At 40.2% G+C, this 72,089-nt stretch overlaps 1 long non-coding RNA gene across 2 annotated transcripts; it reads left to right on the top strand.

The window, feature by feature from the left end:
* Positions 1–52,030: 52,030 nt before the first annotated feature.
* Positions 52,031–63,033, top strand: LOC124805734. Of its 2 annotated transcripts, XR_007017456.1 has the most exons (3): positions 52,031–52,084; positions 62,344–62,395; positions 62,493–63,033. It is a non-coding gene; the product is annotated as an uncharacterized LOC124805734 (long non-coding RNA). The 2 variants fall into 2 exon arrangements; XR_007017455.1 differs by lacking the exon at positions 62,344–62,395 and having other exon boundaries at positions 52,033–52,084.
* The last annotated feature ends 9,056 nt before the right edge of the window (positions 63,034–72,089 follow it).

Here is a 72,089-nt window from a genome sequence, read left to right as displayed (position 1 = left end):
GCCCTATCGAACACGCCTGGGATAGATTGGAAAGGGCTGTTTATGGACGACGTGACCCACCAACCACTCTGAGGGATCTGCGCCGAATCGCCGTTGAGGAGTGGGACAATCTGGACTAACAGTGCCTTGATGAACTTGTGGATAGTATGCCACCACGATTACAGACATGTGGCAATGCAAGAGGACGTGCTACTGGGTATTAGAGGTACCGGTGTGTTCAGCAATCTGGACTGCCATCTCTGAAGGTCTCGCAGTATGGTGGTACAACATGCAATGTGTGGTTTTCATGAGCAATAAAAAGGGCGAAAAGGATGCATATGTTGATCTCTATTCCAATTTTCTGTACAGGTTTCGGAACTCTCGGAACCGAGGTGACGTAAAACTTGATTTGATGTGTGTATAATACTGCTCCCATTAGCCTGCAACATTCTTGCAGCGCATATTTTGAACCGGCGTTCACGTGGATGACGGAGTTTGTGGAGACGACCATCAACCTGGTATAGCAAAAACGTGATTCCTCTGATGAGGCAACACTTTTCCACTGATCCACAATCTAATCTTGACGATTCCTTGCCCACTGCAATTGTAATTGACCATATTGTTGGGACAACATGTGAACACTTATAAGTCGTCTGCTGCAGATCCCCTTGTTTAACAATGTACAATGAATGATGTGCTCCAATACAATTATGCTTGCATCAGCTTTGTGCCCTTTTGGCAGAGATGTCACAGATCGCCACCTATCCTGCTATACAGAGCAGACAAGCCTCCAAATTCCACGTCCTGTGAAGAGTTATGGACATTTAATCACTTATCACCCAGAGGTAGTATCACTGTAAATAAATGTCGTGTGAATAGGACCTCCCGTTGCGTAGACCGTCCGCCGGGTGCAAGTCTTTCGATTTGACGCCACTTGGGCGACTTGCGCGTCGATGGGGATGAAATGATGATGTTTAGGACAACACAACACCCTGTCTCTGAGGGAGAAAATCTCCTACCCAGTGGGGAATCGAATTCGGGCCCTTAGGATTGACATTCTGTCGCGCTGACCACTTAGCTATTGGGGGCGGACACTTTCACTGTCATTCTACCACTTTCCATAGATGTTCACTACAGTAGCACGTGAACGTTTGATCAACTAGGTCGGTTTCGAGATACTTGTTCACAGGTTCTGGGTAACAATATTATCACCTCTGTCAAAGTCGCTTATGTCAGTAGATTTCCCCATTTGCGGATAGCGTCGTGGCTAAAAGGATTCACCATAAATTATTGATCCATTTATTTACTTTCCTTACCGTGTAACGTTCCTGCAGTGCCACCAGGCGACATCCAAACTCGCTGTGGTCATAATGTTTTGGCTTCTCACAAGGGAACCTCCCCATCGCACCCCCCTCAGAATTAGTTATAAGTTGGTACAGTGGATAGGCCTTGAAAAACTGAACACAGATCAATCGAGAAAACAGGAAGAAGTTGTGTGAAACTATGAAAAAATAAGCAAAATATACAAACTGAGTAGTCCATGTGTAAGATAGACATCTAGCAGTGCATATACACATGAGCGCAATGGTACCGTGGTTAGCGTGTGGAGCTGCGGAACGATAGGTTCTTGGTTCAAGTCTTCCCACCGGCAAAAATTTTGATTTTTTATTTTCAGACAATTATAAAAGTTCAGGCACTCACATAAAATCAACTTCGCTCTCCAAAATTCGAGGACATGTTCAGATTTGCTTGGACATATGCAGGATTTGACGGTCTACACACGGAAAAATTTGAAAACGTTAAAAACATGTTTTGACAGAGCACAGACAAAACTGTGCGACTGTGGTGAAACTGTTGCATTCATTTGTTGCAGTTTATGTGACAAACTCTTATGTTTTCACACTTTTTTGGGAGTGATTATCACATCCACAAGAAAACCTAAATTGGGCAAGGTAGAAGAATCTTTTTACCCATTCACCAAGTGTACAAGTTATGTGGGTCGACAACATATTCCTGTCATGTGACGCACATGCCGTCACCAGTGTCGTATAGAATATATCAGACGTGTTTTCCTGTGGAGGAATCGGTTGACCTATGACCTTGCAATCAAATGTTTTCGGTGTCCATTGGACAGGCACGTCCTTTCGGCTACTAATCGCACGGTTTTGCGGTCCGGTCGCAAAACCCAGACACTAAAGTTATTACACTGTACAGAGACGTCAATGAACGAACGGACAGATCATAACTTTGCAAAAATAAAAAAAGTAAACTTTTCACTCTAGGGAAGATTTGAACCAAGAACCTCTCATTCCGCAGTTGCTCACGCTAACCACGGGACCACGGCGCTCCTGAACTCGAGCTTTCCTAGATGTTGCCTATCTTGCACATGGACTACTCAGTTTGTATATTTTGCTTAGTTTTTTCATAGTTCCATACAACTTCTTCCTGTTTTCTCGATTGATCTGTGTTCAGTTTTTCAAGGCCTATCCACTGTGCCAACATATAACTAAATCTGAGGGGGGTGCGATGGGGAGGTTCCCTTGTCAGTGTGACTAATCCAGCACAGCCATACAAATGAATAAATTAAAAAAGAAATGAAAACATGCATGAGTTAGTACATGGGGTACATATTGTAAATAGACGAAACTACTTGTTAAGAGGAGTCTATGATCCATGGAGATAAAAGTGAAATAAATGTATTCCTATTTGGGAATCAATGTTAAAATGTGAAAGTAAGTTTCCATTGGTAAATGTGCTTGAACTGCTTCATTGAACTTAGTGTTGGTAAATATATGGATATTCACTAAAGCTTGCAATATAGGACACTCAGAAGAGTGACTTCTTAAGTCAAACTGAACAATACAAGACTTTCTGAACATAAGAGGGAGTGCAGTGAAATTCGCTTACCTGTGTTGAACTGGAAGTGTGATGATGTCATGAGGTAAATCAATGGGCGATCACTGCCTGGTGAAAATTCTTTGTGGACTGAAGCACACTAGCTTTCCTGAACACTATAGTGAACACACGAATGCAGCAGTTACAAGTCAGCAGCTGTCATGGCAGTCCACGTCAGCAATCAGTGCAATATTTATGACTTGTGTAATTTTTTATGCTCAACTACAAAACTTTAAATGTTTTAAACAATAGCGTGTCCTATAGAATTCCATAACTAGTGCTTGCGGAGGACAAGTAAATAGAATTATGTCAGTGAACTGTTGTGGGTTATGAACCCACAGGAACAGTTAAATATGTGAAAAAATGCAATGGATCTTTGCTAGAATGCAGGCTGACCAACCAAGAACCAGTAAGAACTGAAAGTCCCCAGCACACCGATAGCATGAAGTTCTGTAAGTAACGAATTTTTTTTAATGTAACTGTTGAAAGGGTACAGTACCGCCCGACATTGAAAATAGGTTTCATTATTTTTGGCAGAACAACACATTTTTTTGTAAAATAACTCAATTTCAATTAATACGGCAAAGCCGGATACCAGTGTGGGTAAGAATGACAATTTATTTATTTAATTGATCACATGTGCACTCCCACAAAATAAATCCCTACATCCAGTTTGGTGAGATCTGTGAAATGAATGAATGTATGGTCGTCTGCTAACCGCAGATAGTGAATGTGAATATATGATCATCTTTGAGACGATCCTTTGACCACCTTTGGTGGGACCAAAGAGATGAAATTTACTTGAGCTTTGAGCGCCTGAAATGTGGCTGACCAATACGGTAGCAAGGTGTTCCCCCACTTCGGCAGAGGTGCGAGAGGACCTGAAGAACGGCCATGGTTCAGCACTCTGCCGCTGGATCTTGTGCTGTTAAGACCTGTCTTAGGTGTGCTCCGTAAAGACAAAAGAGTGGAGACATGGTATGCATGTGGAATACTTAAGAGTAGTTTGAAATAATGATTTCTCTATTTCAGGAACTTTTGTGGGGAGAATTAAATGCCAGGCAGGTAACATTAATGGGATCGTAGTAATCTTCGGAAGTGACCAACGGTCACAATGAAACCACGTGTAGCAATAAGTTGAAATACTTCCGTGTGCTTAAGTTAAGCTGAATTACTAGCGTGTGTACCATAAGTTGAAATATTTAAGAAATGGCGTGTGCAGGACTTGAAATTAGAGACGAGTACTGCCACGTGGTGAGTACTGTGTGAGTCTCAATCTGTGTATGAGACAAGGATAAAGAGAAGTACTCGTCCATGGTATCAGTTGAGGACTTGCGTGTGTGATGAATATGCTCTTATTATTACTTTGCGTGATATGTTTCCGTGTGACGCTTGATTCATACTCTGAGAGAGAAGCAAGGTGAGTCAGCCGTCTATCCAGCAACGCCACTTGGCTTGCATTGCACAGGAAGACGTACATATATCTCCAGAGTTCATAGTAGGAAAGTAGAATTACGAAGTGGGGCAGTGTCGTGTGAAACTGGGATAAATATTAATTGAAGTGGGAAAGCTGAAAGTGATAATGTTGAGACTATTCCCTGTGTTGTATTTCATGTTGTAGTGTGGTGTATGTCATGTAATTTAAGTGCGTGCGGTTTGCATGGGAGAGTAGTAAGGTAGTTTCAGAGGTAGTGGGTTATGCGTGTTCCTTTTGTACCGCTCGGTCTGGAGGAAAGTTTCGTGATGATGGTTGTGAGAGTCGAAGTGTGAGATATAGAAAAAGATCCACCATCCCATCCAGAAAGTGCACTGTAGCGTTAAATAATTACGAGACCATAAGATAGAGAATCACCAATGTAAAGCCATGCCCACTGGGCGGAATTTCTCATGTGTTATTGTTGTAGGTTATAGAATTTGTGTGTTTAGGTTATAGAATTTATCGGAATAAATAAGATAGTGAAAAGAAAAAGATTGGTGGCCTTTTCCTTCGAATTGTAGATTGTCATGATATCCAGAATTTATAATGTGTGCGCCACCCATATTCAGTGCGATGGTCAGGTGTTGATAAAAGCCGTTAAATAAATAAAGAAAATGTGGTATTGCCAGTGCGTAGTGAACAGTCAGAGTTCTGTAAATTACTGATAGTCAGATTGCGTTTCCGTTGCGTATTATTCATATAGGAGGATAATTTGTAACTTAATTGTGAGTATGAGAGTTCATGTTACTCGATAAATAATAGTAATAGTAATGGTGTAACTGCACGATAATTTTAATTTCTATGTGATAATCAACATCGTTATCTGCATGTGGGGTAAGTATACATTCAGGCTAATACATCTACTCAGCTGACGCTATGAGGATATTGGTGGGGCAAGTGCACACAGAATTTTTCTCTGTTTCAGAATATGTTTATTTCATTCAAATACATTTATTACAGTCCAAGCTATGAAATGTCTAGAGAAGTAGAGTGCACTTTTTGATGATTTCAGTTCATGTTGAACTTCGAAAAAGACACCACATAACAATGTCCTCTCCCCTCCTCCCTAAACTGGTTCTGGCACAACCATATCAATGTCATTATCTGATACCTCACAGATATTTTTTACCTGTGGCGAGATGATAGTAAGCCTAGATGCTGCTTTTCTTGTAAATTTAACGACTGAACAGTCCTTTCCATTCTTCAAGATAACCCTCCCAACGTAATGTTTGAAGATCATCTTCATTGCAAAGTTTACTGGCACCCACTTCTCTATATCTACAGTGGAGGCACAGAGTTCAGTATCCCTCCTTTCTTCTTCATCATCATCATCTTCTTCTTCTTCTTCTTCCTCCTCCTCCTCCTCAATGATCTGATTCTGTAAATCAGTGATTCTGGAGTGGGGCTTCTGCTACTGGGAATACTGAGAGCACTTTCTCCCAAATCAGAATCTAGTTGTTGCTTCTTGCTTGGCATTGGTTTGCTCTTCTGTTTTGTCTTTGCTTTACACTTCTCCTCAATCACGATTTGACTTCGAAGAGATACCTCCACAGATGTTACAACTTCTGCACCAGCAGCAACACGTCTCGTCCTTTTTGCCTGCCTCTTCTAGAATCTCCTTCACTGTTTGAAGAAGCAGCTCTGCAAAACATGCACCACCGTCCACAGTTTGGTTAGGTGATTAGAGAACATGTCTTCCACATTCACTTGAGCCAGCACCTGTTTCTCTGTTGTAGAGAACAGCTTCAGCTCCTTTAGTTACCTTCCTCTTATGATTCTCCCATCGATTCAGTGCCATTATGTCATATTTGTCCCTAGGAACTATTAATTCCCGGTTTCCTGAAGCCATTGATGATAAGGCCAGGCTGAAGATTTAACCACGTTTTTCCCACGAGTTCCAAAAACACACTTTTAGAAATTTTCACGTCTTGGTGATTATTTTGCCACTAAACAAGTTTTGCATCCCAAGTGTTCAAGGAACGAAAAACGCGATGATTAGCGGCTCAAGATGTCTAGTATGAGATGGAAGTTTGAAAGCGGTGACATTGGCTTCCATAGAAACTTCTACTGATCTATTGTCAACATGGCTTTTGTGACCAACGTGGGGCAAAAACACTAGTCTGTTTTCACCAAATACTGGCAAAAGATAATTTTTAAAATGTAAAAGGAAGATGTCGCTGTCCATCCATAAACTGTTACTAGCAGCACTGACTATCCCAGGATATCCATTAGGAGTAAGCATTGGTCCCCACCGTACTTGCCCTTGAATATAATAAGTGGAGGAGCTTTTCTGCCAGCAGTATTGCAGGCTGCTAAGATGGCAGTGTTCTCCTTTTCTGGTCCACTTGTTGTCTACTAGAACGCGAAATCTTTTGTCCAACAGCTTTAGTTTTGGATGGATGTGTACAGATACTAGTTTCATTTAGACTCCATATATTCTGTAGTTCATCGAAGCTTGTTAACAACGAATCTATGTAGTCACTAATGACAAATGAATTGGTCATTTTTGTCCAGGAATATTCCACACTTTGTGGTTTCTCCTCAGACAAATTGTGGTGCTCCTTAAGTCCCAGGAACCAGCCCTCACCTGGAATCGTATTTCTGAAAGGAATTATGAAACAATCCTTTGTCACATAAGCTTCCACAATGTTAATAAACTCTTTTTGGCTTAAGCCAAATCCCCTCGTTTCCATTATTTTTAAGCATGAGGCAAGCCTTGTCTCATGGTCTTCAGGAATTGCTGTGCTGCACCCCCGAGTTTTGCTTTCAGCTCCACTCATATAGCTATACAGAGTAATTTTCAGAATTCCATATTGCTTATAAGCCCTATACACTGTAAGAGATCGTTGTCTGATGTTGTTTCATGCTTCATTCAGGGTCTCCTTGGGATAATAACTGTCCTTGTTGTATGTTCTCCTGTATTCCCTAACCATGATGTAAATAACCTGCAAATGAAGAAAACAAAATCAGCTGGGCAAGTGTAAACTACAGTACACACTTGCCCCCCAACAATCATGGGACTCTATTTCCCCACATGGTAAATGAGTTGGACGAGTATGAACCACTGCTAAAATTCCAAATTATTATTATAAATATTCAAAATAACAGAACAGTATGAGAGATCATTTAAAACCAGTGTGGTTACATGTAAAATGTACTTTGTTTAACCAAAAATTAGTTAAGCACCCAAGATCTGAAAACACTAATTAGTTATGACTTGCAGCCATCTTATCACAGATTATGTAATATTTTCTAAAGGACTTGGAGGTCGCTACTATATTTGCTGGAATTTATCAACCTTGTAGTAGTACAACTACAACAATTGATGGCAGAACTAGGTATTGTCATGGAGAATAAATGTAGCTTACACTTTGCCAGTTAAACACTTACCCCATCCACCTCAACGAAAGACTACTGTTATTCTGTCATGAAAAGATTTGTGTCACTTGGTTCTCTGACTTCATCTTGGTAGTAATATGTTGTAAGTGTCGCTCATGTAAAAGCATTTTCTGAAAAATTACTTAATTGTGTGGTGATGTATCATTTAGTAGACACAGTTGATTCACATATTTGTATACATCCTCAACTAATTAATCTGAAAATTATTAATTAAAATGAAGCCATTTTCAACAGGATTACAACAGCCATTGTTCAAAGATGAAACAATTTCAGTTTCATGTTGGCTCTTTCACTGAATGTTTTGGATTAGAGAAACAACCGGTCTTTGTAGAGATGAAGTCCAATAATTTAATTTCCTTTTTCTTACACTTCCATGGTGTGGGAACTGTACAGAAATTTTACAATTAAAAAGTTAATGAACACTGACAGAAGCCATTGTCAACACATTGACCTGAACATCCAGTGATGAGAGAATAGGAATGAAGTTATTTAAGATAGTATCAATACAAATATTATTTTCTTTTTTCAGCAACTATGCAGATAATGAAAATCCCATCACTGTTGAAATGTACTTTCATGATACAGCAAAATTCGTATATGAAACTTTTGAATTATTTGCATATTCAAATTTCACGTAACTGGAGGATCTATCCTATAAGGGCCATTTCAAGATGCCATACTAACATGTGGTTCCTGAAGAGGGGCAATTGCCTTTTCAGTAGTTACAGAGGCACCAGTGTGGTTGATTGATTTATCTGACCTCACAGGTCAGTAAGTGTGTGTGTGTGGTGATGGTGTTGTGGTTGGGGAGGGGCGGGGTGCAGCAGCAATATGGCTCTATAAGTTGGAGGGTGGAATTTTAGATCTCTTAACTGGATAGGAGGAGTTAGAGAATTTAGAAGTGGACAGACTGATAAGTTGGAGGGTGGAATTTTAGATCTCTTAACTGGATAGGAGGAGTTAGAGAATTTAGAAGTGGACAGACTGATGATTAGTACAGGGCATTCAAAATAAAGTAGGAGTAAGTCAAATAACACAACAGGAATTCAGATGTGGTACTATGAACAGAGCAATTTACCCGTTAATATAACCAAAACAGATACAAAGCTAACACCCAGTACAATCATTAAAATTTATGTGCTTAATAGCTACACAGACAAAGAGACTGAAAACATTTATGTCGAGAACATACTGTATTTACCTGAGTTTAAGACAACCCTGAATATAAGATGACCCCCTTTCCTTATGAGTCTCCTTAGAAAAATTGATTTTTTAATACATTCTGACTAATCTAAATTATAAACTTTCATCGACTTAAGATATATCCATAAAAAGTTACCAATTCACCTGTTCTAAACTTTGCCATTTATTGGTTGTCTGTATGTTGGAAACATAATGAGAAATAAAATAAACAAAAAGAAATTGTTTGCGTTAAATTTGATCTTCTATGCCCCTTTTGTTTAGCCTGTCATCTGTCGTAATTAAATTTAGATCTCTTAACTGGGTAGGAGGAGTTAGAGAATTTAGAAGTGGACAGACTGATAAGTTGGAGTGTGCATGCATGTGTAGAACCTGTTCAGATATTTAGGAATGACAATTTTTTGTAGTGTTGACAGATTGCCAACACTACGCACATTATTTAAGGGAGGCGGCCATTAAGCAAGCAGGCGGACTTGATGGTCTGTAACAGGATACGTGATGAATGTGATACAGAAAAGAACGTAGCTACTAGAATACTTAACTTTTATATAGTCCTTTGGTATACAGCATTCTTGATGATACAAGTGAGACTATCTTGAGATACATGCAATGGTACAATTGGCGCCTTGCTAGGTCGTAGCCATTAACTTAGCTGAAGGCTATTCTAACTGTCTCTCGGCAAATGAAAGCAAAGGCTTCGTCCGTATAGTCGCTAGCAATGTCGTCCGTACAACTGAGGCGAATGCTATTCCGTATCTCGAGACCTGCCTTGTGGTGGCGCTCGGTCTGCGATTACACAGTGGCGACACGCGGGTCCGACATGTACTAAATAGACCGCGGCCGATTTAAGCTACCACCTAGCAAGTGTGGTGTCTGGCGGTGACACCACATTCCTCCCCCGCAAATCGGCGAACGGTCGTGTTATAAGGCTTCCGCCCGCCGTGGGGAGGACCCCATGTTGACGTATGCGATGAGGTGGGGAGCCTAACAACAGGCGAGGCTGTGCCACCCGCACCCGGCTATTCGGTCCGAGGGGAGCTAGGAAACGCCTGAAAACCTAGTCCAGGGTGCACGTCAACATGCGGTGTACGTGCCCGTAAAGAGACAGGAGGGGCCGAAGGGTCGACCTCCATCGCGTCGGGGTATCCGACGCGCGAAGACGCCATGTGGTCCGGAGCGGACAAGAGTTCCATGGCGGAGGACAGTTGGTCACGGGAAGCGATCGGCGGCGCGTGACCCAGGGAGGCGCTTGGCGGCTGCAGCGAAGCGTCGAATGCGGGCGGCGCCAGCGGGAGAACAGGCGGCGGCGGCGGCGGCGGTGGCTGCGGCGGCGCGTCGCCATGGGGCAAAATGGAAGGCATCGTCGGTAACACCTGGGGATGAGGCGAGCCAGTAGATGGGTCCCCAGGGCGCTGACCGGACGGCGCCGTCGCTGAAAGCAGACGGGGAGCGGCAGAACCCGTGCGACGACAGAGGCGCAGCTGATTGAGATGCCGACGCACCTCACCAGAGGTCCCCAAAACCAAATACATCGCGCGGCTGAGGCAGCGAAGAATTCGCCCTGCGAGCCAACGCCGTGAACCGCGATAGTTGCGATAGAATACAACGTCGCCTGGAGCAAAAGCAGGAGTCTGCCGCTGCACAGGAACCTGATGCGGCGGATGCAGCAAAGACATCAAGGTTCGATGAGGACGACCATGGAGCAACTCAGCCGGCGAGCGACCATCTCGGGGCTGAGAGCGATACGAAGACAAAAAGAGCAACAATGCGTCCTCCCGAGAATGCGACTCTTTCAACTTCAACATCTGTGACTTGAAAGTCCGGACCAATCGTTCAGCGGCACCATTTGACTGAGGCGAAAACGGCGCGGATGTCAGATGTTGAATACCATTGGCCTGGCAGAATGACTGAAATTCTGAGGACATGAATTGTGGGCCATTGTCGGAAACAATAGTCTGTGGAAGACCTTCAATGCAAAAGATAGCAGACAACGCTTGGATGGTGGCAGTTGACGTCGTGGAAGACATCCGGACAACAAAAGGAAAATTACTGAAGGCATCTACCCTCAACAAAAGGGGATTCTGGGGATCGAATGGGGGAAGGCAAGTATTTGAAAGCAACGCCGATTTCAACTGGCGAAAGGCGCGTTCGCATTCCGTCGTCCAGAGAAACGGAACACCTGTACGGCGTAAGCGATGAAGCGGAGCTGAAAGGGAAGAGGCATTGCGCACATTCACTTACACCTTGTGATTCTAAATCGTTTAATGTTCTGGCGACCTCATCACGCAATGCGTGGCAAACATTGCGCGCTCGGAAAAATTTCGGTTACGCGTTTACGTTCAGTTCCAAATGTGCTGCATAATCCTTAGCGCAACCAAGGCCCGGTGCAAAAATGTCTGCAAATTCTTCACACAGACGAGAAACACTGTCTGAAGGCACAGTCTGATTCACTGATAGGACCTGATTTACTATAGACATGTTAAACAATTGAAATAAATGTAAACCAAACAAGTTCACTGCAGTAGAAGAACGAAGAACGTAAAATGACACAAGTTTTGTTTGTCCCTTGTATGTTGCAAGAATAGTGCACTGTCCTAACACAGGGATCTGCTGTCCGGAATATGTAGTGAGCTTAACAGTTGCGGCACGCAACGGAGGTTTGCCCAGGTGTTTGTACGTACCATGATTGAGCAATGAAACTGCAGCTCCGGTATCGAGCTGGAATGGTATGACCTTGCCATTAAAGTCCAAATCTACAAAAAGTTTATTGTCCTGCTGACGACAAGAGCGACTATCTCGCGCAATTTGAACTGATACAGGTACAGAAGCACTTGCTAATTGACGTGATTTCCGGCGACGTCGACGCACACTTTTTGTGGGACGAACACAGTCACTGTTAGAGACAGTGTCACTGGACGAAGAGGAATTAACTACATGAATGTCCATGGGCGAAGGTTCACGAGCCGGAGTGCCCTTGGTCCGATTCCGGCGCGAAGCGAAGGGCCGGGAATGATTAAGAGTGTCTGATCTGAGCTTTTTCTGGCAAACACTTTGAACATGTCCTTTCTTATTACAGAAAAAGCAAATAGCTTGGCGTGATGGGCAATTTTCACGCGAATGTCTAGTAGCACACCGCGGGCATGATTTCACTGCATTTGTATGCTGGCGCGGCACACCTGGTTTAGAGCGTGGCGGCAGCTGCGCGGATGTGTGCGAGGGCAGTTCACCGGGCCGCGCAGCGCGCCCGGCGGGCCAGTTAATGTTACACACTGCTGGCGAAGTTTCAAATGATTCCCGAGCAAAGTCAAGTGTGTCTTGTCTATCCAATATGTCTATCACTTGCTGAAGGGAGGGATTAACTAGTTTCAAAACTTGCTCCCGTATACGAACATCAGAAACGTTCTGTGCAATTGCATCATGTACCATTGTATCTGAATAAGGGAGTCCACATTCACACTCAAAAGCACACTCCCGTGTAAGGCCTTGCAATGTTGCAACCCACTCCCTATTAGTTTGACCGGCCGTACGTTTTGTGCGAAAGAACGTATACGTTTTTGCAACGACATTGACTGTTTCTTTGAAATAGGCGTCCAATGCCGACAAAATTTCCTCGTAGGACAGAGTTGCTACGTCGCGTCGGGGAAATAATTGCACCAGCACACGGTACGTTTGCACGCCGACTCACAACAATAAATGAGGCTGCCGCTCGTTACCTTGAATTCTGTAGGCGGCGAGATTAAATCCAAATTGGCCTGACCACTCAGTCCAGGATTCTTGCGCCGCGTCAAACTTGCGAAACGGTGGTGCAACTGCATGTTGTGGCTGCGGTAGCGGTGAAGCGGCGGCTGCCGCATCGTGTTGCAGTGCACGTTGACCCTGGACGAGCTGTCCCAGGGCATCCAATAACGCCTGCGTCTGCTGATTCTGCAAGCGATAAAATTCGGACAGTACATCGGGAGATTGTGGCGAAGCCATGACACAAGTAAATCAATCAAAGAGAAAGAAGGCGGTTTGTAACGTCGCCAGAAAGTAGAGCAATACAAACGCGAAATCCGCTTTTAATCGTCGTCGCCATTTGTAGTGTTGACAGATTGCCAACACTACGCACATTATTTAAGGGAGGCGGCCATTAAGCAAGCAGGCGAACTTGATGGTCTGTAACAGGATACGTGATGAATGCGATAAAGAAAAGAATGTAGCTACTAGAACACTTAACTTTTATATAGTCCTTTAGTATACAGCATTCTTGATGATACAAGTGAGACTATCTTGAGATACATGCAATGGTACAATTGACGCCTTGCTAGGTCATAGCCATTAACTTAGCTGAAGGCTATTCTAACTGTCTCTTGGCAAATGAAAGCAAAGGCTTCGTCCGTATAGTCGCTAGCAATGTCGTCCGTACAACTGGGGCGAGTGCTATTCCGTATCTCGAGACCTGCCTTGTGGTGGCGCTCGGTCTGAGATCACACAGTGGCGACACGCAGGTCCGACATGTACTAAATGGACCGCGGCCGATTTAAGCTACCACCTAGCAAGTGTGGTGTCTGGCGGTGACACCACATTTTTTATAGAAAAAAGACACACTGATTTATTAGAAGTCTACAGAATGACGTTTATCAACGACAATAATATTTCGACTGCAGCAAAGAACTGATTAAAAATAATCATCATCGTCAACATAGTGACAGTGCAGCTTATACCTTAGCTGTTACAAATATTTGGCTGTTTCTTCAGATTTTTTTTATTTTTTTTATTTTATTTTATTTATTTATTTATTATTTATTTATTTTTTGCACATGTCGCGTTTCGCTCCTATACTGACGTGAGATTGTAACAATTTATTTTGCTACAAAAACATAATATCTGCCCACCACTCTCCCACTGCATGTGTAGAACCTGTTCGGATATTTAGGAATGACTATTTTTTATAGAAAAAAGACACACTGATTTATTAGAAGTCTACAGAATGATGTTTATCAACGATAATAATATTTCGACTGTAGCAAAGAATTGAAAAACAGTTCCTGTCTAGGAAGACAGAGATATTTGAATGTCAGAGAAGTTATTAAATGAAGCTGTTCCCAGGGCAAAACTTGAACATCTCCCTTATTTAATAACTTATATACACTGATATTTTTGCACAACTGTCTCAGACAGCAACTAATGTTTTTGTTAATAAAGCCGCAAGGTGATTTTCTGTATCTACTCTTGAAATGGTAATTTCAACAGCTATAACTAAATCTCAAACAAATATGTATCCGAGACAAATATTCTCCGTCGATAAAATTCAGGTTTCCGAGCGAGTCAAACAGCAGCTTTATTGTACACTCCTAGGCACGGTTTTGAATCCCTTAAGTGGCAAATTTCAATTAAAAGTCTCTTCATCCATACTAGTTCTCGTGCTGCTTCACAAGTCACTACAACTTCAGTTTCTGTAGTAGAGATAGCAATTAAAGTTTGTCATTAACTCATCCAACTGACAGGTGCAGCGAAGTACAGGCAGAGAACACCTGAGATATATCGTCCAGTCCCTAAGTCACCTCCATGATCGACATCACTATAACATTCCAAAACGCGTTTGTCTTCACTCCTTTTGTAAAATAAGTCCATAGTCAGATGCGCCTCTCAAATAGTGAAAAATTCTTTTTACCGTTATCATATCACGCTCTGTTGAATTTTCAATGACATCTAGATACTTTCCAACAGTGTATGCTATGTTTAGTCTCCTCCACACATCAGGTACATCAAGGATCCAATTACTTGTCGGTAAGGATATTCAGTGTTGATAAGGTTCTCTTCCAATGATTGGTTGATTTGGGGGAGGGGACCAGCCAGTAAGGTAATCGGTCCCATCGGATTAGGGAAGGGTGGGGAAGGAAGTCGGTCATGCTCTTTCAAAGGAACGACCCCAGCATTTGCCTGAAGTGATTTAGGGAAATCTGGCAAACCTAAATCAGGATAGCCAGACGTGGGTTTGAACTGTCAACATCCTGAATGTGAGTCCAGTGTTCAAAAAATGGTTCTAATGGCTCTGAGCACAATGGGACTTAACTTCTGAGGTCATCAGTCCCCTAGAACTTAGAACTACTTAAACCTAACTAACCCAAGGACATCACACACATCCATGCCCGAGGCAGGATTCGAACCTGCGACCGTAGCGGTCGCGCGGTTCCAGACTGTAGCGCCTAGAACCGCTCGGCCATTCTGGCCGGCGAGTCTAGTGTGCTACCCACTGCGCCACATCACTCGGTTTCTCTTCCATGTCGCCATCTTTGATAACTGGAGTTGTTACAACTCTACAATCACACATGCCAAAGCGCTCCAAAACCTTCTTGGTGTAGTGAGTGACTGACTTGAATGGACCCAGGACCCATTTTCTTTTCTATCAGTTTCCAAGCCTAAGAAACGTGATGCTGGCTTTATTTTTTTTTATTTCTCTTTCAAAATCTTCAATAAATTCTTTAAGTTAAGTGTCATTGTTTGCCGCAAGCCATCCGTCATCAATGTAGCGCACAAAGAAAATCTTGTAACAACCCTTCTGTCTCATGAAGAGACAAGGATCAGCTTCACTTCTCTTAAATACTAATTCCATCACATAATTAGTGAATCTCTCATACCAGCAGTGGGGTGCCTGATTCAGGCTATATAAGCTTTTCATTAATCGACAAACTTTTTTAGAACCATCATTATAACCTTCAGGTTGAGTCATAAATATCGTTTCCCTCAGATCACCATAATGAACGGCAGTAGTCACATCTATTTGTGCAATGTTCGTCTTCTCTTTGGCTGCAATGCTTGAGTGCTGTTCGAATAGTCGTCATCTTTCCCAAAGGCCTGAAAGTTTGTTCATGATCCATCCCCTTCTGTTGAGAAACGCTTTTGATAACAATCTTGCTTTGACTCTGTCACGCGATCCATCAGCAGTTTATATCCACTTACACGGAATTGCCCTCTTCCAGGAGGTAAATCTTCTGAAGTCCAAGTTACATTTTCTTGACGTGCTGCCATTTCTTGACTCATTGCTGTTTTCCAGTCATCTCACTGACTCGAATTTATGGCGTCACAGTAAGATTCTGATTCCTCACAGATCATTAACTGCATTACATAGTCCTGAAGTATTTGTGAACGTTTTAGCGTTAAACGTTCATGCAGTTGTGGCCTAATTCTTCCATCAACAGACTGTTCTAATCTCTCTTCAGTTTCATCCTGTAAATCATCATAATTATCAAACTCTTTTTGTTCTAATTTCTTTTCCGATGTCTTTTGAGACTTCCGATGAGGGAGCTCAAGATCCACAGGAACTACTGGACTTTCCTTTTGCATAATTTTCTCTTCAGAAACAGTATCCCATGATCTCGTTAACTGATGATTTTCTTCACACTAGACCATCATCATGGTCATAGACAACCAGAATCCCTTATATGGATTTTCGATCCATTTTCACCCTTAATTGGTTTGGAACGTGAACATAACATTTAGTCCCTATTACACGTAGGTGCTTCATGCAAGGCGTCTTTCGACACCATATGTCATACGGAGACGTCCCTAAAATACTGGAAGGTCCCATTCAGTCCAGGATGTATGCAGCAGAATTTATCATTTCATCTCAAAACAACTGAGGAATTTTTCCATGAGCATGCATAATAGTCCTGGCTGTTTCAACAAGAGTACGACTCTCTCTTACACTTCATCCGTTTCGTTGTGGAGTGTATGGCATAACAAAACGTTGGATTATGCCCTCCTTCTGCAAAATCTTCTTTGTCTGTTTATTGTTGAACTGTCCTCCATTAACGCTTAAGAGGTTTTTAACTGTAGGCTCAGCAGTCCTTTGATTCAGTTATAAACTGTCTTAGTTTATTAGCAACTTCTGATTTTTCCTTGACAAAGTAAACAGCTCGAAATTTTCCTGAAATCGTCTTTAAATAACACAAAGTAGCGATACCCAGAATTGGACTTATCAAAAGGACCACAGACATCCGTATGAATCAGCTCTCCCAGTTCAGAAGCTCTCTTACGGGTGCCAAGTGGAAGCCGATGTGGTTTATCATAAATGCGACCTTCCAAATTTTTCATGGTACAATTGTAGTAAATTTTCTCGACTGATTTCATTTACTTCAGCAGGAATCCTTCTCATTATTAGTTTAAACAGTCCCCCATAACGATTATGATAGCCAACTAGTTTTGTGAGTTCACCAATTTTAAAGTAACACTTTTCTGTTGTGGATAAAAATGTACTGTTTGGATTTTTGTGTTTTGCTGCTAAGACTGAAAACAGATTCTTTTTAATTGTTGGTACGCATCATATATTACTCAAAGTGATTTTGTGCCACTTTCCATTCACTGTTGCTTCAATTTCTATTGTGCCCTTGCTAAAAGCCTCAGCAGTATCACCATTTGCTGACGTAACTGTATGTGTCGCAGAAAATGGTTCAAATGTCTTGAAAAAATTGTCAGTATTGGTGATATGACTTGTTGCACCTATATCTAACAACCAGTTACCAGTATCACACTCAGATGACATAACAGACATTTCAGCGAAGAGAACCATGTACGTATTTGAAGTTTCAGAAGCTTCTGACACATCGGTTTTCTGAAGCATTTGTGGTCGACGATCTGCAATCGACTTTCGGCATATCTTGATCACATGATTTGGCTTCTTACAGCAATAACAGACAACTTTCTTTTTCCATTGTGGTTGTTTAGAAAACTGTTTCAATGAGTTACTTATAGGAGCTTCTTGAGATGTAGAATATTCTCCTTTACCCGACAAAGCTTTCTCATATGCGCAAAGTTGAGTTGTCGAGTTATGAACAGTCCTGTCGCTTTTTTACCTAAAAAGCCAAAGTACGCAGTATACATTCCCATGGTTGGCAGTAAGACGAAATTTGCTGCTCGCTCACCAGTCCCCTCCGTCCCCCGCTCATTATAGTTCTCGGCTAAGCTCGTGGCGCTGTACCCCCCTCCTAGCCCCCGTAGTGGTTTGTTTGAGCAACAATGCAACATGGCGGCTATATCTTCCAGGGTGCAGATCAGTTGTAACAACAGCAACTAATACAAAAATAAAAGATGACTATCACAATTTAGTCCAATTTTCGAACTTTCGCCCGTTCAGCGATCTAGTGCCATCTGTTGGTACCATCACCACAACGAGTCTTTCCGCTGTAATTTATTCTTGTGATATGTAATACACCTAAACTGGGATACTTGAATTACTACTTTTTGTTTGACTCTTTCTCATGATTTGTACGAAGATAAACTTAATAAGATTATACAGCATGAGTTTTAGAAATAACATTATCTCAGTTCATTTCAATTTTTTAATGTTCAGTTCTTAACAGTGTTCTTTTATTAATCACTTCTCTTGTTGCGGACGCCTCCATGGTAAGATGTTTTATGGAGACACTACGGCATTTGTGTAAAGAAAAAAGTACAAACGTGTCTCAGAAAGTATTCAATACAGTGTTTATTACAAGTTTGCAGTTGGGTTTTATTTAGTAGAAGGAAAAGCCTGCGTCTATTAACATTCCTACAACGAAAATTTTATATTACGAAGACGATGCCTTATCGATGTGACATGGTCAGAAGAAATATATTTATCTAGTAAGAGGAAGGCTGCAGAAGAAAATTCTGGAGTAAACATTACAAGACAATCAGAATTAGAAGCGTTACAGATTTACGTAACAACAGCTGCTGTTCGGTCTACCGGCCTCCACATATACCTTCAAAGACTTAGCATTATTTACAGAAATTAAAAGATATATATATCACATTGCCCCCAGCTTCAACTTGATACCACTAGCAGCACAGTGCTGACTGAACGTTAAGTAAGTAATATATTGCATACATTGTAAATGTGCTAATCGTACTTTATTTCTATGTTACATGTTTACAATTATTGTAGAAGAATGAGACGTGCAACAAAATCCAGGATGTAAAAAAGCTACAGAGGAAAATTATCCAAATTATTTACTAGAGGTAAACTGCAAAAAACATGCAGACACCCATTTTGCAGCAAAGGTACGAACTATCCAGTTATTATGATGGCGTAGTTACACATAGTAGCATCTCTTTCAGTACTAAACCCCAGATCCTATCCTGTCCTAAATATGGTGGAACTGTGGTTGGTTTTGCTATCAGTAATAGTATTGTTCTAAAAAATTGCTTCGATATTACATACACCATCATACAGGTGTAAATTACACGAAGTTTTTAAAAGTCTCGTAATATACTGCAACGAGGATTACTGTTTTAATTTTCCACAGAATTTTTTTTAATTTGTCAATATGGAACCAGTCAATAAAGTTGTTGATGAGATTAGTGAAGGAAATGTAGATGCAGAAAATGTCACTGTGCATAGTGTAACGGAACATATTAAAGGCTTTACTTTAATGAAGTAAGTGATACCCTCCAAATTCAACCAGTTTAACGAGTATTTATGATTATAGAAGAGTTATTGTGTACGTTAACAATGATTGCACAACATGTCTCCATAAACAGTCAACCCATTAAATTATACTGAATAACTGACCCACACAAAAGTTAATATCACTTGATCACTGATACAGCAAATGTCATCATGTAAAAACACTAAGTTTATCTTAAATAATTAATATGAAGTACGAAAAATAGTAGCCAACTTAGGTATTTTGGATCCCCTTAAATAAAAATCACCCAGTGAAATCTATTTGTTCACTAGGAGCATTTTCACTCAGTATTCACGTAATCAATCCCATTTTAGACGAAAACCAATGTAATTCTTAATAATTCATGTTACTTACTTATTTATGCAAATTAGAGAAGTCAATTGACAAACTTCTAAAAAATGGACTTTTTGTAACAGAGAATTATTCTGTCAAGTCTACAAATCTGTCTGTCATTTTAATAACATGTTAAATTATGTCACTCGATGCAAATTAATAACTTTTCTGCACAAATTATGATAACAGATGTACATGTGACTTGTAAACTATATCTCTTTTTAGTAGTTCTTTGACAATGTTATAAATACAAGCAGCAAGAACGGTCGGGAGGCAGTCGGAATGTCACTTTGGTAGAGTGTGTTTGTGTGTTATTGTTTGAGGTGGATAAACAATGCAAAGAACATGCAACGGAAGTACTACTTTGTGTTGTGTCATGGTCTTTGGTGGACAGTGGAATTAAGATGGCCACCAGAGTAATAAATATTTGAAGGTTACATATTTGTTGGTTTCGCTCGTTCTTTATCATCAAAAGCACATAAAAAACACGGGACCTCATGTTTTTAACCCTAGACAACCAGATTTAGAGCCAGCATCAGCATCGAGACACAGCAGCGATCCAGCAAGCAGCAGCGATTACTACAACGCATTTTAATGGCGCCAACCAAACATCAAGTGCTAGCAAGCTCCATAAATGGGAGTGAAATAGTGCGATTACAGCAATTAGCAATATCAACGACTAGGCGACCATTACAAAAGTGGGGGCTCGTCTGGGATCTTTAAGTGCATCGATGATAATAGTGCAGCGATAAATTTCGTAAGTGCTTAGCACTTCAAAAACAAAAAAGTTTATTTGTGCAGTGTGGCAACAGTGAAGATATGTCAAAGTGAAAAACAAAAAAAAACGTGTGTATGTGCGATTACGAAAAACTATCATTACACCGCTCGGAAGATTAACGTCTGGATTGTCAATGGAATTCATGAATCAAGATAAAACCGTATAGATGTGAAGAAAGCCAACAAGAACACCAATCACGACATCATAGCATAGCTACATAAAGCAAGGTATTTTGTTGTTGTAAAAATTATAGTTAACATGTCTCTACCTGAGAGTGATGAGATCGTAGGAAATGCAAAAATTGAACCAGGGGATGGTGAACAATTAAACTTAACAGAGTGGCTAGCAGAGTTTGCTACTCAAATAAGCTCGCAAATTAAACAATCGAGTGAACAAGTAAGTTTGAAACTTAAAGAAAACACAGATAGACTGGATAAGTTAAGTTTGAATTTTGATCTATTAACTACTCATCTCAATGAGAAGTGTGAGGAAATTAAAACTACCCTCAGTAAGGACACTAGCGAACAGCTGATACACTTCAGAAAAGAATTTCAAATTAAAGCTGAAAGTTTAAATGAAAATATACAAGCTAACACAGACAGCATTGCTGTCATCTACAACAGAGTAGATACTGAAGTTGAAAGATTAGATCAGAGAATAGACAAAACATCAGAAAACCTTAAACAAGAATACAACCTGTATACCACTAATGTAGATACAAAAGTAGAAAAGATGAACACTAAATATACACAATTGGAGGACGCATTGATGTCCAAACAAAAGATTTACAATCATAATACAATGTATGGGCACATCCAAGTGAAATACTTTCCTGGTGAAAATCTACACCCTATTGACTTTATTCACCAATGTAAGGATATGTTTGTTGTAGGAATGTCAGATAATATAAAAATTAAGTTAGTAAAACGGTTTCTAGAAGGGGAGGCCCTATCCTGGGCAAATGAGAATAATGATTCTTGGAATACTTTTGAAGAGTTTGAAGCTAAATTTATTTGTAAATTTTGGTCACAATCCATACAAGCCAGATTAAAGTCAGAATTTCTAAATGGACCAGTGTATAGAGGGAAAATAGGGGGAATGCAAAAATTTTGCAGAGACCAATTGAAAAAACTTGCTCATTTGAATAACTCATTTGATGTTATGACACAAATTGATGTTTTAAAAAGAAGGTTACCAGAGAGACTGCAGTGGGAATTGGTCCATGGACCAGACGATTCAATGGAAGAGTTCCTGAAATTTGTAGATAGATTAGATAGGGCCTTGGAAAGAGAAAATAACCAAAGATTTGGCTCTGACAACAACCAGTATGGGGGGTGGAACAGGAATGTAAATAGAGATTATTATGGGAGGAGAGACTTTGAAAATTCTGGAAATAATGCTCCAAATAGGGGAGATAGGAGATATGAAAATGATTTCAGAAACAATGCACAGGAGGGAGGATGGAGGAGAGATAACAGGAATGATAAAAATAGGTATTGGGGAAGAGAACAAGAAAGAAGGGGGTTTGTTGAAACTAGTGAACAAAACGACAACTACAAACGGACAGACCGAGGGAACCAGCCGGGAAACGGTGGACAGTCCCACTAGATGTCCGTAGTTTTGGGGCTAGACAATATTATGATAGGACAACATATAACCGAAACTGGAAAAGGAGAGGATACAATGTAAAGAGTAAATACCATGAAAATACTGATGTTGTTAGAATGAATAAATTAGAATTTTATAAAAGGTTTTGGGATACTATGAGTAAAAGTGATACAGTTAATAAAAACAGGGTTCAAGCACAGGTAGTTAGTGAAAGTGCAGAAGTTGAAGATATTGCAGAGTTCCATAGTTGCGCTGAAAAAGATACTGGTGTTAATAAAAAGTCAGACACACCACAAATAGAATCAATTTTGGGGGGTTTGTTTGATAAGAAGGGGGATGCCGAAGTGTTTAATGGAGCCAAAGACTCGATTGCTGAGATTCAGATACATAGGGGAAGATGGGGTTGTTGTGGAGGAGGAGGAAGAAGTAATAGAGGGACATTTAAATAATGATCCTAAATCAAGTGATGTTATTGATGAGAGTGTGGAGGAAGAAATAAAAGTATTTGTAAAATTGAAAAGTGATTATGTAGTAAAGGTAAGTGATGTGACAAACATGGGTAATAATGAGGTTAATTTAAGTGAAATGCAGACTAGGGAATGTGTATCTGAGGACAAGCTACTGCCTATTGGGAACTATGAAACACTAATCTATGAGAATGGTAATAATAATAATAATAATAATAATAATAATAAAGAAAATATAAAGGGATGGAATGTAAATGTGTGTTTTCAAGAAAAAGGGGAAAAGCTTTTAGAAGTTTTGTGGAACAATTATGGAAACTGTATAAACAAAGATGCCTTTTGGAAAGAATTAGCAAAGGTAAGTGCAACCTTGTATCCTACATGGTGGACAAGAATCCGTAGTGGATTTCATAAAAAATGGGGTGAAAACAGTAGTTTGTTAAGTGGCAACACAGTGTTAAGAGGGACAGATAAAAACAAAGGTTTATATTTAAATGTCAATGCTTTGCAAACAGAGAGGGATGTGTCTAAGTGTAGGAAAGAGGAAATAGACTTAGGAACTAAAGAAATTGAAAATGGTCTATTGTTTGTAAATACTGAAATAGACAATGATGTTGAGCTAGGTTGTCCATATGTTAAAGTAAACATTTACATTTGTCCATTTGAAATAAAAGAAAGCCCACATCCTAATGCGTATAGACTTATCTTTCCCAGATCAAGAAGGTTATTTGGATTAAGAAACATCACTGAATTGAAACCATATAAACATGATTAAGCATATTTCCCTGTTTGAATACAGTTACTTACCCATTTTCTGTAAAGCATTTTATCAGCAAAGAATTTTACTGGGTGTGTCAAATAGCAACTACCACTCATCCTACAGACCCTGGAAAAGTTCCAGATCTCTGAGACAATGTTTTTATATTGTCACTATTGAATATTAAATTTGGAGACATCTTCTTTACTTGCAAGGGGCAAGTTTAACCATGCACCCAAAGAGGTGACAAACATTTATTACTTTCTGTTTGTATTGTTGAATATGGGACATACTTGCACCAAATATAAAAGACAGTGTAAAAATTGTTGTGCAAGACCCATCATTTTGTTACTATTGTTTTCTTAGGCATAAGATTTGTGTACAATTTTCTACAGCTAATCAGATGTTCACCAAGTTTGAGGTTTGTGTTATGTTGTGACCAATTTAAGTGTCCAATTTTAGTATTAATTTCTTCTTGTACTATCTTGACTGTGTCTCAATGGGAGACAAGTTTTTTTAATATTTTCTTTTTTTTAAAATGCATATTATATTCATACATGTGACTTCTCTAGTGTTTGTGTTTATATATCATGTCCATACTTATAATTATGTTATTTGTTTTCATTTCGTTTATGTGGCTCAAAATGAGCAGACAGTTGCAATATTTTTCGTATGGACATCTGACCTGTCCATCTATGTAATATATTTATGTTCCTTCTATTATCTTGATTATTCTGTGACTCAATGAGAGCTGACTTTGAAATAATTTACATATATTTTTTTATATATCTTAAGATCGCATGTGATATATTTGTGTCTGTTTTTGATCATTTTCCATGTGGCTCACTGGGAGCAAAGATTAAGTTTTTTTTTACTTTCATATATTACTAAATATTTTTATTATGCTGTCATACTGAGAGCCATAGCACAAAGTGCATTTGAAACAACATAACTAAAATATTTGTAGGAAAAAGTCATTTTGAAATGGTGTAACAGTCATGGTATACATACACATTATGCATAGTAAAACAAAAAAAAACAAAAAAAATTATTAAAGTAGTACTTTTCCAAATTTTAAGCATTTGACACATTTGTCCTAGTCGGCTAATATCATTAACATTCTGTAAATGATATTACCCGAGGGGGGTATTGTAACGGAACATATTAAAGGCTTTACTTTAATGAAGTAAGTGATACCCTCCAAATTCAACCAGTTTAACGAGTATTTAAGATTATAGAAGAGTTATTGTGTATGTTAACAATAATTGCACAACATGTCTCCATAAACAGTCAACCCATTAAATTATACTGAATAACTGACCCACACAAAAGTTAATATCACTTGATCACTGATACAGCAAATGTCATCATGTAAAAACACTAAGTTTATCTTAAATAATTAATATGAAGTACGAAAAATAGTAGCCAACTTAGGTATTTTGGATCCCCTTAAATAAAAATCACCCAGTGAAATCTATTTGTTCACTAGGAGCATTTTCACTCAGTATTCACGTAATCAATCCCATTTTAGACGAAAACCAATGTAATTCTTAATAATTCATGTTACTTACTTATTTATGCAAATTAGAGAAGTCAATTGACAAACTTCTAAAAAATGGACTTTTTGTAACAGAGAATTATTCTGTCAAGTCTACAAATCTGTCTGTCATTTTAATAACATGTTAAATTATGTCACTCGATGCAAATTAATAACTTTTCTGCACAAATTATGATAACAGATGTACATGTGACTTGTAAACTATATCTCTTTTTAGTAGTTCTTTGACAATGTTATAAATACAAGCAGCAAGAACGGTCGGGAGGCAGTCGGAATGTCACTTTGGTAGAGTGTGTTTGTGTGTTATTGTTTGAGGTGGATAAACAATGCAAAGAACATGCAACGGAAGTACTACTTTGTGTTGTGTCATGGTCTTTGGTGGACAGTGGAATTAAGATGGCCACCAGAGTAATAAATATTTGAAGGTTACATATTTGTTGGTTTCGCTCGTTCTTTATCATCAAAAGCACATAAAAAACACGGGACCTCATGTTTTTAACCCTAGACAACCAGATTTAGAGCCAGCATCAGCATCGAGACACAGCAGCGATCCAGCAAGCAGCAGCGATTACTACAACGCATTTTAATGGCGCCAACCAAACATCAAGTGCTAACAAGCTCCGTAAATGGGTGTGAAATAGTGCGATTACAGCAATTAGCAATATCAACGACTAGGCGACCATTACAATAGCCAGATGAGAAATGCTTGTGAAGCACAAGATGTCACATATCAATGGGATAGTCATGAATTTTATTCCAACTCAACTGATATCTGGGAGAAAAACGTACTGATGGGCGATGAAAACGCTATTCATAGTAGATGAAAGCAGATCACAAGCAACGCCAGGGAGCAATTTTTCCCAAGATAATTGCGGAAGACGCGCTGGCGTGGATTCCAAAAAAGCCGTTTGTTCAGCGTCTTGTGAACAGAATCCGATCACGAGAGAACAAAAAATGAAAGTTACACATGGCGCTAGCGCATCATCAATGTCCGAAATGGCAGTAATATTAAAAGCTATTTGTGACCTAAACACCAACATGGGCAATTTCCGCACAGACTTATGTATGGACCTAACAGAGAAATTTGATGATCTGAGCACAAAGTTATGCGTAGATCTACCCAGAGATTTGACGTAAAATTTACGCACATTGACTTAAATAATCTAGATCAGAAGTTCTAGTCCATAATTAAAGATCAAAAGCAAATCGTGGACATGCTTTACAGTATAGCCGAAGTTCAGAATAATTTACAAACCACACAGACCGAAATTACAGAAATTTTGAGCAAGGCAACATCAAGGAATTGCCGTCAACTTGCAAGAACTTACCAGATGAAGTACAGAAACTAATACCAGGAATGTTAGAAAAGGGTACGAAGAAACTAACTGAAAGAGCCGGCATTTGATTTTTGGATATCGACACTATACTTGCTCGAAAGTTGGCGTAAGAGCAAAAAACATGTTTGGAAGAAGTAGTGACATGGATGCAAAATAATAACTACAATTGACTCATATTGAAGCAGCAGAAGTGTGAATATGTACAGAGCTCGTGAATTGTAGTGGTAGTTTGAAGGACCGAACCGCAACCAACAATCAAAGCTGAATAGGTATGTCAGGAATCGAGAATGTTAGGTTGGAATCACAGAGGCTCTGATATCGATGGATTCCGCTGATGGCCGATCTTTTAAAATAAGCACATAACTACATCTACGTCAGCAATGCAACAAAATGGTTATGGCCTCACATTCAATTGTTGCCTCATGTAGCCAAGATGGTGGCGATGACTTTATCCAAGATAGCGGCGTGTAGACTTGGCAACAGCGCATGACGTCATCCAAGATGGTGGCAATAACGTCAGCTGATGACGGAAGTACCGTTATTCAAGAGGGCGGCTTTTGGCGGGAGAGTGTCACGCCACCCACACACACAAAAATGGCGGGAAGTTCAAATTCCAAAAGAATAATGCCTCCCTGCACAGTTATCTCTACTAACCTAAGAAAATCGCGGGAAGATGTGCCACTTGGGCTACCCACACTAACCTAAGACACCTGACCACCACTTCTTCCTATGAACTGGCGCCAAGTTTGAATTTTGGTGGTAAACAAAGGTCAATTCGCATATCTCTACTAAGATAAGAAAATGGCGCGAAAGAAAGGACACTTGGACTAACCTCAGTCATCTGACCGCTACCTCCTTCTAAGGATTCGTGTGTAAAGGACTTGGAAATGTCTTCATTTAAACGATTTCATGCAGTACAGCCATCTGGTGTGTTCACCATGAGGTCTAGACTCAAACTGACTTACTAAACAGCACTACCACCAGAGGGCACTCTCATCTGTGAAGTAATCCAAGATGGCGGGAGACAGTGTGTTCACCACGAAGTCCAGACTCAAACTGACTTAGTACACAGCCCCACTGCCAGAGGGCGCTGTCGTCCAAGATGGCAGCCATGACGTCAGGTGATGATGCTAGTACCGCTATCGAGGATGGCGGCAAACAGTGTGTTTACCATGAGGCCTAGTACATATTGACACCACCAGTGAGCACTACCATGGACTTGGAATGAATGTTGGCGAGTGCCATGCCCACCTGGACTTGGAAGGAAATAGTTAAAGTCTCCACCACGATTCTCAACCTACTGCCACGTTCCCTTACCAACCCACGTTGGAGGCTGACGTCCACTAACGTGCACCAACTTGCACTAACATGTGCTAACTTGCACTTATGTGCACTGCGCATGACATCATCCGAGATGGTGGCCGTGTTGTCAGTTGATGATGCAAGTACCACACCCCCTGGCTGGAAGTTTGAATTTTGGCAGAAGATAGGTAAGTTGAGCTCCATCCACTAACCTAATCCCCCTCCCCCAGAAAAACGGCGGGAAGTTCAAATTCCAACATGATAATATTTCACACCACGGTTATCCCTACTAAACTAAAAAAATCGCGGGAAAATATGTCATTTGGGCTACCCCCACTAACCTAAGTCAATCGACCGCAACCTCATCCTACAACTGGCGCAGAGTTTGAACTTTGGCGGTAAAGAAAGGTCACTCGAGGTTTCTCTATCAACCTAAGAAAACTGCAGGAAACAATGCTCCAATGCTCACCTCCTCTAACCTAAGTCACCCGACCGCCACATCTTCCTATGGATTGGTGGGAAGCACCCTCCGTCACCCCCTGTCCACTAGGCCACACAGGAGATTAACGGCAGCCCACAAGAAGTGACGCGACCGGACGTGCATGCAGTCACAGCCACGAGCTGCCGCCAGATGCAGGTGATAGTTGCCTCTACTTTCGAGTATACTGTCACTATTATAGACACATGACAGAACTCCAAGGCGCGCTCATGCAGCCCCCATATGCGAGACATGTCCGGGCAGTATGTGTCTTTACCGTTGATGACAGAGTAGCTACAAACCTTCGCAAACGCATCTAACAACGTTCTCAATGCTATACACATGTCACGTGACTACGTAAAAATAAGAACCGAGTCGACCTCGTGGAAATTGTATAGTGTCCTAGAAATAATTAACACTCACTCTCTTCATGTCTCAGCTTGTATGCAAGAAAATTCCTGCCCTAACTAAACCTGTTTACAAAAATAGCGCAGAATAACGTAGAATGCAGGCTTCCTCGTGGACCTTACGTGGTACCCACTCCATCACGTGTTACCCTTCCTGCTTTCAACACACACAAACATTCCCTCCGCTATGTGGAGGCTCCTGTATCCCAGCACAAAGGATGTGAAAGAAACAAGCATTATGTTTGGCTCTTATCGAATTTACCCTCCGGATTACTGATGCCGCTGGTATCGAAGTACCATCCACCTATTCTTTCTTTCTGCAGACAGGAGTTTCAGTTGTAAAATTATTTTGCACAGATCTCTAAATTGCACTTACAGTTAAACCCGCAAAGTTGTCTACAGTTCACCAAATACATACGAGACTCACAAAATATCTGAAGCCAGGAACTTATTTACAAGTCTAGCGACAATTAAATATTATTAATATTGCCACAAGAGTCTAACACCGATCGATGTACACGTAATTTCTGCTCTTGATTATTGTGCTTCTGGAATGAATCTCAATATCTATAGCATACATAATTTTCGACGAAAACCATCTACCCTCCCAGCTGTCAATGTACTGAATCTATACGTCCCTCACAATAGGACACACAGTCATCCTCTCTACTCATGCCACAACATAAAGCATAGTACCTTTAAATGCAATATATACACATATTACACAACATAATCCACAGTAACTTTACAATACAATATATACACATTTTACACAAACAGTGCAGTTATCTTTTATATCTGTTCAGCACCCAAAAAAATTATCGTATGCCTACACTCACACTGGCTATATGTCAAGATGCTCCTCAGTCCTAGGGAAGCACCATCAGCATTTTCTTTCTTTCTACAGACGTGAAATTCAGCGGCAATAAACTATTTTACACTGATCACCTTATTGCACTGACAACTAAACTTCGCAAAGTGCCATACATATCATCAAATACGGTAAGACTGTTACTCAATTACACTGCTTTCCCACTGAGGACAGGAGCTTGAATATTTGAGCATGAAAGTGATATCCAACGCAGCAATATGTCATACCGTACCGTGTCGATGTAGAAAACACACAATTCATATGCTCTGCCATACAAAATCATCTCTTTTAATCAGAGCACCTTCAGTGGACCGAAGTCACTCTTAGAACTGTTCTTCAAATTCGGGATTGTATCCCCTCGGTACAAACGCGCTCCTGTTTCTGCTCCGAACCTGCTTCCTTGCTTTCTCGCTTTTCTACGCACATATCCAGCGTCAGGGTTTACAAGAACACACGTATTTTCACATGGTTCGCCATAATATTAGAACAGTTACAATATCAAGCACTAGACAGCATCCTACTAATCGCTAGCTCAACATAATTCCCAACATGTAGTCGGGAAATTATTTCTGTACAAACCCCAAACTTTAGCGAGGTGAAGTGCACTGTAAACCACTGAGTAATTACAAACAAATAGAGGAAACTGATATTTCCACTCTCGAATACCGATGTCGATGATATAAGAGATTCTAAATCATCCCCGTAATTTACAAGCCAACTAAAGTCTTTCCCATGTCTAGAGAACATTCAAATGTGTCTTCCACAAGCTGGATGCACACACCACAATCGATCTTCTCTCAACTAAATAAAGGCGCGAAATGTGCAGAAGCAGTCAACTGAACAATTTACATGGGAGGGAATAATGGTCCAGCACAAACGCACCTCCATACACAATCTTCTCAAATTTCCACTTGATCGCGAAAGCCACCCAAAACATACAAAGTATTAGTTCACTATTCGGTCATCTAGACGACAGAAAAGTTAACTCACATACATTCCTACACTCCGACAGTCCTCTGCATTCAGACGGCTGCTGCCGTTAACGAAAAATGTGAATCATTCACATCAGAGACCATGCATACATGGAATCATTCCGGAAAACAGGTCACATATATGTTTAATAAGCCACAGCTGCAAAATACTAACACGAATTCTTTACAGACGAATGGAAAAACTAGTAGAAGCCAACCTCGGGGAAGATCAGTTTGGATTCCGTAGAAACACTGGAACACGTGAGGCAATACTGACCTTACGACTTATCTTAGAAGAAAGATTAAGAAAAGGCAAACCTACGTTTCTAGCATTTGTAGACTTAGAGAAAGCTTTTGACAATGTTGACTGGAATACTCTCTTTCAAATTCTGAAGGTGGCAGGGGTAAAATACAGGGAGCGAAAGGCTATTTACAATTTGTACAGAAACCAGATGGCAGTTATAAGAGTCGAGGGACATGAAAGGGAAGCAGTGGTTGGGAAGGGAGTAAGACAGGGTTGTAGCCTCTCCCCGATGTTGTTCAATCTGTATATTGAGCAAGCAGTAAAGGAAACAAAAGAAAAATTCGGGGTAGGTATTAAAATTCATGGAGAAGAAATAAAAACTTTGAGGTTCGCCGATGACATTGTAATTCTGTCAGAGACAGCAAAGGACTTGGAAGAGCAGTTGAATGGAATGGACAGTGTCTTGAAAGGAGGATATAAGATGAACATCAACAAAAGCAAAACAAGGATAATGGAATGTAGTCTAATTAAGTCGGGTGATGCTGAGGGAATTAGATTAGGAAATGAGGCACTTAAAGTAGTAAAGGAGTTTTGCTATTTGGGGAGCAAAATAACTGATGATGGTCGAAGTAGAGAGGATATAAAATGTAGGCTGGCAATGGCAAGGAAAGCGTTTCTGAAGAAGAGAAATTTGTTAACATCCAGTATTGATTTAAGTGTCAGGAAGTCATTTCTGAAAGTATTTGTATGGAGTGTAGCCATGTATGGAAGTGAAACATGGACGATAAATAGTTTGGACAAGAAGAGAATAGAAGCTTTCGAAATGTGGTGCTACAGAAGAATGCTGAAGATTAGATGGGTAGACCACATAACTAATGAGGAAGTATTGAATAGGATTGGGGAGAAGAGAAGTTTGTGGCACAACTTGACCAGAAGAAGGGATCGGTTGGTTGGACATGTTCTGAGGCATCAAGGGATCACCAATTTAGTATTGGAGGGCAGCGTGGAGGGTAAAAATCGTAGAGGGAGACCAAGAGATGAATACACTAAGCAGATTCAGAAGGATGTAGGTTGCAATAGGTACTGGGAGATGAAAAAGCTTGCACAGGATAGAGTAGCATGGAGAGCTGCATCAAACCAGTCTCAGGACTGAAGACCACAACAACAACAAACATATGTTTTATCATTATACTTACAATTAAATGTTACGATCGTAGTCTCAATTGAATGGCAGTCGACAACAAGCGAAGTATCGGAAATACACACTGCTGAAGGCTGTTCAAATGGTTCAAATGGTTCTGAGCACTATGGGACTTAACTTCTGAGGTCATCAGTCCCCTAGAACTTAGAACTACTTAAACCTAACTAACCTAAGGATATCACACACACACATGCCCGAGGCAGGATTTGAGCCTGCGACCATAGTGGTCGTACGGTTCCAGACTGTAGCGCATAGAACCGCTCGGCCACTCCGGCCAGCTGAAGGCTGTGGCTCTGGAAATGGAAATATCTGTATTTTACTTACGACTGGACATAGTCATCTCCTCTACACTTATCAGAACACAAACACATACATTATAAGCCTGATGCTCAGATGCGAACATATCACGCACCTCCCACTACTACTAAACTTAATAATACTTGACTAATAAACAATTCCACATGATGCAAAATAATACTGACCAAAAATAAACGATGGGTGGGCATGTTTCTTAGATATTTCTTGCAAGTGATACCACTGTGTCTTAGAAAAAGGGACGTAATCGGTCAGCTGTTAAAAAAATTCCCCGATCGCAATAGCTACTGTATGTTACCGTCACAAGCGATCTTGGTTCTACAGCTGCAAGCAAGTATCCATGTTAAAAGCTATACCACCATTACAAATCGAGGTACATCATTCCACGAGGTATGCATATACACAGACATACAGAAAACAGAGCAAACGCTCTCTTAATATGGGGGTGACTGGATACAGTCGTGTACAGTGCTATATTACGCCTCCTGATCAGTGCATTTGGCTAGGTGTTGGCAGCTGTGCTACATTTACAGGAAATTTTAGAACACAGAATGAGAGGTTATGTTACGATCGCATTGACAGATCTGACGTAAAATCGATAGAATTGCGAAAAATGACTAGGGGATACATATAAATTGACCAAATATACACTGAAATGCGGGGAAATTGAGGAAGTACTTGCGTATCTTCTGGTTCACGCTGAACAGTTTGTACATGGGAACAAGCGTGTGGTAACAAGAGGAATCGAAGTAAACGTCGACAGGGAATCAGGGAGGCAGTCAATTTTTTTCCGTCGAGGCAGCATTATACTGTATGTCTATTGAGGTACCAGTGATACACGCCAGTTGACTACTGTATTTGATGCTTTTCAGGAGGATAGAGAACCATTCACCTCTAAACTTACTTGCATCTGCGTTAAAGGATAACTGAGAGTGGACGGGGTGATCGATTGAGATGGAGCTGTAACGAGGTACGATTTAATGGTTGACTGATGCATTCTAGAGAAGGAGAAGCTGCTGCAGGCCAATATTTCCTGTGTTCCGTGTGGATGCATCAGTAGCATGACATAGCCTGCGTTCTAGTCGTACAGAGCAACGTGTTCTGTATGTGGTTTAAAGCACTGTCTACTTGCGATCGTTAATGGTAAACCTGTCGGTCATCAGAGAACTTCCGCCTCATGTGTGATTAAACTTGACACATTGCTCTAAACGAACTTTGATTTATGCGATGTAAATTCTAGGCTTCACCGTCATAACTAAGTTAGTGATAGGTGCTTGTGAGGTGCTGTAATACCCGTGTACACAATTGCTCGACAGATGTGCTGTTTACAGAGTTAGTGGCGGAATGACTTGTCATTTTCACATGTCGGATGCTGCTGCTATGTGTTTATCTGTTTCCTTGTAGCAGGTACGCTCCACTACCAACGATCATTTTATATATGCCTGATGCATGCATCATATAATTTCTGAACGGTGATCAGATATGAACAGTCGACACTATACGTCTCTGGAAAGCTATATTGTGCTCATGTCACGCAGAGGAAGTGTTTTACGGAAGTAGTTTTTTCGTTTTACGCTTCGATAACATAGTTTATCGTATAAGAAAGATGTATGTCATACGTTTTAAATATATTTCTCACAATGAAATATCAACAACGCTACATTCCATACGACCAATAGGTCGGAAACGCAGGCGATCTAATATTATAGCCCATTTTAAGTGCAGAACGTTGTAGCCTTATGAGTGCGTGTGTTTACGTTCTCTCATGCCAATACCTTCCAGGTACCGATCCTAGACTCTAGAACAAGAATTTAGAGTTGATAGTTTGGTTGATTTACGTAAAAATGCATCGAACTCCATCCATCTGGAGCTCCATCGAGCATAAAAATCATTCATTTCTTGTTCTTCTTAACTGTCTTCTATTACATCACGGTACATTGAAATCTGATATTATACATCGATAACGAGTGCTAAGCTCCTCGACATGGTCACATCTCGAGATGGATGAGGACTCGGAAAGCTCCATTCATTCACGAAACGTGAAGTGTAGCGGTCTTCTTCTGGTCGGTTGCAGATTAATTCACTAACAGTGCTGCAGTGCGGGTTGGTCAATGACAGTGTGAGGAGGGTCTTTCACTCTCTAATTTTACCCTAAGAGAGCGAGAATGCTCTCTGACTTCTATATGAAGAGAAATAGATCGTAAATTAAACACTATGCTGGAGGTGATAGAAATATGTGGAGTGCTGTCTGGTATACTTTGATTATTTATGTGATCGAGAATTAACACTGAATGGACGTACTGCACAGTCATCTATCCATGTTCGCAATGATACTCGCAGAGTGGAGAAGGGGTGGTTTAGCTACGATACTGAAACTGGGGAAACATGCTGTCACATCATTGGCCTGTGTTGAAGGTACTGTAAAATTGCTAAAATGGTTCGCCCTATCAACTGTGATGCTTATTATTAGAGTACATCGATGGTGTCTTTCCATCCCATCAGTGCACTGACACGCTGTTGGTTACCACATAACGATTGACTGATATCGCTTTTTTATAGTTGAGGAAAGAGTTTTGCTGGATGGACAGCACCTTCTGGGGTAGATAGCATCGAAACACTGACACGTACATGAGTGCAATATGAGGAATCAGTCGAAAGGGAACGCAGAGCCATCAGCTATTCCATCAGTGTGAGAGACGAGTCTAAATGTAGAGCTCGTGAATCACCTTCAGACCTTAGTTTGGAAACCTACGCCAATGCAGTAAAACTCTTATGATTTCCTTATGTTGTAACTATCTTTTATTTAATATCAGCCGATGTGTGATGTGTTATGCTATCTGCCATAAGAACATGATTTACACCTTGCAGCGTCTAGTTTCCTGCGAAATGCTGTGGATCAGTCAGTTTAGAACCAGGCGCAGGCTTTGAAGTCGAGGAAGAAAAATTAACTGTTTGGCATTGTACAAAAGCGTGTTAGAAAACAGTGTTTCAAACATCTAAACAGGACCAGAGGGAGTGTCTCATGCAATTTAGTATAGTCTGTGGGATATGATCATTCGCCTAGAGTGTTGGTGATCAAACTTTAAAGTGACCTCTGCAGTGCCTCTATATTTAATAGGATCGTGTCACACATGTGGCAGTAGCAGCAGCAGTTTGAGGTGTAAATTCGGTGAGGGACTGGGAATACCGTTGGGAATGCTTGGAGGGCTGCACGATACACTATTCTGCGGAGTATTGCGAAATCTCTTTCTCCATGCTGGACCGCACCACAGCTATGCGTCATGGCGCCAGCATCTGTGCCTAGGTGACTTCTATATTGAATTAAGTTAGTGAGGCTTTCATAGTATTTAATTTTTCTCTATTGGGGGTAGAGAATAACGATGATAGTATGTTGGGCTGATTGATTTGAATGGACACGGATCTGCTTTGGACTGTAGTAACTGTATCCAGTTTCAATATGTACCAAATTGCGCGAATTTCTGCCGGATGGTCAAAACACGTCCTATTGCACTAACTCAGGTCATTCTGTTTCTACACGGGTTGCAGAAGTGTTGGATGTGTCTTTCTCTGACTTATGCTCAGTTCCAACTTAAATTGGAATGATCACATGCACAAAGCTGTAGAAATGGGATCAGTTGCAAGATGCGTAGGGCCTGACAAAAACCAGATTGTAATTTTACTGTAGCCTACAGGTTCGAGGAAGGTGACTCGTTGCAAGATATGAGACTGCCAGAAATATGATTGAGTAGTGGTTGTAATCATTAAAGGAATTGACAGTAGGATGAAACACAGGCATGTGCTTGAATGGAAAGACCTGATTCGAAATCATGGACATCATTTCTAACAGATAACGTAACACTAGAGATCTGAGAAGCTAGTGTACATTTTCTTACAACCTCAATCAGCACATCATCTACTACTACTGTTTGTGGTCCTTCTCAATCAGTCATCACCTATAACTCAGTGGCTATATCGCAGAACCTCTGGTATGGTATTGAGACAGAATGCGCTACAAATACTATAGAATTATCTAGCTGGGGCGGTGTGAGGGAGTCGCAAATACCGCATACATACCACGTTCCTTAGCTGCATCACTTTCAAAATGTGTTAATTTTATCATGAGGTTGCATCGTGGGGTACCTGTTGCTCTGAGAATACACATTCCTACGATCACTATCACGATGTTTGTCCGGAAAGAAACCACCTCATCGTTGATTTTCGGTCAGTATTATTTTCCATCGCGTGGAATTATTTATTGGTCAAGTATTATTATACTTAGTAGTAGTGGCGGGTGCATGATATGTTCGCATTTAAGCATCAGTCTTATAATGTATGTGTTTGTATTTCGATATGTGTAAAGGAGATGACTATGTCCAGTCGTAAGGAAGGTACAAATATTTCCATTTCCAGAGCCATAGCCTTCAGCAGGGTGTATTTCCGATACTTAGCTCATTGTCGACTGCCGTTCAATTGAGACCGCGATCATAATATTTAACTGCAAGTATAATGATAACACATATAACGTGACTGGTTTTCTGGAATGATTCCGTGTGTGCATGGTCTCTGGTGTGAATAATTCATGTGTGCATGGTCTCTGGTGTGAATAATTCACGTTTCCCGTTAACGGCAGCAGCCTTCGGAATGCAGAGGCCTGTTGGAGTGTAGGAATGTATCTGAGTTAATTTTTCCGTCGTCTAGACGACCGAATAGTGAACTAATACTTTGTATGTTTTGGGCGGCTTTCACGATCAAGTGGAAATTTGAGAAGATTGTGTATGGAGGTTTGTTTGTGCTGGACCGTTATTCCCTGCCATTTAAATTGTTCAGTTGACTGCTTCTGCACATTTCGCGCCTTTATTTAGTTGAGAGAAGATCGATTGTGGTGTGTGCATCCAGCATGTGGAAGACACATTTGAATGTTCTCTAGACATGGGAAAGACTTTAGTTGGCTTGTAAATTATAGGGATGATTTGGAATCTCTTACATCACCGACATCGGTATTTGAGAGTGGAAATATCAGTTTCCTCTATCTGTTTCTAGTTACTCAGTGGTTTACAGCACGCTTCACCTCGCTAAAGTTTGGGGTTTGTACAGAAATAATTTCCAGACTATATCTTGGGAATTAGCGATTAGTAGGATGCTGTCTAGTGCTTGAAATCGAAACGGTTCTAATATAATGGCGAACCGTGTGAAAACACGTGTGTCCTTGTAAACCCCGAGTCTGGATATGTGAGTTGCAAAGCGAGAAAGCAAGGAAGCAGGTTCGGAGCAGAAACAGGAGCGCGTTGTTACCAAGGGGATACCATCCCGAATTTGTAGAACAGTTCTGAGAGTGACTTCGGTCCGCTGAAGGTGCTCTGATGTAAAAGGGATGATTTTGTATGGCAGAGCATATGAATTGTGTGTTTACTACATCAACACGGTACAGCGTGACATATTGCTGTGTCGGATATCGCTTTCACGCTCTAATATTCAAGCTTCTGTCCTCAGTGGGAAAGCAGTGTAGTTGAGTAACAGTCTTACCGTATTTGATGATATGTATGGCACTTTGCGAGGTTTAGTTGTCAGTGAAATATGGTGATCAGTGTAAAATAGTTTATTGCCGCTGAATGTCACGTCTGTAGAAAGAAAGAAAAGGCTGATGGTGCTTCCCTAGGACTGAGGAGCATCTTGACATATAGCCAGTGTGAGTGTAGGCATACAATAATTTTTTTGGGTGCTGCACAGATATAAAAGATAACTGCACTGTTTGTGTAAAATGTGTATATATTGTATTGTAAAGTTACTGTGGATTATGTTGTGTAATATGTGTATATATTGCATTTAAAGGTACTATGCTTTATGTTGTGGCATGGGTAGAGAGGATGACTGTGTGTCCTATTGTGAGGGACGTATAGATTCAGTACATTGACAACTGGGAGGGTATGAGAGAGATGGTTTTCGTCGAAAATTATGTATGCTATAGATATTGAGATTCATTCCAGAAGCACAACCGTCAAGAGCAGAAATTACGTGTACATCGATCGGTGTTAGACTGTTGTGGCAATATTAATAATATTTAATTGGCTTCCAATATTCTTGTGAGTCTCGTATGTATTTGGTGAACTGTAGACAACTTTGCGGGTTTAACTGTAAGTGCAATTTAGAGATCTGTGCAAAATAATTTTACAACTGAAACTCCTGTCTTCAGAAAGAAATAAAAGGTCGATGGTACTTCGATACCAGCGGCATCAGTAATTCGGAGGGTAAATTCGATAAGAGCCAAACATAATGCTCGATTCATTCACATCCTTCGTGCTGGGATATAGGAGCCTCCACATAGCGGAGGGAATGTTTGTGTTGAAAGCAGGAAGGGTAACATGTGATGGAGTGGGTACCACGTTAAGTACACGAGGAAGCCTGCATTCTACGTTATTCTGCGGTATTTTTGTAAACAGGTTCAGTTAGGGCAGGAATTTTCGTGCATACAAGCTGAGACATGAAGAGAGAGAGTGTTAACTATTTCTAGGACGCTATACAATTCCACGATCTCGACTCGGTTCTTATTTTTTACGTGGTCACGTGACATGGGTATAAGATAGAGAACGTTGCTAGATACGTTTGCGAAGGTTTGTAGCTACTCTGTCATCAACGGTAAAGACACATACTGCCCGGATATGTCTCGCATATGGGGGCTGCATGAACTCGCCTTGGAGTTCTGTGATGTCACTATAACAGTGACTGTATACTCGAAAATAGAGGCAACTTTCACCTGCATCCGGCGGCAGCTCGTGGCTGTGACTGCGCGCACGTCCAGTCGCGTCACTTCTTGTGGGCTCCCCTTAACATCCTGTGCGGTCTAGTGGACAGGGGGTGACGGAGGGTGCTTGCGCACGTCTGTTGGATTATTTTGCAAGCAGATCTGTAAGCTGTGCTATGCGTTATTTCGACAGTTTACGATTTCGTGTCTGCACATCACTGCGCTGCATAATTTAGGAGGAGTTTGCAGGTCTGTGCAGAAATTATTTCGATGTAGTAGTTTGCATGTGTGCAGGCTTTGGAATACATTACTTTGACTGTCTACAATTAGCAAGCGTGTATGTTGCGTTATTTATGAGTAGTTTTCATGTCTGCAGACTGTGTATTGTGACCCAAAGCACATCAGGGCGAGTGTTTTGTGTCAGTGTGATAAATATAATCCATCTGTAAATAAATTGTTCTGTAATAAATAAAGCACACTCCTTCCTCTCTCCGGTAGCAGAGTGCAGGCTGAGTCATTTCCCCACCAAACCCTAGGAAGAGGTGGCGGTCGGGTGACTTAGGTTAGAGGAGGTGAGCATTGGACCATGTTTCCTGCAGTTTTCTTAGGTTGGTAGAGAAACCCTGAGTGACATTTCTTTACTGCCAAAGTTCAAACTCTGCACCAGTTCATAGGATGAGGTGGCGGTCGGGTGTCTTAGGTTTGTGCGGGTAGCCCAAGTGACATATTTTCCCATGATTTCTTAGGTTAGTAGAGATAACCATGGTGTGATGCATTATCATGTTGTAATTTCAACTTCCTGCTGTTTTTCTGGGGGAGGAGGTTTAGGTTAGTGGATGGAGCCTAATTGACCTATCTTCCTCCAAAATTCACACTTCCAACTAGGGGATGTGGCACTTGCATCATCAACTGACGTCAAGGCCGCCATCTTGGATGACGTCATGCGCTGTGCACGTTAGCCCACCAACATGGGGACGTGCCGGTCGGTTGAGGATCGTGGTGGAGACTATCTATTTCCTTCCAAAGACAGGTGGGCGTGGCACTTGCGACAATTCATTCCAAGTCCATGGTAGCGCTCTCTGGTGGTGTCAATATGTACTAGGCCTCGTGTTGAACACACTTTTTGCCGCCATCTTGGATAATGGTACTTGCATCATCACCTGACGTCTTGGTCGACAGCGCCCTCTGGTGGTGGTGCTGTGTACTACGTCAGTTTGAGTTCGGACTTCATGGTGAACACTCTGTTTCCCTCCATCTTGGATTACATCACAGATGAAAGCTCCCTTTGGTTTTGGTGCTGTGTACTGAGTCAGTTGGTGTCCGGTCCGCCTAGAGAACACACCGGATGGCCGTATTGCATGAAATTGTTTAAATAAACACTTGTGTCCAAGTCCTTTTCACACGAATACTTAGGAGGGGGTGGCAGTCAGATGACTGAGGTTAGTCCAAGTGTCCTTTCTTTTGCGCCATTTTCTTAGCTTAGTAGTGATACGCGAATTGAACTGTGTTTACCACCAAAATTCAAACTTGATGCCAGTCCGTAGCAAAAAGTGGCAGTCGGGTGATTTAGGTTAGTGTGGGTAGCCCAAGTGACATATCTTCCTGCAATTTTCTTAGGTTAGTAAAGATAACTGTGCTGAGAGGCAGTATCCTTTTCGAATTTGAACTACCCGCCATTGTTCTGTGGGAGAGGGGTGTGGCACTTTCCCGCCAAAAGCCGCCATCTCGGATAACGGTACTTGCGTCATCAGCTGACGTTATTGCCGCCATCTCGGATGACGTCATGCGCTGTTGCCAAGTCTACACGATGCTATCTTGGATACATCTTGCAAGAATGGGATGTGGGGCCATAACTACTTTGTTCCATTACTTGCATCTACATCTACATCTACATGGATACTCTGCAAATCACATTTAAGTGCCTGGCAGAGGGTCCTTCAAACCACCTTCACAATACTCTATTATTTCAATCTCGTTTAGGGAGTGAAAGAACGAACATTTGTATCATCCCATATGAGCTCTGATTTCATTTATTTTTTCGTCGTGATCGTTTTTCCTATGTAGGTCAGTGACAACAAAACATTTTCCCATTTGGAGGAGAAAGTTGGTGATTGGACTTTCGTAAGAAGATTCTGTCGCAACAAAAAACGCCTTTCCTTTAAACTTTAATTGGGGAGGTGTGCATTCATAACATTACTGGGGACTTGGTGTGTTCTCAGCACCCGACATAAATATAATACTGTCTTTTCGATTTTTTCTTAAATTGTTTCTTATACAATAATACCCCCCCCCCCCCCCATGAACCATGGACCTTGCTGTTGGTGGGGAGGCTTGCGTGCCTCAACGATACAGATAGCCGTACCGTAGGTGCAACCACAATGGAGGGGTATCTGTTGAGAGGCCAGACAAACGTGTGGTTCCTGAAGAGGGGCAGCAGCCTTTCCAGTAGTTGCAGGGGCATTGTAACACTAACCAAAACGGCCTTGCTGTTTTGGTACTGCGAACGGCTGAAAGCAAGGGGAAACTACAGCCGTAATTTTTCCCAAGGGCATGCAGCTTTACTGTATGATTAAATGATGATGGCGTCCTCTTGGGTAAAATATTCCGGCGGTAAAATAGTCCCCCATTCAAATCTCTGGGCGGGGACTACTCAAGAGGACAAGAGAACGAAAACTGGCGTTCTATGGATCAGAGTGTGGAATGTCAGATCCCTTAATCAGGCAGGTAGGTTAGAAAATTTAAAAAGGGAAATGGATAGGTTAAAGTTAGATATAGTGGGAATTAGTGAAGTTCGGTGGCAGGAGGAACAAGACTTTTGGTCAGGTGAATACAGGGTTATAAATAAAAAATCAAATAGGGGTAATGCAGGAGTAGGTTTAATAATGAATAAAAAAATAGGAGTGCAGGTAAGTTACTACAAACAGCATAGTGAATGCATTATTGTGGCCAAGATAGACATGAAGCCCACGCCTACTACAGTAGTACAAGTTTATTTATTTTATTTTATTTTATTTATTTATTTATTGTTCCATAGGACCAAATTAAGGAGAAGTCTCCATGGTTATGGAACGAGTCAATACATGAAATTATAACACGATATTAGAAACAGATAAAATGAAATATAAAAAAACATATTCAGGTGACAAGTCGTAAGTTTAAATAAAGAAAATCAACAATGTAACACTGGAATTTGTTTAATTTTTTAGCTCTTCCAGGAGCTCCTCGACAGAATAGAAGGAGTGAGCTATGAGGAAACTCTTCAGTTTAGACTTAAAAGAGTTTGGGCTACTGCTACGATTTTTGAGTTCTTGTGGTAGCTTACTGAAGATGGATGCAGCAGAATACTGCACTCCTTTCTGCACAAGAGTCAAGGAAGTGCATTCCACATGCAAATTGGATTTCTGCCTAGTATTAACTGAGTGAAAGCTGCTAACTCTTGAGAATAGGCTAATATTGCTAACAACAAATGACATTAAAGAAAATATATACTGTGAGGGCAATGTCAGAATTCCCAGACTACTGAATAGGGGTCGACAAGAGGTTCTCGAACTTACACCACATATAGCTCGAACAGCCCGTTTTTGAGCCAAAAATCCCCTTTTTGTATCAGAAGAATTACCCCAAAAGATAATACCATACGACATAAGCGTATGAAAATATGCGAAGTAGACTACTTTTCGTGTTGAAGTGTCACTTATTTCAGATACTATTCTAATGGTAAGTAAAGCAGCATTTAGTTTCTGAACAAGATCCTGGACATGGGCTTTCCACAACAGCTTACTATCTATCCAAACGCCTAGGAACTTGAACTGTTCCATCTCACTTATAATATGCCCATTCTGTCTGATCAAAATATCGGTTCTTGTTGAATTGTGAGTTAGAAACTGTAAAAACTGAGTCTTACTGTGATTTAGCATCAAATTATTTTCCACAAGCCATGAACTTATTTAATGAACTACATTATTTGATACTGCTTCAATATTACGCACAAGATTCTTCACTATCAAGCTGGTGTCATCAACAAACAGAAATATTTTTGAATCACCTGTAATACTGGAAGGCATATCATTTATATAAATAAGAAACACCAGTGGCCCCAGCATCGACCCTTGGGGAACGCCCCACTTAACAGTGCCCCTCTGGGACTGAACATCACTACCACTCTCAATATAGCGGAGAATTACCTTCTGCTTTCTGTTCTTAAAGTAAGAGGTGAACCAATTGTAAGCTACTCCCCTTACTCCATAATGGTCCAACATCTGCAGTAATATTTTGTGGTCAACACAGTCAAAAGCCTTCGTTAAATCAAAGAAAACACCTAGCGTTCACAACCTTTTATTTAATCCGTCCAAAACCTCACAGAGAAAGGAGAATATAGCATTTTCAGTTGTTAAACCATTTCTAAAACCAAACTGTACATTTGACAGCAAATTATGTGAATTTAAATGCTCCTGTAACCTTGTATTTACAACCTTCTCGATAACTTTAGCAAACACCGATGGCATAGAAATAGGTCTAAAATTGTCAACATTATCAAAGTGGCTTCACTACCGAGTACTTTAATCGGTCAGGAAACTGACCACTCCTAAAGGAAAAGTTACAGATATGGCAAAGTACTGGGCTAACATACATAGAACAATACTTCAGTATTCTGCTAGATACCCCATCAGATCCATGAGAGTTCTTGGTCTTTAGTGATTTAATTATTAACTCAATCTCCCTCTTGTTAGTATCATGGCGGAGCATTTTAGGTAACAGTCTCGGAACTTTTTTCTAAGAGCGCTATATGATTCCCTGTTGGGACTAGGTTTCTATTTAGTTCACCTGCTATATTCAGAAAGTGATTATTAAATACTGCACATATATGCGACTTATCAGTAACACAGACATTCCCACTATGCACTGATTCTATATCCTCGACCTGTCTCTGCAGACCAGCCACTTCCTTTACGACTGACCATATGGTTTTAATTTTAGCCTGAGACTTAGCTATTCTATCTGCATACCACATACTTTTTGCCTTCTTAATAACATTTTTAAGCACCTTACAATACTGTTTGTAATGGGCTGCTGCATTTAGATTTTGACTGTTTCTAACGTTTTGATATAATTGCCACTTTGTTCTACAAGATACTCTTATCCCTCTAGTCAGCCACCCAGGCTGCCTGTTTGTGCTAGTACCCTGTTTTGAACGTTCTAACGGAAAGCAACTTTCAAAGAGCACGAGAAAAGTCTTGAGAAAAGCATTATATTTATCGTCTACTGTATCAGCGCTATAAACATCTTGCCACTCTTGTTCCTTGATAAGGTTTACAAAGATCTCTACAGCAACTGGATCAGCTTTCCTAAACAGCCAATGGCTATATTTAACACGTGTTGCAGCACAAAAATCTTTTAGAGTTAAAATTTGTGCATCATGATCTGAAAGGCCATTCACCTTTTTGCTAACAGTAATGAGGAATGAACAAAAATGTTGTCTATGGTTGTTCTACTGTTCCCTTGTACTCTCGTTGGAAAGAATACAGTTTGCATAAGATTATATGAATTAAGGAGGTCTACCAGCATCCTCTTCCTTGCACGATCACTTATACAGTTAATATTTAAGTCACCACATATAACTAACTTTTTGTATTTCCTATAAAGTGAACCAAGAACCTCCTCTAGCTTTAGCAAAAATGTTGTGAAATCGGAGTCTGGGGATCTATAAATAACAACAGTTAAAAGTTTAGCTCCGTTAAATTTAACCACACCTGCACAACATTCAAACACCTTTTCAGTGTAGTACTTTGAAACATCAATTGACTCAAATGGGATGCCGTTTTTCACATGCATGGCTACTCCTCCCCCACACCGCAAAGAGCTCCTCGAAAAGCTGCCACCTAGCTCTGCAGATGATGAAGAAATTGATGAAATGTATGATGAGATAAAAGAAATTATTCAGGTAGTGAAGGGAGACGAAAATTAAATAGTCATGGGTGACTGGAATTCGACAGTAGGAAAAGGAAGAGAAGGAAACGTAGTAGGTGAATATGGATTGGGGCTATGAAATGAAAGAGGAAGCCACCTAGTAGAATTTTGCACAGAGCATAACTTAATCATAGCTAACACTTGGTTCAAGAATCATGAAAGAAGGTTGTATACATGGAAGAATCCTGGAGATACTAAAAGGTATCAGATAGATTGTATAATGGTAAGACAGAGATTTAAGAACCAGGTTTTAAATTGTAAGACATTTCCAGGGGCAGATGTGGACTCTGACCACAATCTATTGGTTATGACCTGTAGATTAAAACTGAAGAAACTGCAAAAAGGTGGGAATTTAAGGAGATGGGACCTGGATAAACTGAAAGAACGAGAGGTTGTAGAGAGTTTCAGGGAGAGCATAAGGGAACAATTGACAGGAATGGGGGAAAGAAATACAGTAGAAGAATGGGTAGCTTTGAGGAATGAAATAGTGAAGGCAGCAGAGGATGAAGTAGGTAAAAAGACGAGGGCTAGTAGAAACCCTTGGGTAACAGAAGAGATACTGAATTTAATTGATGAAAGGAGAAAATACAAAAATGCAGTAAGTGAAGCAGGCAAAAAGGAATACAAACATCTAAAAATTAAATCGACAGGAAGGGCAAAATGGCTAAGCAGGGATGGCTAGATGACAAATGTAAGGATGTAGAGGCTTATCTCACAGGGGTAAAATAGATACTGCCAACAGGAAAATTAAAGAGACCTTTGGAGAAAAGAGAACCACTTGTATGAATATCAAGAGCTCAGATGGAAACCCACTTCTAAGCAAAGAAGGGAAAGCAGAAAGGTGGAAGGAGTATATAGAGGGTCTATACAGGGGCGATGTTCTTGAGGACAATATTATGGAAATGGAAGAAGAGGTAGATGAAGATGAAATGGGAGATATGATACTGCATGAAGAGTTTGACAGAGCACTGAAAGACCTGAGTCGAAACAACGCCCCGGGAGTAGACAACATTCCATTAGAACTTCTGACGGCCTTGGGAGAGCCAGGCCTAACAAAACTCCACCATCTGGTGAGCAAGATGTATGAAACAGGTGAAATTCCCTCAGACTTAAAAGAAGAATATAGTAATTCCAATCCCAAAGAAAGCAGGTGTTGACAGATGTGAAAATTACCGAACTATGAGTTTAATAAGTCACAGCTGCAAAATACTAACATGAATTCTTTACAGACGAATGGAAAAACTGGTAGAAGCTGACCTCGGGGAAGATCAGTTTGGATTCCGTAGAAATGTTGGAACACGTGAGGCAATACTGACCCTACGACGTATCTTAGAAGAAAGATCAAGGAAGGACAAACCTACGTTTCTAGCATTTGTAGACTTAGAGAAAGCTTTTGATAATGTTGACTGGAATACTCTCTTTCAAATTCTGAAAGTGGCAGTGGTAAAATACAGGGAGCGAAAGGCTATTTACAATTTGTACAGAAGCCAGATGGCAGTTATAAGAGTCGAGGGGCACGAAATGGAATCAGTAGTTGGGAAGGGAGTGAGACAGGGTTGTAGCCTCTCCCTGATGTTATTCAATCTGTATATTGAGCAAGCAGTAAAGGAAACAAAAGAAAAGTTCGGAATAGGTATTAAAATCCATGGAAAAGAAATAAAAACATTGAGGTTCGCCGATGACATTGTAATTCTGTCAGAGACAGCAAAGGACTTGGAAGAGCAGTTGAACGGAATGGACAGTGTCTTGAAAGGAGGATATAAAATGAACATCAACAAAAGCAAAACGAAGATAATGGAAAGTAGTCGAATTAAGTCGGGTGATGCTGAGGGAATCTGATTAGGAAATTAGACACTTAAAGTAGTAAAGGAGTTTTGCTATTTGGGGAGCAAAATAACTGATGATGGTCGAAGTAGAGAGGATATAAAATGTAGACTGGCAATGGCAACGAAAGCGTTTCTGAAGAAGAGAAATTTGTTAACATCGAGTATAGATTTAAGTGTCAGGGAGTCGTTTCTGAAAGTATTTGTATGGAGTGTAGCCATGTATGGAAGTGAAACATGGACGATAAACAATTTAGACAAGAAGAGAATATAAGCTTTCGAAATGTGGTGCTACAGAAGAATGATGAAGATTAGATGAGTAGATGACATAACTAATCAGGAGGTACTGAATAGGATTGGGGAGAAGAGGAGTTTGTGGCACAACTTGACTAGAAGCAGGGATCGGTTGGTAGGACATGTTCTGAGGCATCAAGGGATCACAAATTTAGCATTGGACTCAGGACTGAAGACGACAGCAACAACAACAGACAATAAACATCGCATTTAGTCTTTTATTAATTTATTTAAGTACAATTTTAATCACTAAGGTACTCGAATAATTATCTGTAACTGACAAATCAATAACGTGTGAAATGGTTTCAAATGTTCGTACACATACTATTTTTCGAATTAATCAAATAAGAAAAGCTTTAACCATTTTAAAATTATTTAGAGATGTTAACAGACATATTTATATAACTTAAAACATCATTTATGTCAAAAGTCTAGAGAAAAAACACATTGCAACACTGAACATTTTCATCATCACTGGAAGAAGATTCTGAATTGATACATTTACTGCAGCCGTTTTTCATATGATTTATACACAGAAATTGGTTACACTTGCAACAGAAGAACTTGGTTTTTTTGTTAGCATTTCTTGGACAGACTGTGCATTTTCCTGATGTGCGTTCATTTCTTTGAACTGCTGGAATAAACTTCAGTCAGGTGGATCTTGGTAAGCCGAGTTTGAAGTTCTTTTTAAAACCTGAGGATGCACAACCTCCTGCCCCACCTGTCTTATAAATTCCCTTCTTTTCACAGCAAAACTGGGGATGTTGCTCTTCATTATAACTTGAGCACTAATGCAAGCAGTATCTACCATCCGAAAGAACACCGCTAATGGCCATCGTTTTGTTTTTCTTGCTACGATGTATGTTGCACACAGCTTGCCAATTTGTCAACTCCGCCTTTTGTAAGGTACTCCATCAGTCCTATTAGGTAAGGTTCTCACACCGTACAGCAGTACTCTGAAAGAGGATGGGCAAGTGTAGTGTAGGTAGTCTCCTTAGTATATCTGCTACATTTTCTAAGTGTACTGCCAACAAAACGCAATCTTTGGTTAGCCTTCCCCACAACATTTTCTAAATGTTCCTTCCAATTTAAGTTGCTCGTAATTGTAATTCCTAGGTATTTAGTTGAATTTACGGCCTTTAGATTTGACTGATTTATCGTGTAACCGAAGTTTCACGAATTCCTTTTATCACACATATGGACGACCTCACACTTCTCGTTATTTAGGGTCAACTGCCAATTTTCGCACAATTCAGATATCTTTTCTAAATCGTTTTGAAATTTTGTTGTTTTGATGTTCTGATAACTATTAGTCGATAAACGACAGCGTCATCTGCAAACGCAGGTCGCTGTGGCCGAGCGGTTATAGGCGCTTCAGTCTGGAACCGCGCGACCTATACGGTCGCAGGTTCGAGTCCTGCCTCGGGCATGGAATGCATGTGATGTCCTTAGGTTAGTTAGGTTTAACTAGTCTAAGTTCTAGGGGACTGAGAACCTCAGATGTTAAGCACCATAGTGCTCAGAGCCATTTGAACTATATGCAAACAACCTAAGACGGATGCTCACATTGCTCCTAAACGTTTATATAGATAAGGAACAGCAAACGGTCCATAACAATACCTTGGGGAACGCCAAAAATCACTTCTGCTTTACTTTCCGTCAATTACTACGAACTGAGACCTCTCTGACAGGAAATCACAAATCCAGTCACATAACTGAGACGATATTCCATAAGCACGCGATTTCACTACAAGCCGTTTGTGTGGTACAATGTCAAAAGCCTTCCGGAAATTCAGAAATACGGAATCGATCTGAAATCCCTTGTCAATAGCACTCAACACTTCATGCGATTAAAGAGCTAGATGAGTTTCACATGAACGATATTTTCTAAACTCATGTTACTGTGTGTCAAAAGACCGTTTTCTTTGAGGTAATTCTTAATGTTCGAACACAATATATGTTCCAAAATCCTGCTGCATATCGACGTTAATGATATGGGCCTGTAATTTAGTGTATTACTCCTACTACCTTTCTTGAATATTGGTGTGACCTGTGCAACTTTCCAGTTTTTGGGTACAAATCTTTCGTCGAGTGAATGGTTATATATGGTTGTTAAGTATGGCAGGCCACACTGGCTTTCCGCGCAGACTGTTGGTGAAACAGCGTGACGTCACTAGGAATACGGGAAGCGAGAAGCGGGAGCCGAGAACACTACACGTGGATTGTTAATGCAAAAGCAAATTCTCGAATCCCTGCCTTGAAATAAACAGAATGCAGTTGCTAGTTAGCTGCTCTTCTAGTTGGCCGATTGGTACTATTATGAGCAAAAGTAGAAATCAGTGTTCTATTGCTGAATGCAAAAATATTTCAGATAAGCTGCGGATGTCGTTTACCATCGATTTCCATAAGACAACTACAGCGCAAATGAATGCCAAGTCGTAAAAGAACTGATTCTCTTAATGTGAATAATGGAAGGATTTGTTGATAACATTTCCTTCCCGAACATTTTAAACGGGACTTAAAAATGAACTTTCGGGGTTTTCTTTGAAAAAATAATTAAAAGTTACAAAAAATTCCAAATTGACACAGAGATGCATCCAAAGTTGTCGCAAACACCAGTAAGGACAACAAAATTCATCCTCTGTTCGAACACGTTTCTATGTGCTATTGGCTTTGCAATTAAACGCGCATTGCTTTTTATAGGGATAGCCCATGTGAAAAGAAGAAAGTGCGCTGTCTGCTTTAGAAGGTTTATCTTGGAAGGAAACTAAATTATATGAGTCTACCAACACAGAGGGAGTTCTTGACCTAGATGTTTCTGTTAAACACGAAATAAATTAAAAACTAAGATACAACTGCTAAGGAGAGATAACAAGCAACAGGGTCCTACAAGCCAAGTATTTGAAGTATGTTGTGGAAGTACACATATGTGCTTATATATCCACATGACAACTCTGCATTTCTCAATTAAGTACCCGGCAGAGGATTCATCTAACCACCACTCAAACAGCGCACAGGAACATTTAAATCTTTCCGTGTGAGCTCCGCTTTCTCTTATTAGGACGATCATTTCCATACAATTGGTGACTGAAATTTCATGAGAAGATTCTACCGCCACGAGAAAGTCTTTGTTTTAATGATTGCCAACCCAATTCACTTATCACATTCGTAGCACTCTCTCCCCTATTTCGTGATAATATGGAAGGAGCTGCCCTTCTTTGAACTTTTTCGATGTCCTCCTCCGTCAGTTGCATCTGATGTGGCTCCCACACAACACAGAAATACTACGTAAAGGGGGCGGACAAGCGTAGTGCAAGCAGTCTCTTTAGTAGCCATGTTGCATTTTTTAAGTGTTCTGCCTATAAAGCTTAGTATTTGGTTCGGATTATCCACAACATTATCTTTGTAACCACCCAACTTCAGTTATTTAGTAATTAGTTGAATTTATAGTCTTTAGATTTGTGTGCTTTATTGTGTAACGGAAATTTAGCGGATTCCTTTTAGTATACATGTGATGACTTCACATTCTCATTATTTACAGTTAGTTGCCAGTTTCCTTCTGCAATAAGACAACAAATTAGACAGTCTTCCGCACTAGGCCAGATTCAATCTTGCACTGACAGTTCTTTGGATTCAGTCTCAGAGAAACTACTTTTGGATTCAGATTACATCGCCAGTAATCACTAGAACTCCGTAATCTCCAGAATTGAGCTTACTTCTCCTTAAATTAAGTAGTTCAATAAAGTAAACGAGTCTAAAGGGACTTTTGCAGTTTTCATCGCGACATGTTGCTAACTTTCCCCTTTCAATTGACATATAATTTATTCAGTTCAGAAAACAACTATTTTTAAAATATATTCTGCATGGGCGTGACCCACTGTGGCGCTGGAAATCTGCTGTCAAATATTGTGCTCCTGACTACTTGCTCATCATGTATATTTTAGTGATGAGAGAGAAAAGAAGTGTTACAAAATAAATGTTGTGGCTAACCTGTGATAGTTCGATATATATCGTTCCCTCGATTGTCGTGTGATTCATGTTTATTTAATAATTTATTTATTTTTAGTTTTGAAAATTTTGGTTGTGAAATTTGTTCATTTAAGTCTTTTTATTGAAGGATAATCATGGGTGACCGTAGAATGGCTAGAAATTCTCTTGAGGCTTTTAAGTAAAGAAGAAATGTTGGAAAGCCATAGGTAGGTGTCAATACCGTAAGCAATAAAGACGATAATCAAATGTGTGAACACAACCTTGCTGGTACACCTGTCCATTGCATTGAAAGTGAGAGCGGAAGTACTTTGCAGAGGGAGCTTGGTTCAGTTAGTGAAAAGTATTAATGTTTTATGGGTGACTAGGATGTGAATGAAATATTTGATATGTCATTTCTCAACGGCATTTCTGCTTTGTGAAGTCGATCTGGAACATACTATAAAAAATAGGACTTGTCAGTGAAATGGAACTGATGTGTGGTAAGTGTCCATACGCGACCACCCTTTGGAACAGTGCTGCAATAACTCCAAATGAAGTAAATGGTAGCAAAAGCTATGAAGACATTAGATTTGTTTAATCCCTGCATACAATCGGTAAAGATGCTACTGCAGGTGCAGTTATCTGTGGCATGATGAATATTCCAAATCTCCCAACCATGTTTACGAACTATAATAGATTTATTAGTTCTAAAGTACAAGGTGTTTGCATAGAATCTATGAAGAAAGCCGTGGAAGGGGCAGTAATAGGAAACGTTAGTTTCCAGGAATGTTCTATCAAGGCCGCTGGTTTTAAACGATAGATATCGAACGTGCGATTCTAAATCGATCCCGTGACTGGTGGCTGGCGTTACGGGCAATGTTTACAGCAACGACATAAGAAGAGCGTTGATTTGATTGAAATACTTAGGTTCGTATGAGCAGTTGCCAGCGGGCTCGTGGGCATGCGCAGTGCCTTCCTCCCGCTTATGGCTACTTCAAGTGGGGCTGTTTGCTGTATGAGCAGTAGCAGCAAGTAGCCAGATGCTACCCGGAATTTTTTTTCCGGCGCACCCAAGCTGCCAGATTCGCGCATGCGCAGAGCAAGCTGAGTTATGGGGGGGGGGGGGGGGGGAGATCCTTCCCCACGTGACCCGTGTATATGTTTCGTGTCTTCGTAATATTGCTGGTCTCTTCGTTTACAGCTCTCACGTCAAATGAAATCAAAACAGATTTCTGTGGCCGGGAGCCATCAAGTGAATTAATATACATTCTCATAACAATGAAAGACCAAAGTAAGTTAATAGTTTCAATTTTCTGATTTTATATTATTTCCACGTTATTATCAATCAACCATTAATGTCTTAATGAAGCTATTTCTGTCTTGTAGAGAAATTTGCTTCTATTAATTTTTTTTCCGCTGAGGCAATTAGTTTATTTGAAGCGAAGTGTTTCATTCCGCACTATTGGCTACGTTCAACTTCGTTCAATTTCAAGTGCAAATTTTCATTTTCTGGGACGAATGACATACCATAATAAAGAACCAAACATGAGAATACAGTACTGGACCTCCGAGAAAATTGGTATCACGAAAACCACATAAGCTGAATATCAGGTACTTCAGAGTGCACCTGGACAGAGAAATGTGCAATTAGAGCGGAATGAAGCAATGTAGTATGGTTTATGAAATTCCGATGCCGGCTGGAGTAGTCTGCTGTCCTGTTCCTTTTATGACACTGTAAGATCCCTTAGTGCTATATATGTACGAACATACGTGAACATTTACATGAAGCTACGTAGGCAAATTGTCAGATGTTTTGAACTAAATATTTTGTTTCAAATATGACAGCTGTAGCAGAATTTTACAAATCTGCCTTCTGTGAAAGCCTTTTTCGATCACAAGGCACTTGTCTAGTACTTCCTCTAGGCCTGAAGTTGTTTCTTAATTTGTGTTTACGTCTTAAATTTATAGAATGCCATTCTATGGTAAATTGTAGACTGGCAGTATACCGTGTTTTATCGTTTTAACTCCGCATATGGCTTCATATTTAATCCTAGGGTAGAATATAAACTGTCAGTTGTACGGTACCTTTGGCTCACAGACAACCTTGGTAATTTTTGCACATTTTGAAATAGTCATGAACTTTATTGTCCTTTATATTCCGGTGTAAGCTACACAGGAAACTGTGTGTGTGTGTGTGTGTGTGTGTGTGTGTGTGTGTGTGTGTGTGTGTGTTTTTGCAAGAAATTTGTATTCCATCGTACTAGTTTTTTGCAGGGCTGTGTAGATGTAAACCAGTTGGAAATGCCACATAACAATATTGCAGAGTACAAATTTAAAAAAAAAAATCTGTCAAATACACCCCATAGCAAAATGTTATGTTACTTCGAGCTGTGGAGTCTAATTTTGAAATGATATTTTGCCAAGAACTGCTTCCTTTTTTGCATCCTTTATCAGTACAATTGTACTGCCGCCAACTTACATTTCGAGGAAAGACCACAAAGATAAGACAAGACAGATTAGGGGTCATACAGAGGCATATAGCCAGTCAATTTTCCCTCGTTCTGTTTGGGAGTGGAACAGGGAGAGAAGATGCTGGTTGTGGTACGAGGTAACCTCCGCCATGCACCGTATGGTGGATTGCGGAGTATGTATGTAGATGTGTGGGATATGATAAAACAATTGCTCTAAGTACAACTCTGCAGGTCCTCACAACAACATGCTGTAGGGCTGAACATGGTCACGTGATCCCCCACCACGCACGAAATTCCACCAGAAATGCGACGAAAAGCGTATGAGCGGAGCAAGCACCAAGCACGGGCTGCCTACGTCATCGTAGCTGCGTATGCGCAGTACAGCCTGTTGTTGGCGCTATCTGGTAACTGCTCAAACGAACCTGTAATTACGGACGAAATGACTTACCTCACTCGTCGTCGACCGCGTCGTCATGAGAAAGTCCATTTGATGTGTATGTTATAGGAAGCATTACTTTTTTGCCGTAACCTTGGTTAGACTGCCTACGTGACGCAAAAATATGCGTAGCGTGTCACATACATCAACTTTTCCTTGCAGCCGCAAGTTATCGAAATACAGATACTGAAACAAGTGGACTTGGATTCTTCCTCCTGGACGCCCTTCTCTTTTAATGGAAGATTTCACTCCTCAGCCGCTCGATGTTCTACGTGTGCACACTGTGATTATCGGAAGACACGAACTCCACACACTGGTTCAAGAACTCATAGTTTAATCCTTCTGCTTTCGGTGTCTTGTGGAATTGATAGCCGTCTATAATCACTTTGCTACCGGGCAGTATAAAGTGCTTTATCAAACCGGCTAGTCACCTGCCTGTGGAGAACACACTTACCACAAGGCACATCTGGCACACTGAATACACAAATATGTTCGATTTCATTATTTAAAGGTCTATCCGCTGGATTTTTCTTCTTGCTATGTTTGACTAGTCCAACAACTTTATGGTCCACCAATCGGTACACTGTCGTTCGTCACTATTACACAACAAACTTCTCTGCAAAATCTGAAATAGTTGCACACGGTATTGGTAGAGAAGTCAGTTTCTGACGTCGTTGCTCACAAGATGTAGTCCCTAATCCAGCAAGATACAAGACTTATGCTATTCTGGACTGAATTTGGAGTAGTCAAACTATGCATTCTTCCTGATAGTCGTTCATTTACCACAGTTTCCACAATGAAGTTGTAAAAGTATTTCACTCAGAACTCTTCTTACGAACTTTTATAGAATTCACCCCACTGCAGTCTTCACAGCCCCTCCTTTTGTCAACTGGCATTAGACCATATTTCCAACAAAGATTACAATTTTGTACATGACATAAGCATGGAACTAGATTCTTCGACGTGAGGCAATTGGCCAAAGAAACATCTACTATCGCAAACCTCCCAACTAACTACTGACATAAATCATGTAGGTTTCCCAAGCAACTCAAGTAATTTAACATAACGCCTGCCACCACAGTCGCATGATCGATTTAGAATCACACATTCGATATCTATAGTTTGGGGTCCGTGGGTTCGATAGCAAACATTCTTTGAAATTACCTAGAAAACAGTGGTAATATAGCCTTGATTGCAGCACATAATGGTACTGGGCATAAACGGGGACACACATCTCTTCATGGTGTAGTATCTGCCACCAGTATGTATATGGGGAAGTTTCAGATGTAGCAGTAATATCAATATTGTAGGTGCCCCAAAAATATAAAGGTACACATGAAAATAATTGCACAGCTAACTATAGTGGCAGTAGTGGGGGAACGGAAGTGGCTGTTGTTGCTAGCATATTTTAGCATTCTGTTGCATGTGACATGTGAATTACCTTGGTGATTCTAAAAGTTTCAAGCATATTCAAGAACTGAAGTTCTGTGGTGATGATGTAGTGCAGAAATCTGAGTGTATTGGACACACACAGAAACAAATCGGATCAAGACTTCAGAGACAAAGCTTCGTACAAAAAAGCAAAATCTCAGTGAGTTGTGAAGGGTTGGAGGGGAAGGCAATGTTAACGGACAATGTAATTGACAAAATACATGACTATTATGGAATGGCTATTAGGTAACACACAGTGTTGATGAAATGAAGGCTGTTTCAGCTCTTTTTCATGCATTTTCAACCTATGAAAGTCCCATCATTACTTGTGTCCGAAAGGAGGAAACAAATAGTGTAAATACAACATTACACATAGTCTGCCTGATGCGGTGATGGAGGTGAGAGCCTATTTTCAGAGACTTAGCAGCACCACCTTTAACTGTTGAAAAAGTATTCATGGAAAAACTCAAACCACCAATGAAAGTGTAAATGGTCAAGAATACCCATGACTGTGTTCGTTGGAATACAAGCGTTTCACTTTGGTGTGTACAATACTGTTGCTACTTTCAATTATGGAAATCTTTAAGGTTGTAGCGTCTCCTGACCAATCGTCATAAAGAGCGTGTGACAGAATTTTTTCCGTGTGTGTTAGACCAGTTAACATGTATCGATATAGTGCCACGCACACAGCGAAAGAGAAATAATTTAACATGAATAAACATGACCAAGTGAAACAATGAAGCAAGACTGTGTAAACATTTCACGACTACATTATGTGTGTATCTATAACATTCATAATTATTTGACGTTTTATGCATTTTTTTAAACTTTGAATCCATGATATTATCTTTGACAATCATATTCTTGTTAAATGAATTAGTGATTATGATCTGTGCCTCAGATAAAAAAGACAATTCAGTACATGTATAAATAGTAAAAAGCGAGCAAATGAATATGCTGGCCGTGAGTCTTTTGTTCATTAAGCTTGAGATCCGCCTTTAGGCGAGTTGTTGTAAAGGGGTGTATAAAATTAATGCATTTTTGTTTGAATATATAGAGTTTGAGCAAATAGGTTTTTAAAATAATTTATAAAGTTGCCAGCCATTCGTCCCATAAATAGTTTAGACATTTTCAGCATTTAATTTAGCGGAAGCCGCTATACCAATCTGCGAGGGCAACGACCTTAGACACGGCACATTTAAAAAATATTTATTTCAGGTAAAGTGAGGTAACATAATATTTAACATTTTCTTACAGCTTCCAGCAGTGCCGGCAGACCATATTATATTATTCAGTGCATTTCTCAGTTTGATTTGGAAGGTACTGTGCGACATGTTCTATGCGATCACAAAAATATAACGATTAACTGTGTTAGGCCTATGACTGTCATTTTCACATTTTGTGGCAAGGTCTGCTCTGTGAAACTAAAGCAATATTTTACATTTTTTCCCAGAGATTAAGAGAACACGGGCTAGCCGCGCGCCTGTTCTAATTAACAGTAGGGCCTATTCAAAAATCCACTGCATAACTTAACCAACATTCAGTGCTGTGACGATCATTTGAATTTCATTACTGACTTTTCTGAATACGATGCAAGGTAGTGAGTTCAGATACAGTTTTCTTTCTTGATTACGTTACAGTAACAAGTGAATGTTTCCTACATGATTATCCAGAGAAGATGTGGAAAAGCAATAATTTGATCCACAGTGTGCCACATTTATGATAAAAGTGTTTATTCCCTCTCTCACTCCATGTCTGAACTTAACGTGTGTGCTAGTGTGACTCATACAGCCAAAGTGAAATATTTACTCAACATTACTCAAAGTTACTTGCTTTTATGAAGAAAGAATTACCAAGTAAAGGCAGTGTAATAACATTGAATCAAAACCTTAGCAACTTGTTACAAATAATTTTGTGTACTGCCATCAGCTCGCAGTAAAAGTTTTATATCAATCTGAACATTGCAAATCCATACTTTAATATCGTAAAGCAAAGTTACTAGTTACCATGTACCAAATTACTTGCTGCTACACATATATAATCATATCTAAATAAATAAAACCACAAGCCGAATAAAATTAACTCCAGTAGTAAAAAAAGTGAGAAGAGGAGTAAGGGAGACGGAAAAAGGTGCAAAGTATTTCAAAATATGGGAATGAAGATAGGTTTCAACATGGTACAAACAATGTTTGTTTTGGACAAGAAATGTCTTTGGGCTGTTGACAGGCCTGTAAAAAGCCTAGAAACACAAGCTAGAGTAAACAGGTGGAGGACAAAGAGGAAACTAGAGTAGCAGTTTGCAGAAGATGAAGATAATCCAGCTTATGGACTTGGAATGCACTAAAAAGATAACCCAAACTTGTTGCTGGAGTCCAAAAAATTTCATTTTTCATACACACTACATGTTTTCTCAGGCTCTACCAAACTAATTTGATTCAAATGTTTAGGAAATTTTACAGTGTCTCTTCTGTGTAACTTAAGACAGCATTTTTCCAAAAACCTGTATACTGTTGAATTTATAAACGAAAAATGATACAAAAGAGAAATGAATGTTCATTACAATAGAAAAAATTAATCTCTAACAACTGGATTCAAATTTTTAGAAAGCCCTGTGTTACGTTGCAGCCAGTACTCTAGTAAATTACCTGTAGAAGTTTCAACTTACTAGCTCAAATACTTTGAGAAAACATGTAATTTGTAAGCGCTGTTTTAGCATTGGAAAGATAGGGTATTCCACAGTCCCTTGATAGTAAATCTTTGAAAGTGGCTCTTATTATGACAAACAAGTGTTTATATAGTTCTAGGTTCAAGCAATACTTCATAGTGTGCATCAGCACTGTAGAACATACATTTCATGAGGCTGGTGTTAAAACTATCATGGACCATGGTAGATAGCATTACATGGACCACGAGTGCGAGTCCCGAACAGTATTCCCGCTGACATCATACGCAGTAGCCAATAGCAGCTCGACCCCCGGAATGGCCTACACGATTGTTTCTAGTTAGGCTGAAAAAAACTGGGATATCGTTTGGAATAGTGCAGGTTTATTTGAAACCTCAAATAGGCAAAATCTTTATTGGAAATTTTAGTCAGATTATAACCTCAAAAAATAATTTGTTCCAGTAAAAGGGTGGCATTTCTTATATCTTTATAGCTACTTACTGGATCTTTCTGTGACAGGTTGTCTAAGAATTGTTATTGCCGCTTACTGGTGTTTTAGGCCAGCAGGGCAGAGATTCTGTATGTATGAAGTGGTTTGCAAATGTGGTATATGGTATGTATTTCCACTTTTAAGTGCTGTGGGTTATCAGAGTATCTTATGCTACACTTCATGCTTGTCTTTCATTTGTGTGCTAAGTAACATTCATTGAAGGTTAATTGATGTATGTCTGCACAACTTTAAACAAATATAGCGAAAAAGAGTGTTTATAAATTGCTTTTCAAGGTCACCACGAATTACCTCGAGTATAACAGTGCTTCTCCCATCATCCCGTATATTTGTAAAACTTGTCTGGTTATTCTGGTAACTGAGGACAGAGTGTATATTACTCACCACTTTCTTTAGGAGACAGGGAAGGTCATTCACATGCAGTTGGCATCTCTCTAATAGCAAAGCTGCTACGCAGCACTCATATCCAAGAACAGAGGTGTTGTGGTATCCACCCCATCCTGAGAGGTTAAAATCTAACCTACTTCATATATAGATTCTAACCTAATCAAACTAACCTCCTTTGACCCTGCCAAAACTGACAAAGATCAGACACACTATGACCACGTTGTCGGCCGACCTCTGGCAATGGTGTCTGATGACCATTGTCAATGTCACTGTGAATGCAGACCTAAGCGCATTCATCTGCAACTATACCTGGTGGTGAAGAAAGGGAATACAATTTGCAAGAAGCAATACTATTGATAGCACCATCATATGTTGCGTACAACCACTCGCAGTCGCAGACAGTGCTGCAGCCTGTGAGCCTAGCACCTATCCATCTGTCATCTATTTCAGCTGATGAAGCCTTATTACACCTAGACAATTTCTTCTATACACCACTGAAGACAAACACTGTCGTATTCATAAGGGCATTCCAAAATGAGCTGCCACATAACAGGACGGAAGCACAAAGAATCAGATTCTTAGTAGGCTTTACTTTGGGCTACCAACATCGCTGAGGACTGTCACATGTACAAACAATTTGAGTAAGTGTTTTTTGACAAACTCTGGTCAATCATTGTACAGAAGAGGTTGCATAGTGAGGTGTTTAACCATCAGCCCTTCAACAGTAAACAGGGAGGATTGTGCCAATATTCTGAAAAATGTCTTAAGACATGCTACTGTATGAATTCAATCTCGCATGTTGACATCTTACAGATACTCAGTCAATTGCCACCACATACCAAGGAAACATTAGTGACAATACCAGGGAATGATCTCAAGTGTTGCTTCTCTGTCTCATCTATGAAAAGGGGCAACCTCCAGCTGAGAACAGGGATATGCAGCTTGATACATCATGTTATGGAAACCACTATACCAATAACAGTGGAAACAACCAGCATGGTTGCTATCCTCATGCGCCTCAGCAAAGTAACAAAAATAAGAACTATAGTAACAGAGGAAATTACTAGTTCCAAAAAAGGGATACGATAGAACATGATCCAGGTTACCATGACCCTATGGAACAAAGGGGCCCTGACAACAGATTTCAACGTCCACTGCCAGTAGACAGAAATTGATTGGCAATTGGCTAGGACATACGGACAACAGGAGGCACCCTAACATAAATAACAACGGTTACAGAAAAGGAAACGGGAGAGATTTACAGGAGAGAGGACAAGGGCAAAGAGAAACTGATTCACGATCTGGGCAGGATACAAACTGAAGAAACACTGATCATACTGTGGATACAGTAGATGAAATGCAAAGCAACGAAATTACTGTGACTCCCCACAGGAAAACAACAGCCAGTCACGATAAGCCTGCACTCGCAGACCAAGGAGAGGAGCGGGGCACACACTCATTTCCAAAGTACTTTATATGCTGTGACCAGGATAGTGATATTTGAGGAATTATGTATGGAAGATTTAAATGATGATAAAAAAAAGTAGAAATATTAATACAGGCCATTATAACGGCTAAAATAGGCACTTATTGTACTAGATACATGGGCATTGACTAAAATTCACAAAATTTGTTTAGTAAAATTAGGAAGGATAGACACATACCAACATCACCAGTACAAAAACGCTGTATCTTGGAAACAGATCAAAGACACTAAGATTATTGGCTTTTATACACGTAACATTCAAAGACATCGCTGTAGAATGTAGCTTTTTGGTAGTGGGAAAACTGATTGCCAATTGTTTAATGGGATGGAAGCTTTCAAATTATTCAAAGAACAGATTGAAGGAGGTAAGGGTAAGTTATTTCAGAATGGATGAGCAAGAGGTATCAGTAGGTTTGGCGAGAGTAGGAACAACTCTAAACAGCTGCAGAGAGGATGCTAAACTGAAAATACAATTGCTATATCCTGAGATATTGTTACTTGATGAACAAAAGCACTAAAATTTCACCGGCCGGAGTGGCCGAGCAGTTCTAGGCGCTACAGTCTGGAACCGCGCAACCGCTACGGTCGCAGGTTCAAATCCTGCCTCGAGCATGGATGTGCGTGATGTCCTTAGGCTAGTTAGGTTTAAGTAGTTCTACGTTCTAGGGGACTGATGACCTCAGAAGTTAAGTCCCATAGCGCTCAGAGCCATTTGATCCACTAAAACTTCAACCAAGAGAACATAGATGTTCTGCAGTACAGGCAAAGGTCAACATATTTGCTTTGTTATCTGAAGCACAAAGGGAGGAGTTAAGTGTACTCACCCAACAATATGCTCACGTGTTTGTGAAACGACCGGTAGTAATGAAAGATTGTGTGTACAAGGTGGATGTCTACCCCCATGAAACATTTTGTTATTAATCATACCTCATACCATGGTCAAAAAAGGAAGCAGTAAATAATGAATAGAACACATGATTAACTGGGAGATTATAGAACATTCTCACTCATCCTATTGTAGTCCCATATTAGCAATTGCAAAGGCAGATGGCAGTGTGAGGTTCCTTTTATAGAAGGGGCATAAACAAAGTTATCATTCCAGTGAAGACATGTCTAGAAAATTTAGAACAGTAGCTGCTGAAATTTCATGGAGTTCGATTTCTTATGATACGTTCACATTGAGGGATTTTTTGTTTAGATTTATGCCCAGCACAAGCCACGGAGGAAATCATCTCAGCACATGTATATCGTGACTAGTGTGCCAAGCACTAGCAGCCAATGTGATCATTCCACTTGTGGCATGTAGCCATCCAGTTTCACAGAACATGGCATCTAATGCAGAGTTTGTTTCTTTGCACTAGTGCTGTGAATATAATTGTAAAAAGGGAGAATAATCAGAGAAAGGAACTTAGATGGTGGGTGTGTAACTTTCTCAGTAAACAGTGTAGTCACGGGGCTTACAGTTCAGTGATGAGTGACTTGGAAGTTCAAGAGACAGAGTTTCAATAATTTTGTGTGCCTACGATAGTTTGAAGTATTACTAAATATGACAGCTCAATACTAAACATGTAGGATACACATTTTCAAAAAACTGTAATCTCTGCTGAACAACTAGCCATTACATTACTTATTTTAGCTGCTGGAGATTTGTATTGCCCCTTAATGTACATCTCAATTTTGTTTATTTAAAACTAAATGCCATTATCTGCAGTTATTAAAAAGTTGATTTGGACAGTAAAACATTTAGTAGTCCTTAGTTAAAATATAAACATTTTCTTGCTGCACTTCATTCACGTCAATTTGCACAAAGTTTATTTCTTTTATTGCACTTGATTCATTCTAAAATTCGGCTAGTTTTTCGAGTATTGACTGAAAAATTAAGTCCTGTATCCTCTTCTGCAGGATCGTAATACATCTTTTGTTTCGAAGTTCACATTTCACATATTTTACCAATGACAAATGTGTCTTTTTCCAGGATAGAGCATGAGTCATGTTTGGATAGCTCAGATGGTAGAGCACTTGCCCGCGAAAGGCAAAGGTCCTGAATTTGAATCTCAGTCCAGCACACAATTTTAATCTACCTCAAAGTTTTGTGCCCTTTTTCATTAGGATGTGTTCACTTGTTCTCCGCAGTAGTTCCAAAGCATCACCTGTTGAATTTTGTTGCAGAAGTTTGGCATTCTTGCACAGTGGATTTTGAGGTGGCTCCGAATGAGTACTGGTACTGTTTTCCTCTTCCAATTTTATTTCCTCTTTGACACTTATCTCATCTAACATACCCTTTAAAAAGGCTTCAGATTCTTTGTTTATTTTTTCAGGTACCGAATACTGAAGCACAACGGAAGGAAATTGCTCGAGAATTTGAGGTTCACTGGAACTTTCCTCATTGCATAGGGTCTTTAGATGGAAAACGTGCAAATTGTTAATCCTGCTCATGCTGGAAGCACTTACTACAACTATAAAGACACTGCCAACATTATGTCAATGGCATTAGTGGATGCTGATTGCCAGGTTCTTCATGCAGATATAGGAGTGCAGGGACATATTTCACATGGAGGTGTATTTGACAGTACAACCTTTAATAAAGCTCTTCAGGCAGGTGAGCTGCACATACCATGACCGGAATCTCTGCCTTGAAGAGCAGTGTCCACTTCCTTTGTAATTGTTGCTGATGCTTTTGCACTACAAGAACATGTCATGAAACCCTTTCCAGGAAATCATAACACAGGAAGCAGAGGAAGATTAACTACAGGTTTTTAGGCTGACAAGCTGTCGAAAATGCCTTTGGAAAACTATCCTCTGTTTTTGTGTTTTACAAAAACCTGTTCATCTTGATCCCCATAAAGCAACTATAATGATTTTGTGCTGTGTTGATCTTCATAACTTTCTAAGAAGAAATTTAAAAGCTCGCTCACTTTATTAACCACCAGGCATTTTTGATTCTGAAAACTTAGAAAGAGGGACTGTAGGATCCGAGAGAGAGAGAGAGAGAGAGAGAGAGAGAGAGAGAGAGAGACCACTCCTACAAGCACAGCTCAGTGACACCTATACTTGCAAGTATTTAGTTTTGGTACATTATATATTAGGGATGGGCAAAACATAATAGCTGATTCATTATCGATACCACCAAATGGTTTTAATGAATTTTTGAAATTTACTGAACAGATCTCAGATATTAGTCTTACTAATGCGTGACAGAACGTATTGATCGTACTACGTAAAAATGTGCTGCACCCTGCAACAGTTGCAAGAAGAGGATCAGTGCTGGCAAAAGGTAAGGAAAAAATTACAGGAGTCTAGGTACACAAATGTAAACAAGTTCTATGTGATATAGCAACAAATGCTATTTCATAGACCCCGTGTGGGGTTGCTAGTCCCCCATCGGGCGCCTCCCCGGGTGGCGGATTGGGGAATGCTCTCCAGATATGGGGGGTACCGGGGAAATAAAATACCCGGGGTGGACCAAAACTAGCACAGGTAGGGAAGACTCGTTAAGCCATGGTGAAGGCAAATCCCTAGGGGTAGAGTACCCCAAAATCAAGACTCCTGGTCCTCCAGGTTGGGGGTTGTGCAGAGGGCTGCCAACCCACTCATGTAAAACAATGGCCGGTCAGGACACTCAAGGTATGCCTCGGAAACAGGACAGAATTTACTGGAACAGAAATTGGCAAAGTTACAAGGATTTCTCTTTTGGTTCGTGGAATGTCAGAAGTCTATACCGCCCAGGAAGCGCACAAATACTAATAAACGAACTAGGAAAATACAAGGTACAACTGGTAGCGCTCCAAGAAATAAGATGGCAGGGAACGGGATCAATGAAAATAGGAGACGGGACAATAATGTATGGAGACTGCGGTCAGCGCCATGAATTTGGAACGGGCTTTTACATTCATAAAACAGCAATTGACACAATACAGGAATTCAAATCAATTAATAACCGAATATCACACATTACAATTCAGGCTCAGTGGTTTGATATTACATTTATAAATGTTCATGCACCCACAGAAGATAAGGAAGATGACGTGAAAGAAGAATTTTATAGTCAACTGGAACAGACATATAATTCAATAAGTAGACATAACGTAACAATAGTGTTAGGAGACTTTAATGCCAAAGTAGGAAAAGAAGAAATCTACAAACCAACCATTGGGAATTACAGCTTACACGATGAAAGTTCAGAGAATGGTGTGCGACTCATTAACTTTGCAATGGCAAATGGTCTCACATTAAGCAGCACAAAATTCCAACACAAACGCATTCATTTAGGGACATGGATATCTATCACCAGATAGAAAAGTAGTGAACCAGATTGACCATGTCGCCATCCAAAGACGATTTCAAAACAGTATTAAAGACGTTAGAACTTTTAGGGGAGCAGATTGTGAGACAGATCATATGTTAATCATAGCTCAAATGAAAATAAAGCTAAAAAAGAAACAAAGTACAAATAGGGTTGAAATTAAAAGGTACGATGTAGAAAATCTGGCAGAAGAAAAAATAAAAGAAAACTTTAGGAAAGAAATGGAAATTAACCTATCGGAATCTAGACTGACACATAGTGACCAGCAAGACGTGGAAAGTAGATGGAGACACCTCAGAAACAGTATTCAAGATGTAGCTTCCAAAACTATAGGTAAAAGAAAACGAACTAACAAAATCTGGTTTAATATAAAGTGCCAAGAAAGATTACTGGAGAGGCAAAATGCGAGGAAGGCATGGTTACAAGACATGGACAATATTACACTAAAGGAGAGATACTATAAAATCCGCAAGGAAACACAACGAACTCTAAGACAAGAGAAGAGAAAACACTACAACAACATGGTAAGAGAAGCGGAGGATGATTTGAAGCATCACAGAGCAAGGCAGATGTACCAGAATATAAAAAAGTCCTTGGGAAAATTCACTAAAAGGGAACAGTTTATAAAGGACCATAATGGGAAAATACTTACAAACAAGAATGACATACAAGAAACATGGAAGACATACTTTACACAGCTGCTCAACTGCAATGATCCACAATATTACTTTACATTTGAAGAACCAGATACAGTTGATATACAAGTCACCACACCATCAGTAAATGAAATAAGACAAACAATAAAGAAATTAAAGAACAACAAGGCCTGTGGGGAAGACCAGGTATATGCTGAGCTTTTAAAAAATGGAGGACCACAATTGGAAATAGAACTACATTCCTTAATTGAAACAATTTGGGAGACAGAAAACATACCGGCCGATTGGAAAACTGCAATTATATGCCCCATCTTTAAGAAGAATGATCCCCTTGTCTGTGATAACTACAGAGGAATTGCCCTACTCGATGTCACGTATAAAATTTTGTCGATGTGTATACTACACAGACTGAGTCCCATAACCGAAGAACTGATTGGGGACTACCAATGTGGTTTCCGCACTAACAGATCCACTTTGGATCACTTCTTCACATTGAGACAAATAAATGAGAAGGCATGGGAATTTAATGTAGATATCCATATTCTATTTATAGACTTCAAGAAGGCCTATGATAGCATACACCGACAGACACTCTTAAACACCATGAAAGAATTTGAAATACCATTAAAATTAATCAAATTAGTTAAAATGTGTTTGGAAGAAACCATGTGCAAAGTTAAGACACCTGCAGAAGAGACTGAAAATTTTAAGGTGTACACTGGACTGAGACAAGGGGATGCCATCTCACCTATTCTATTTAATATTATCTTAGAGAAGATTGATAGAGAATTCACCAAAACTAATCCACGAGGGATCCAACTGCAGGGACAGAACATTACTAGACTTGCTTATGCAGATGATGTAGCCTTAATAAGCACTTCAAAAGATGAATTAATCAGGATGATGCAAAATTATTACAAAATAGCTGAGAAAGCTGGACTTCATGTGAATGAAGAAAAGACAGAATATCTAGTCATAAGTAAAAAACTCCAAAAGAATACACCACTGACCGTAAATGGCCTCACTTTCAAGGCAGTTGACCACTTCAAGTACTTAGGGAGTCTTTTTAGCAGAGACAATAGAGCAGAAATAGAAATAGATGCCCGTCTAGCAGCAGCTAATAGAACTTTTTACAGCTGTATCAAAATTTTAAGGATGAGATCACTTAGTACTGAATTCAAAATCTGTTTTTATCAGTCAACTATTGTACCAGTAGCATTATATGGATGTGAAGCTATTACATTCAGGAAAAAAGATGAAGAAAAACTGTTGATATTTGAAAGAAAAATACTAAGAAAAATATTTGGACCAATCTTCGATGAAAATGTCATGGAGTGGAGGATAAGGAAAAATGAAGAACTACGGGAGCTGTACAAACATAGTACCATTGTGGAAATGTTAAAGAAGAGAACACTGAACTGGGCTGGTCATTTAGCAAGGATGCCGGAGAACAGACTACCCAAAATAGCATCCACTAAGAAATTAGAAGGAAAGAGAAGAAGAGGAAGACCTCGAATTAGGTGGATGGAGAATATCCGGGAAGATGCAGCTAGGATGGGCATCAACTCTGATTGGACAACAATTTCCCTGGATAGAAATAATTGGAAGAGGCTCATAGAGCAGGTGTATGGTCGATAAGGCCTTAGCCACGTGTAAAGTAAAAGCTATTTCATAGACACATGCCAGAACAAGAGCGCGCGCGCTTACCAGAGGACTATGTTGGTAATTTTATTAAGTTCAGTCATAACTTGTGAGGGCACTATGGTGTGTCTAAATGTACAGGCAAAATCACAACTATTGCTATTTCCTAAAAATGAGATGTAGGATACAACAAGTGATCAGGAAACGTGTAAAGTGTCTAGGTTGAACACGTTACGTACTATCATTCCGACAAAACCACTTGAATTAGTATCAATGGACGTGGCTGGTCCATACCTACAAGGAAACTTTGGAGCAAAACATGTAATAGTAACATACGATGTGTTTTCTAAATACTTCAGATCATATGTTTAAGACAGTAACTTCAGGCCCAATCATGAAGGGAATAGTGGAAGATCGCTTCTCACAAGTAGGAAAGCCGAGGATAATCTCGACTGACACTGTGTCATATTTTATCAGTAAGGAATGGAAAGAATTTATCAAATCATCAAACACATGATACTAGTATCCTGTTTTCACCCAGAGGTCAGCCCCCATATAGAGAGTATTCAGAACATTTAACCAATTCACCCATTCATATACCCCACAAAAACACATTAAGTGGATTGAATTTATATCACCATTCCAGCAGCTCGTAAATAATTTACCATACACATCTATTGGTTTCACACCCACAGAGTTAATGTACAACGAAGTTACAAAATATGAATGGGCAAAACGATTACAAAGATACCTAGAAAAGAAATGACTACGCAGGAGAAGTTAAGAAAAGCTCTTGTAACCTTGGAGAAGGTAGAAAAAAAATCCTATGATAATAGGTTCATGGTGTGGGTTCCTGTAGTCATGTCCTAGTTCATGAACCACAGGCAACGTATGAGTGGCGAAGCAAGTGGTCCCGACAGTCGGGATACCAGTTACTTTGGAATAAGGCTGGGCATCTCGGACACATTCTGAGTCGTGGTCACCTTTGTGCTCATTCAGCAAAGACTACCAAATCCACCGGTTAGTCCCTCAACCGTTAGGGGTAAAACCCAATAGGACTCGGGAAAGTAAGGCTAGCAACCTGCTTTCCTGGTACTTTAAATATGACGCTGGCCACAATCAGAGCAAAATGCCTGACCTTTGGAGGTGACGGAGTCCCACCTCTAACTGACAAACCAGGGACTCCTAAGATACGACTTGGCAAACAAATGGTAATGAGATGGGGAGCTATTAATATCAATGGGGGCTACTCTGGGAAGAAGGTAGAGCTGGCAGAGGCTGCAAGTAGGATGGGGCTGGATGTTTTAGCTGTTAGTGACATTCGTGTAAGGGGTGAGAAAGAAGAGGAAGTGGGAGAATACAAGGTCTACCTGTCAGGAGTCAAAGCAGGAATAGCACAATGGGGTGTAGGGCTTTACATCAGGAAAGAAATGGAACCCAGCCAAGTTGCAACAAGGTATGTAAACGAACGACTGATGTGGATAGATTTGACAGTGTCTAGCAAGAAAATTAGGATTGTATCAGTATATTCACATTGTGAAGGGACAGGTCAAGGTAAGATGGATAGTTTTTATGAGGCACTCAGTGATGCAGTTGTTAGAGTAAATTTTAATGCCAGGATTGGAAACCAAACAGAAGGGTATGAAAAGGTTATGGGTAAATTTGGAGAGGATATTGAGGCCAACAGGAATGGGAAACAACTCTTGGATTTCTGTGCCAGTATGTGCTTAGTAATCACAAACTCCTTTTTTAAACATAAGAACATTCACCAGTATACTTGGGAAGGCAGGGGAACCAGATGTGTCATTGACTATATAATAACAGATCAGGAATTCAGGAAGGCTGTGAGGGACACACGTGTATTCAGGGGATTCTTTGATGACACTGATCATTATTTAATCTGCAGTGAAACTGGGATTGTGAGGCCAAAAGTGCAGGAGGTCAGGTCCACATATAGAGGATAAGAGTGGAGAAACTTCAGGATAAGGAAATCAGGCACAAGTACATAACAGCGATCTCAGAAAGGTACCAGTTAGTTGAATGTAGTCAATTAAGTCATTGGAAAAGGAATGGAAAGGTACAGGGACACAGTACTAGAAGTGGCTAAAGAATGTCTTGGAACAGTAGTGTGTAAAAGCAGGATGAAGCAAACAGCTTGGTGGATGACACAGTCAAGGCAGCCTGTAAAAGGAAAAAGAAGGCGTATCAAAAATGGCTACATACTAGAACCCAGGTAGACAGAGAAAGTTATGTTGAAGAAAGAAACAAAGCCAAACAGATAATTGCCGCATCCAAGAAGAAATCTTGGAAAGACTTTGGAAACAGGTTGGAGATTATGGGCCAAGCTGCTGGAAAACCATTCTGGAGTGTAATTAGCAGTATTCGACAGGGAGGTAAGAAGGAAATGACAAGTATTTTGGACAGGTCAGGAAAACTGCTGGTGAATCCTGTGGATGCCTTGGGCAGATGGAGGGAATATTTTGAAGAGTTGCTCAATGTAGGTAAAAATACGATCAGTAATGTTTCAGATTTCGAGGTAGAATGGGATAGGAATGATGATGGAAGTAGGATCACATTTGAGGAAGTGGAGAAAATGGTCAATAGATTGCAGTGCAATAAAGCATCTGGGGTGGAGGAAATTAAGTTGGAACTCATCAAATGCAGTGGAATGTCAAGTTTTAAATGGCTACACAGGATAATTGAAATGGCCTGGGAGTTGGGACAGGTTCCATCAGACTGGACGAAAGCAGTAATCACACCAATCTTTAAACATGGAAACAGAAAAGATTGTAACAACTACAGAGGTATCTCTTTAATCAGCATTGTGGGTAAAATCTTCTCGGGTATTGTTGAAAGGAAAGTGCGAGTATTAGTTGAGGACCAATTGGATGAAAATCAGTGTGGGTTTAGGCCTCTTAGAGGCTGTCAGGACCAGATCTTTAGCTTACGGCAAATAATGGAGAAGTGTTATGAGTGGAAGAGGGAACTGTATCTATGCTTTATAGATCTAGAAAAGGCATATGACTGGGTTCCTAGGAGGAAGTTATTGTCTGTTCTACGAGCTTATGGAATAGGAGGCAAACTTTTGCAAGCAATTAAATGTCTTTACATGGATAGTCAGGCAGCAGTTAGAGTTGACGGTAAACTGAGCTCATGGTTCAGAGTAGTTTCAGGAGCAAGACAAGGCTGCAACCTGTCTCCACTGTTGTTCATATTATTTATGGATCATATGTTGAAAACAATAGACTGGCTGGGTGAGATTAAGATATGTGAACATAAAATAAGCAGTCTTGCATATGCGGCCCCCCCATGAACCATGGACCTTGCCGCTGGTGGGGAGGCTTGCGTGCCTCAGCGATACAGATGGCCGTACCATAGGTGCAACAACAACGGAGGGGTATCTGTTGAGAGGCCAGACAAACATGTCGGTCCTGAAGAGGGGCAGCAGCCTTTTCAGTAGTTGCAGGGGCAACAGTCTGTATGATTGACTGATCTGGCCTTGTAACACTAACCAAAATGGCCTTGCTGTGCTGGTACTGCGAACGGCTGAAAGCAAGGGGAAACTACAGCCGTAATTTTTCCTAATGGCATGCAGCTTTTCTGTATGGTTAAATGATGGTGTCCTCTTGGGTAAAATATTTCGGAGGTAAAATGGTCCCCCATTCGGATCTCCGGGCGGGGACTACTCAAGAGGACGTTATCAGGAGAAAGAAAACTGGCATTCTACGGATCGGAGCGTGGAATGCCAGATCCCTTAATCGAGCAGGTAGGTTAGAAAATTTAAAAAGGGAAATGGATAGGTTAAAGTTAGATATAGTGGGAATTAGTGAAGTTCGGTGGCAAAAGGAACAAGACTTTTGGTCAGGTGAATACAGGGTTATAAATACAAAATCATATAGGGGTAATGCAGGAATAGGTTTAATAATGAATAAAAAAATTGGAGTGCGGGTAAGCTACTACTAACAGCATAGTGAACGCATTATTGTGGCCAAGATAGACACAAAGCCCACGCCTACTACAGTAGTACAAGTTTATATGCCAACTAGCTCTGCAGATGATGAAATTTATGAAATGTATGAGATAAAACATATTATTCAGATAGTGAAGGGAGACGAAAATTTAATAGTCATGGGTGACTGGAATTCGAGTGTAGGAAAAAGGAGAGGAGGAAAGATAGTAAGTGAATATGGATTGGGGGTAAGAAATGAAAGAGGAAGCCGTCTGTTAGAATTTTGCACAGAGCATAACTCAATCATAGCTAACACTTGGTTCAAGAATCATAAAAGAAGGTTTTATACATGGAAGAATCCTGGAGATACTAAAAGGTATCAGATAGATTATATAATGGTAAGACAGAGATTTAGGAAGCAGGTTTTAAATTGTAAGACATTTCCAGGGGCAGATGTGGACTCTGACCACAATCTATTGGTTATGAACTGTAGATTAAAACTGAAAAAACTGCCAAAAGGTGGGAATTTAAGGAGATGGGACCTGGATAAACTGAAAGAACCGAAGGTTGTACAGAGTTTCAGGGAGAGCATAAAGGAACAATTGACAGGAATGGGGGAAAGAAATACAGTAGAAGAATGGGTAGCTTTGAGGAATGAAATAGTGAAGGCAGCAGAGGATGAAGTAGGTAAAAAGACGAGGGCTAGTAGAAATCCTTGGGTAACAGAAGAGATACTGAATTTAATTGATGAAAGGAGAAAATACAAAAATGTAGTAAGTGAAGCAGGCAAAAAGGAATACAAACATCTCAAAAATGAGATCGACAGGAAGGGCAAAATGGCTAAGCAGGGATGGCTAGATGACAAATGTAAGGATGTAGAGGCTTATCTCACAGGGGTAAAATAGATACTGCCAACAGGAAAATTAAAGAGACCTTTGGAGAAAAGAGAACCACTTGTATGAATATCAAGAGCTCAGATGGAAACCCACTTCTAAGCAAAGAAGGGAAAGCAGAAAGGTGGATGGAGTATATAGAGGGTCTATACAGGGGCGATGTTCTGGAGGACAATATTATGGAAATGGAAGAAGAGGTAGATGAAGATGAAATGGGAGATATGATACTGCATGAAGAGTTTGACAGAGCACTGAAAGACCTGAGTCTAAACAAGGCCCCGGGGGAGTAGACAACATTCCATTAAAACTACTGACGGTCTTGGGAGAGCCAGTCCTGACAAAACTGTACCATCTGGTGAGCAAGATCTATGAGACAGGCGAAGTACCCTCAGACTTCAAGAAGAATATAATAATTCCAATCCCAAAGAAAGCAGGTGTTGACAGATGTGAAAATTACCGAACTATCAGTTTAA

The sequence above is a fragment of the Schistocerca piceifrons genome, chromosome 1 (assembly GCF_021461385.2).
Source record: "Schistocerca piceifrons isolate TAMUIC-IGC-003096 chromosome 1, iqSchPice1.1, whole genome shotgun sequence".
Lineage (NCBI taxonomy): Eukaryota > Metazoa > Arthropoda > Insecta > Orthoptera > Acrididae > Schistocerca > Schistocerca piceifrons.
The sequence above is the reverse complement of the archived record's forward strand: the minus strand, read 5'-3'. Positions and strand labels throughout refer to the sequence as shown.